The following is a 56,653-nucleotide window of genomic DNA, read 5'->3' on the forward strand; positions in this document are numbered from 1 at the left end:
GCGCTTAGATAGCCCACGGTTTTCCTTAGGACACACAGCCTAGTCACACCTAGGGTGTAGGGTTCACTGGCATTAGTTAGGGCATACAGGGAGTCCTAAAAATCACCATGCACTTGAACTTAAGTAATGTCGCAAGAAGCTTTAAAAACTAGTCGGGTCTAGTTAATCGAGTCTAGGATAGCGGTTCTAGAGGGTTAGGCATTGTAGTTTAGCATAGGTCGCCGAACTACGTTGGCTCTGATTCTTCCCGAGGCCGGGATACGTAGTGCAGCTAAGATGGATGGCCATCTTGGTCCGAGTCAATTATCACCTTAGAGTTTAGGGTGTGTCGTGTCGAGTCATTGGTTGTGCTGTATATTTTGCTGTGTTTTCTTACTTTCATGTACAGATCCTATACCTTTAGATGTAGCATGCATGTGTGTGCCCACCAGAACTTAGACACCAATTAGGCATGGCACTCATAATCTAGCTATTCTTAGGTGACATCTTTCATTTCCTTTTTGTGCTTCTTATTCATCTCCGAGACATGCATGATTAGATAGACGTTATCTCGGAGATCTTCGTTCCCATTTCGCGTGATTTTCGCCCAAAATTCTTCAAAATTAATAATAAATGGCATAAGAGACCAGGTGCTCGCACTTGGGCGAATTGGGGGCGCCTAACCCCTTCCCCATTCGTCATCAGGCACGGACCTTATATATATCTCTGGTTATCTGTTGCGACAGAGCACAGCATGGGATCCAGGGCCTACTTCCTTGGATGGCGACTCTTTCTTTGTTTAAGGTGCGTCTCGAATCCGGGCTAGTCCCCGAATCGAGAGGTATCTCACTTCACATCGCCGCTCATGCTGTGAGGGGCACTCTTTCGAGAGTTCCTTGGCGGAGCTCTCCTTCAAGTGGATGATCCTGAGACTCGCGTGGGGGCACGTCCCCCCGCCCCTCTCGGATCGGGTTCCACAGACTGGCGACTCTGCTGGGGAGTTTTTGAAACATTGCCTAACTCTGTAAAAATGCCATTTTAATTAATTTTGAAGAAATTTGGGTGAAAACTAAGCTAAATGGGAACTTTATCGTTAGAAATCCAGGGGCACCAAGTAGGTGCGTAAATAAAACAAGGGATTCACACACTGCACATCATGCATCGTCATATTCTTTATTTCTTTATTTGTTTTCGTTATTGGCTCCACGGGATAGATTCGATGCGTGCCCGACTGGGATGTCATTACACCCTGATGGTACTGTTGAATCTATTTCCAAGCTATGCGCCGGTGCTGCAGCCGTAGACATTGGGCGTACTTTTGTCTACAGCAGCCGATGGGCAATGAAGCATACTATGTATAACATTGGGCGTACTTTTGTTATACATGTTAAGTATGTTTCATACGCATAATACCCGATAGATTGAGTCCGGAGCCCTACTTTGTTTTATATATTATGTATATACTTACTGACTTAGTGAAACTCAACTAGGAAGTACCCGTGTTTATATATGTATATATTGCATTCATATAAGGACGAACATGTGTTGCTTACACATGTGAAGCCTAGAGTTAGGAGCCTTGTCCCATTTGTAGACTAGGGTAGCTCACCTTGCGTGGCTACAGCGCAGTTCTAGTACACTCATCAGTCTGTCATGCGTCGAGACCTCCTTGGCTCCGCTAGTTAGACTAGGGTTGGTGCCCCTGGTTAGGATGTATATATATATATATGTATATATTTATTATTAGATTAGGGCCTACTTATTTAGTGAGGTTTCCTTATCTAATCCTATCGATCTATCTTCAAGATTTAGACCCGGTCTATGACTTACTTCTGTCATTTTGTGGTCGTGGTCTTCTTTCTAATCTACTGATCATCATCGACCATAGATGAAAAATTCAGTGTTGCCTATCATATCCTTTTCCTATGATTGATTCTGATCTGATTATATTCCACTTGTTTGATTGCGAGTTTATCTTGCCGACATTCATTCAAGTGTGTTTTCTTGCTGAGAGCCTTACTTTATCTTAACCCTGTTGGCATACCCTTTGTGATTAGCAGCTTTAGACCCTCCCTTGCATAGTCGTTATGCTGTCAAATTTTTTCCAAATACCTTGGGTTTGGTCTATATCATTTTAGACTTGTTGACAAACTCTATGCGCTCATCTTACCGTATATCTTTGCATAGATGTTATGCTGCCGGATTTTATCCATGGGAGGATATACTCGTACCATCTTTTGTCTCAGCTTGTATATGGGATTTTCATTTGATTGCCCTATATTGAACTCTAGTGTTTGTCAATTCCATGGCGAGAGTCTGACCTTGTTGACTTCACTCATTTGCAGTACCTATTTCTATTCAACCCACACCAGAACCTATGGCTGAATCCGGAAATACTCTGGCTGAAATGAATGAATTGATGAAGTCTGTGCTCCAACAGATGAATAGCATGAGTGAGGAGATAGTCTGTCTGAAAAGTGATAGAGATTCTGCTTCTGAAGAACCTGCACCCCAGCAAATTCCACTTATACCTCCCCCACCTCCTGCAATGGCCAGGCCTGCTGTTTTGAATGTCGAAGACGATGTCGAGGATGAGCAGTATGCAGAAGATAATTGTCTCCCTCATCTGGAGAGAGCCAATGAGGGCAGAGCGATAACAGATAGGTTGGATAAGCTAACCCGAGAAATGGAAAGCATGAAGTTCCAAGGCCCTAAGAAGTTGAACATGTCCGACTTCATGATAGTCCCGGGAGTTGTTCTTCCTCATAAGTTCACAGTACCTGACCTTGACAAGTATGATGGGACGGGATGCCCCACCAGTCATCTGAAATCTGTCATTCCTCTTCTACAGCAACATGGACTTTCTCTAGAGCAGATTGCCCTCGTATTCCCTCGATCTCTAGTCGGAACTGCAAAGAAATGGTTTTTGAGTCTGAAGTCTGAAGAGATCCGAACCTTAGAAGACATTGCCAGCAAGTTCGTGGAACAGTTTTCCATGGAAGCGGGAATCGATGTAACCAAAAGGGATCTGAAAATGTTGAAACAAGGGCATGATGAAACTTTCACTTTCTTCATCCGCAGATGGAGAAGGAAAGCTGCACAGATGACTCACAGATTGTCCGATGAAGATCAGATCAAAATTGTGGTTAAGAATCTGTCTCCACAGTATTATCATCATATGGCTATCCAATATTTTCTCGATTTCAATCACCTCATCAAGACGGGAACCCAAGTAGAGGATGCACTGGCCAAAGGCCTAAAGACAAGAACCTCAACTGATGTCAGAGACGGAAAGAGGACTATGGTAGCCGCTGAAGAGGTCAACAATGTGGAGACCTCCCGTCAACCTTTCAAGAAGGTGGCTCAGAAAAGAAACAAGCCTATTCAGAAGCCAGGTAAAGAGATTCCTCCATTGCCGAAGAATTTTGAAAAAGCTTTGAGAGGATTGGTCGAAGTGGGTAAACTTGAACTTCCTGAACCTTCTTCTCCTCCAAATCCTCTTCCTAGCAACTTTTATGAACAAGACTTCTGTGAGTATCATCGAGTTCATGGACATTCAACCAACAGTTGCCAAGCCTTGAAACATAAGATCCTAAAACTTATCAAGGATGGTAAGGTAGTTGTTGGAGAACCCGGGGCTACCAAAAAACCAGTGCAAAGATCAGTTGGCCCTTTACCGATGGTAGGAGCTATCTCTACAGATGAACCATTATTGGATCCTGCATCCCTTATTCGTCCTATCTCAGAAATGCCACCTGTTCCATCAAGCTTTCGACCAATGGAGGAATCTTTTGAAAGGTCGGCCCTCATCCGAATGGAAAATTGGATGGTTAAACTCTTTGGTCAGATGGCCATGTTAACTGAAGAAGTGAGGGAGATGAAAACTCAGATACGATATCTGTCTACCGGATGTGATTCAGCTCCTAAGCAGTTTGCCGATATGGGTACTATGACAGAAGAAACATCAGTTCAGAGTTTAATTCTTGACAGATATGTTGATTTGCATAGTGGGACAAAGCCTGTATTTGTTTCCAGTGAAGTTAAGAATGTTAAACCCTATCGTCAACCTTTTAAGAAGCCAATCATAGAAGTGGAAGAAAGGATGGGTCAGAGACTGAGGAGGGAATACGATCAGCTACCATGTTCTCAGGAAGTTATCATGAAGAAATGGGTCAGCGAAGGTCGTTTGACACTTTTAGATCCGAAGCTTATTCCTAACCCACTCCCCAAGCACTGGAGAAGAGATCAGTATTGCGAGTACCATGGAGGTATTGGTCATACAACAGAAAAGTGCCTGGCATTGAAACACAAAATTCAGGACGAGATAGATGGAGACTCTTTCCTTCTTCCTGAACTCTGTGCTTTCATGAATTATGCACCGGTTAGACCTATTCAACCCTTCAAAGGTTCCACCACCTCTGTTTATGCTGCATCAAAGCAGAAGGATGAATCGAAAGGAAAAGAAAAAATGTCAGAATTTGAGCCTCCGAAGAATGTCAGGGCAGAGAGCATGATGCCACCAGCAGGTTTTCAGGGGCAGTTTGGGCCAGGTCGACAGCACTACATGGGACCACCTCTTCCGAGATTCCTATACCAGGACCGAAACCACTAGCCGACAACATCATGGAGGAAGACGTGTACTTCTGAACTTCAATGCCTAGTCCTTGTCCACGTCCAAGTGTCATGTTTCAAGATTTAACTTCTATCGAGTGTATACCAACTCTTGTGTTGAAAGTTGGTGAGTCATAGTGTCAATGTCAAAAAAAAAAAGAAAAAAGAAGAAGAAGGGGGTGTCCTGTTTGTCAGTCTTTTTCATTTAGAGTCGGTGCTTTATTTTCTGTCAAGTCTGATATAGAGCCCACTGAGGCGTGTTGAGAACTATTGATGTACTTGAAAGTTTTCAATTCAATAAAGTTTGATTTCAATATCTTCAATGTTTTATGATTCACTCTTGGATCTAATGTTTAAAATAACTAAAGACACCCTCCTCGGATGAGAATGCAGACGAAATTCCCCTCGAGATCTGAAACATGATCAAACAGGAGGAAGAGCGTCGAGCATAGTCACTCAAAGAAGAAATCCAACCTGTTGATAATGGTATTGAAATCCGAAACTCGGGAAAGATGGATTGGCAAAATTTTATCTTCTGAGGAGAGCGAGGATTTGATAAACCTGTTTATAGGGGTTTGAGGTAGTCTTGTTTGATCCTATAAAGATAAACCGGGTGAACGCCCTGTGCAAAGCCAGACTCCATCGGCTTTAGATATCAGTTGTAAAGCAAAATTCAAAAGAGGGAAACATCAGACATCAAGTGAAGTTGATGAGAACATTGAGAGAAGGTTTTCAGATGCGGAGTTGTATTCATAGAACTTGATCCACAAGAAGAACATTCGAGTTGTACATCTTGGTGGGATTTCAAGTCATTATATTCATATAGTAGGGACAATTCTTATGTCCAAAAGAAAGAGTACATTTAGAAGAAACAAGAGCCTGGGAAAAGAGAAGGGAATGTGTCCCTAAGACAACTCCTTAGAAAAATCAAAGATGTGAGAACCAAAAATGCCAGGGGAAAGAAGATGGAACACACGATAGGCTCAGAGGGCGATTCAAAAGGAATCAAGCCCAGCGATCCTAATCTGCTGAAGATCGGACAAGTCTCGCAATCGTCATGACCTATCGTTGGGCTCAGCGAGGACAATCCCTGTAAAGGGGCCACGCTACATCATCGCTCGTCCCAAAACCCGATAAAACGTCAGAAAACCGATGGAAACCGGAAAATCACGATGAAAACTGGAAATGGAATGAAAAGAGGGCTTCGAGTGACCTGGCAATCACCATCCTTGCCCATTTTTGCTTTTGTTTTGAAATGTTTGAAAATATTTATTAAAAAGGTTTGACTGAACTTGGGTGGACCCAAGCTACCTACGTACCCTGCGGAGAGAGATCAAGCCAACGTAGTTCGGACGAAAAAGTGAGAAATATTTGTAAAATGGTGTAAAAGAAAAAGGTGACTGGACTCAGGATGCCAGCTGCACGCCTAAGCTGCCTACGTACCCCTCAACTAGGGATCAAGCCATCCGTAGTTCAGACCAGAATTTCCTAATGACTCCTAATGACTCTTGATTTTTGAGATGTTTTTGATGTTTTTGACTGAACAGGACAGAATCCTATCATCATAAGGGTAAGATAGACTCCAGATATCCCGCAAAGGTTGGACAGCATCCTATACTCTGCGGGGGAAATGAACAGAATCACGACTCTGCAAGGGTTGGACAGCATCCTATACCTTGGAGGAGCGGATAAAATCACATGACTTGATGAGGGGTTCGACAGAATCATAACCCCTATGATGATAGGACAGACTCTTGAAAGATTGAAGGACTGACTCCTATGCTGAAGACTGACTCTGAAAGATGGAAGGACAGACTCCGAAAGATGGAAGGACAGACTCCTAAACTCTTTATGACAGACTCTAAAGAGGAAGAAATCCCTTAACCTGCGAAGACTCTAAGGCATGAAGGGAAGGGGTTTTGAGCTCCGGTGGATTGCCGGACTTAATGGAGATTGGGGGAGGGTTGTGATAGAGATGGGATGGAAAACATGAAGGTGGAATCGGGGGGTGCTTGCCGACGGCAAGGGAGATGGCTGAAGGAGATGAAGCTGAAAGGGGTCGAGCTTGGGCTGGCCGGAGATGGACGGACGGCCGACGGCTCCTTCTTCTCCCTTCTCTCTGTTTTTTTCTTCTTCTTTGGAATGAGGCCTCCCCCTTCTCTTTGTCTTTTGTTCTTTTATAACTAGGGTTAGGGACCTAGTTCTGATCCTAACCCTCCACTCAGATTAATCATACTTAAAAAAATGGATTTCTATAGTATTATATATAATACTCTAGGCGGTTCATCGAGGGCTTCTCGGGTGATCAGAAGAGCTTAAGCTGCTTTTGCCTTACCTTCTATTATATTAGTAAAGGGCGAAGCGGGGGGAAGGGGAAACAGACAAAATAGTTGCATGTGTTGGTACACCCCGGCCCAGGCTAAATATTCTTGGTTCAATCTGACTCTTTGCTCTGGATAGAAATCTGCCTTGCCTCCCTGATATTCCCTATGCTCGCGAGGCTCATAACCTTGAGGTCACGGGTTCAAATCCTGTCTCCGCAACATCTTTTGTTTTGGGATGGGAGGGTATTTCAATAGGAGTCCTTAGTATGTGTCAAACCCTTATTTCGGAGTAGAGCCGTAATGTAAGAACTTATGCCTAGCAAAGCTATGGTCAGAGTCCAGACGGATCGAGAATCTGGTATCGATGGATGGGAATGCCACCCAGAACGAAGGAAGGGAAGCCATCCATCTCTTGGTTTTTTCTTCAGCTCTCTCTTCCCCTCGCTCACTCCTCCTCCCATTCCTGCCTCTATCCCCCCAGGCCAGATCGGCATATGAGAATTCATCCCTAAGGGAAGGCGGGGCAAGGCAGGGAAGGGATATAACTCAGCGGTAGAGTGTCACCTTGACGTGGTGGAAGTCATCAGTTCGAGCCTGATTATCCCTAAACCCTAATGTGAGTTTTTCTATTTTACCGGTGAAAAGTGGTGGGTGTCCACTAACGGCCATTCCTGGCTCGGCTCCGATAACGCAATTCCGGGATTTGATGGCCTAGATCACTTCTCCTTGTGCTAAGATCTGGAACCCTAATCATGTGCTTTCCATCATGGCCCTACACTTGTCTCCATTTTGATCTTAGGGTTCTTGCTCATTGCTTATAGAGGAAGCAATACCAGTCTTCCAAGAATGCCCTTTTGGAGAGGGGTATTTTACTCTTTTACCCATTTTATAGAAAAAGCAACATATTTGCCAACCCATTCTTATCTGGACAGCCCCCTTTTGGATTATTTTCACTGGCTTTTCTCTGCCCAGGGCACCCCTCGACTTGACTAATTCGACCCTCTTCTGCATTATTTTTCGAAATAAACCCCATTACCCAAGTAAATTCTGTCGAACCTCGACGAAACTTCATGGGGCCCACTTACGGTCTCGAACTATCCAAGATTTAACCCCAGAGCCTTGAGTTGCTAATTTTTTATTTATTTATTTATATATATATATATATATATATATATATATATATGGGAAAGGTGTGCGTACTCGGTCGAGTAGATAAGCTTATCTACTCGGTCGGGTTAAAAACAGTGGGGGCCCACATTTTTGGGATGATCCAAACCATTCATTTGAAAGGCCCTTACCTAGATAGGGTGTCCACAAAAAATCAGCCCCATAGGATCATCCTAACCCATGCAACAGTGGAGCGAAAAATGGACAAACACAGCTTGTCCACAAATCTGCCCATTTTTCCCTCCACTGTTGGATGGGTTAGGATGATCCTATGCAGCTGATTTTTTGTGGACACCCTATCTAGGTAAGGGCCTTTCAAATGAATGGTTTGGATCACCCCAAAAATGTGGGCCCTCACTGTTTTTAACCCGACCGAGTAGATAAGCTTATCTACTCGACCGAGTACGCACACCTTTCCCTATATATATATATATATATATACATTTGCACTCGAGGACTTATCCGGGCCCAGCTGCCCAGGGATTTTTCAATTTTTTGTTTTTTTTGTTTTTGTTTTTAGGGCTTAGTCAAAATGGGGTGTCTACAATGAGCTTCTTCTTTCGGAAAAAGATGAAGAAAGAAAGAAAGAGAAAAAAAGATACAAATTTTTATTTTATTTTTTGCTATTTTCTCCATAAATAAATAGATGATTTTTCTCTACAAATAAACAGGTCATTTTTTGCTTTTTTTCTCCATAAATAAATTGGTGATTTTTCATTGTTTATAGCAATCGGCTTACATGATAGAATTTCCAAATTTTGAGCTTTCTTTCAATACGTTAAGTAAATCCCGTAGTAAATAATAGGCCGTAATAGTAGCTATCGCTTTTGCTGGGCGTGAATTGCGCTTTTCCAGTTGCATTGAAATACTTGGGAGGGACCCACTGACGAAGTAAATATATGGTTAGTTGCTTCTTTAGACTATCACATGTCAACTCGTTGGGGCTATTTCAGTAAAAAAGCACATCTATCTAATCTAACATGCTCTCTCTCTCTCTCTCTCTCTCTCTCTCTCTCTTAGTCAACCAAAAAACGGGAAATGTTATCGTCACTACTGGATTTTGATGAGGGCACTCTCACTTTAATAAAAGTACGGTATTGCCTTCACCATAAGATGATCCAAATCGTCCATTAGATGGGCCACAGCCTAAATAGGTTGTGTCCGAAAAAATATTTCCATAGGTTGATCTTAACCCTCCGATCTTTTAGGGTTAGGATCAACCCTCTAACATTTAGATAGGAGGGTTAGGATAAACCTATGGAAATGATTTTTGAGACGCAACCTATTCAGGCTGTGGCCCATCTAACGGACAGTTTGGGTCATCCTATGATGTGGGCCATACCGTACTTTTAATAAAGTTAGGAGTGCCCTCATCAAAATACAATAGTGCTGATAACATTCCCAAAAAAACACATCTAGGGCTGGCAACGGGGCGGGTCGGGGCCGGATGTTGGGGTCCCCTACCCCTTCCCCTCTGCGGGGAATTTCCCCCCTCCCCTTCCCCTCCCCTCTGCGGGGATGGTGGGGAATCCCTCTCCCCTCCCCGCGGGGAATATCTAATCCCCTTCCCCTCCTCGCATCCTTCGGGGACAAAATCCCCGCCCCGCCCCGCCCAACATCACCCCCTCTTTAGTCATTGATACACTAATGCTGGGTGTCCCTAATCAACTTGATGCAATTTTAATATATAAAAATATTATAAACTAACAATCGATAGGCTAGCTGTTAATTAAATTAGCAAGAGATTGGTATAAGGAGTTTGTCTTCTCTTCTTTATATATTGATTGAAATGCTGGGCAGCAACGAACGTCCAGATTTCACTTGTTTGCAGTGTTTTTTTACTTGAAGATTTAATAAGAGAGGGCAGATCCATATTCGGTATTTGTGTGTGGACGATGGATGTATGGACCCATTGGACCGACAGTAGCTGTTGTTGGATGATGGGATTTCCGCACATTGCTAATTGGATTCGATTCAACTTCAATTTTAGATCAAGTGGTATCATAGCCTGCCACTTAGAGTACCCAACATCCAAACCCCATTTTGGATCATTAATTTTGGAAAATGTTACGAGCACTACTGTATTCTGATGATCGCACTCCTAGCTTTATTAAAAGTAAGGTATGGCCCGCACCATAGGATGATCCAAACCGTCCATTAGATGGTGCACACCCTAAATAGGTTGCGCCCAAAAAATCATTTCCTTAGGTTGATCCTAACCCTCCGATCTGTAGAGGTACTGAATGATCCTATTCCTCTATAGATCGGAGGGTTAGGATCAACCTATGGAAATGATTTTTGGGGCACAACCTATTTAGGGTGTGCCCCATCTAATGGATGGTTTGGATCATCGTATGGTGCGGGCCATACCATACTTTTAATAATAAAATGCAATTTATTTTGGCTACCGATGTTGGCACTACGATTTTTTGATAATTGCATACACTCACTCACTCAACATTATTTCAACATCTGTCAAAAGGTTATTATAGTTCCCAAAATGCTCTCAGAAGCTAATTAAAAGGAAAATACAAGCTAAGTCTATGTTTGGGGGAATCTTGTAGCCGATCCACAGAGTTTCTAGTAGTTTTCCTAAAAAAAAAACATGAAAAAATATACAAAAAAATGGTATTGATTAACGGGGCGAGGCGGGTCGGGGCGGGTCGGGGAGGGGACAACTCCATCCCCTTCCCCTTCCCCTCCCCGCATCGGGGAATTTTTAAAATCCCCTTCCCCTTACCCTTCCCCTCTCAAATCGGGGAATCCCCGCCCCAAACGGGGCGGGGCGGATCCCCGCTTTTTCGGGTGAAATTGCCAACCCTACACATCAATTAAAATACCCTCTCTCTCTCTCTCTAAAACTCATCCCCCCTACATCTGACATGGCCTATTTCTATAGCACCCACCTTGATTGGATGATACTGGCCTATAGATGGAATAAATGTTAAACCCAGATGTCCTTTCAACATAGGACCAACACCATGCCATGCGGGTCGTCTCTTGATGGACTACAAGATCAGCGGTCACGGTTGCATATGGATGTCCTTATGTTAGACCCAAAATTGATTGCTAGGATTGATCTTAACAATGGTTGCCTGCTAAGAAGGGTTTAGTTTTAGTAATGGGCACTCCAAAGAACAATACCCTAATGCAAGAAAGTATGATTAAAGCAGTTTCAAAATTTTAATGCTGTTTTACTCGGCTAAAATAGAATCCACTTAGTTATGAAAAGAAAACACTTAATTACTTGGGTATGGCTTTGATACCATTAAAAAACACTTCGAGAAAGGATTTGATTTCTCCATCCTAATGTGATTGTACCATTTTGTGTACAGGTCTGCAGCAGTTGTTGATTGAATATTTGGCTATGAAGAAGATTATTCGTGATTCTAGTCGAAGAAAATTGAAGGCCATGTAATTATTTACATCCATTGTAAATTTTTCATTGCTTAGTAGTTTCTAAACAGGATAGAACTGTTAGAGATTTTCAAAATGCAAAGTGGTATTTGAAAATTAAAATGGTTTTACAAGTTTTTAATTTTAAATATAAAAATAATTTTCAGACAAGGGCGGTCGACGGAGGTATCCCGGGCGACCGCGGATTGGTTAGTGGAAACTTAATTGATTTCCAGGAAGGTGTCTGAGGTCGACTACGGAAGTCCCGGTCGACCGTGATTCTTTGGATTGTAAAAAATAAAATGGATAGAAGCATGTCGGCGGGTGACCGCAAAGGCCTGGTTGGCCGTGGATGTTCGAAAAACTATCCGTTAGGAGAAAATAGACATGGCTTTTCACTTCCATTTTTTAACCTTTCTTCATGTCTTTTGCTTCCCAACAGTTATGGATGTTTTTCAAACACAAGGGACACTTTGTGAATAATTAAAAACACTTAAATCACAAAGAGTTGTGATCGAATGGTTATTATTCAAACCATTCCAAGAGATGTCTTGAAGAGATGCTTCTCTTAGTGAATAGACATCTAGTGTTCTATAAAAAGAACCAAAACCTGTCTTTTCAAATAATAAGAAAACAGTTATTGCTGTATTTTCTTGTTTTCTCTCGTTAACAATCTCTGTATCACTTGTTCTTTAGTTATTTTGTTCATAAAACAGAGCACTAAAATCTGTTTTTTGCAGAAACAGTTTTAGTGAATTTTCTCTAAGGCTTGAAGTTTCTTGAAAGATGTTTTGGGTTTGATTCCGCTTGTGCAAAGCGTCATCAAACAATTGTAGGATTATCCTACAAGGTTTCATTGTATCTTGGAGACAATTCGCAGATCCCCTTTGCACACAACTGGTGGGGGCGAATATTGTCTTAAGGAAAGCGATTACACGCATTAAAGAATCTTATTCTCTTCTTCTTTCTCATATCCTTGACTCAAGGATATTCCCACCAACAAGATCAAAGACGATGACTCAAAGCCAAAAATCAGAGATCAATATGTAATTATTATAGCGGGGCATAAAAATTCTTGAAACAACCATAAAAATCTTCAACTTTGGTTCCTCTGTCTTCGTCTTCTTTGAATCTGTAGTTTTCATTTTTAGAATTAGTAATCAACACCGATTGAAAGAAAGCCAAAGGGATTTGCGTGATAGGAAAGTGGCCATTAAGGAAAAACTGCCGATTTGGAGTGTCTTAGGGAGGACCTAGGACACTCCAATCGATGTTCCAATTCGAAATGGATCGTGAGCCAAACAGTGAAAGTAGGATTCAAATAACACTCTGATTAGGATTCAACTGGTAAGGGATTTGTTTGGATCGTGAAGAAGATGCACACTTGTTTTTTAGCCGAGCCCAATCATGAAGAGCTTAAAACCCAACCCGGTGCATCAATGTGTTTTGGACGGTTACTCCCTCGCACTGTGTTTGGCAGGGCTATTTGGAGTCCGATTATTGGCAAATTCTGGGGAGTGGTTAAATATGGGCGCTGTTGGTCCCATTAAAACCTGAGAATTTGTGGGCCCCACAATACATTGACTCCCCAAATGGATAAATGACTCCCCAAATGGATAAATGACTCCCCATGTGTCTATCTCTCTCCTCTTTCTCTCTCTAACCTAGAAGAGAGAGAAAGACACATGGGGAGTCGATTTATCAATCCCCTATTTAACACCCAATTATTAGTGGTGGGACCCATTGTTGATATGATAACCTAAAACCCCTCAGACTAGTTATCGATTCTGGGGGTGGATCCAATTTTCCCAGGAGTTCAAATTTGGCTACTACTTACTAGTGTGTTTCGGGAACCTACTCGATGGGTTATAGGCGTAAAAAATAATGGTGGGACATACTATTTATAAAATGTGCATTATTAAGCCACTTTGTCGTGTATTTAACGGTGAGGCCTGCCATAAAAAAAAGGTTTCGCTTAATGTGATTTTTTATTTCTAGAAAAATTGTGTTCTATATTGATTAATTCGTATTCAATTTGAGGTAATTTAAGGTCCTGAGAACCATTATAATTTCTTGCTGATTAGATTAGAATTAATTATCGGCGGGGCTTAAGAATCATGTGGGCCCTTCTTATATTGCGATTATATTGGAATCTCTTGCTTATGTTCTTGCTTTTATGTTGGACCCTATTCATATTTGAATTCATTAAGTGGTAATGGAACATTAGAATATTTATTGAACCCACAAGTTAAGGGCCATGGTGTTGTCAGTTAAATGGACTAGTGTGTGCCCATGATCTGTGGCCTATTGAGTGTTATAACAGCTAGTAGGTCCATCTGATTATAAAATATTGGGAATACCTACTAAATTATTTGGGCATAGTGGGGGTTTTCAATGTTTAAAACTGGCAACTGATTATTGCCCATAACTTACTTTATCAATGTTAGGATTCCTATTGGCTTGTAAAGAAAGTGGGCCCTAGCTAACTTTTTTGAAGTTATATCAATCTCTCATGTGTCGAGGACCTTGGAAATAATATATGTATATGGATCTTGTGCTAGCTAATAGAAACTGATTGCATAAGAATGGGCCGGGCCTCTGATTATGTGCATCATATTGGTTGTTAATGTGAATTATATCATATCATTTGTGTGATTGATCGATACACTTTTTGAGAATTTCACATATGTAACACATGTTAGTGCAATGAGATGCACATATGATAGTTTCTGAGAAATTATTTGAGCTATGTAAATCGGGAAGTAGTCTTTTCTATTAATTTACTATACAGTCTGAATTTGATTTCTCATTCCTGTTAGGTGTTTTTTCAGTTCAGAGGTGTGGTAATTAATTGAAAAGCTATTTTCTGATAGAGTTAAGTATGTAAATCGGGAATTAGGATTTACTGTTAATTTACTGTATACTTTGAATTTAATTTCTCATTCCTGTTGGGTGAATTTTTGGTTCAGAGATTTGATAACTAACTGAAAAACTTTTTTTCTGGTGGAGTATGTAACATCTTGATGATATCACTTTTTGATAATTTTGGAGAAATTATCGTGAGTAGGTTTTCAACATGGAAAACCAATTTGATAAGAAATAAAAGGCTTGCATTATCCTTGTAATTGTATTATGGTATTTATGGCTTTGATGGAATTACATAAGATCTAACAATAGAGCAATATTGGCCATTTCCAACTATAGAGGTTTCATGTTTCTCTGATGTGAATATAGAAGAAAATGTTACCTTGATTACTTGAATCAAATCCTGTGACACATCAAAGGTTAGTGCTTGACATCGAGGACTTTGATGACTATCTCAAAGTGGCGGTTGATGCTGGAGATTATATTATGAGCATCTTGTAGAGACCTTTGTTTTTTCACTATTGAAAGTGAGCAGTGTAGGCTTTGTGATGTAGAAGTGTCGTAGGATTGACACATCATCACTTGATTTGATTCTCAAAGTTAATAACTTCTAAGGGTTATGCCGATGGTTAGAATTTGTTTTCTTTAAAAGGTAATTTTTCCAGTATAAAATTGAAGCCCCGATGAGATTGTAGAAAGAAGAGAACAATTGAAGTGGAGAAATTTGCTCCTTTTGTTTCTTGTAAAAGGGGTGAGATGAGGGAAGAAGAAACTTGTATTGTTGGGTGTGTGCGCGCGAGAGAGAAAGAGAGATATTGGCAGAGATTTTTTTACTTAGAAAGAGAGAGAAGAGGGGCAAGTTTTGCTAAAATAGGAGAGAAAATTTAAAAAAGAAGAGAGAAAAAGGCAAGTGTGTTGGTTTTTCAAAAGGTAAGGAAAGAAACAATATTAACCATCCGCTTAATGGTCATTTCATGCTTACATGAATGTAGCTCTTCATTTGAGCAAATTCAACAGCTATACAGCACTCTTTGAGAATTTGACAGCAAGTGATAAATCTTCCACAAAGCCGATTTTATCCTGAAAGGTAAAAAGAGGTACAGTACCACTGTTTTAGATTGTTTAGATTGTCCTCTAAATTTATGTCATATTCTCCTATCTCCTTGTGAATAAGGACATCAAGTTACATGAGATCTCGATTACCAAGACAATCCCTTGTTGCTGAAGAAAAATGACTATGACTTAGTGCACATGTGGCATAAGTGCTTGGTGATCGGAACCATTGATCTAATGGACTAGGTCTAGTTCCAAATGGAGGTGCCCAAGAATAAACAGCAAAAAAAAAAAAAAAAAAAAATCTTTGATGGACTTCTTTTTCATCATTTTCTTATCACTAGATGATGGTGGGACCAAGGCTATTAGGTCAGACCAGTGATGACCAACAGTAGTCATGGACCCGATTACCATTCACGCAGTCATGGATTCTGCTAAGTGTGCAGCACGATGATTATTTTCCTTAATGTTGAAAAATGGGCATGGAAAGTGGGAGAGAATTGATAGGGGCATGAGTAATGAGGGGGTGAGAAGTGGCTGAAGAATAGGAAAAACAAAAGCTCTATTTTTCTCTTGGTCTCCCTCCATCCTTGCCCTTTTCCCACCACTTCATAAACAAACATTCTGTACGGTTTTTTCTGATAAAACCCGTGAAAATTTGCAAAGAAATCTATATTTGAATTAAAGAATCAAACTCCAAAAGAGCATAAAGACATGAGAACACAAGATTTACATGCAAAACCGTCTAATGAAGAGGGAAAAATTATGGGGCAGATCTAATGAAAATCTCTATTAATTAAAATGGGTATACAATGTCTCTCAAGTTTATGCCGAAAAATTGAGAAAATATAAGAAATTAGAGAGATACAATGTCTATCTTCTTATGAACGACAAATCCCAATTCCTTACTACAAATACGCATTCAAATTTTTAAGATAGTGAAATCAGATCCTCGTGAAGTCTCCGTCCTTCAAGAGGATTCGACAATGGTGAAAAATCTCAAAGAGGAGCACACAAATACATAGGTTTTGTTGCAACACCAAAACTTAAAAACGCACTCACAAAACCCTTTGTCTTCCTTGTCTTCTCATGTTCTCTTTTTCATTTTTTCTCTTTTCACCGTAAGTCACACACATTCAAGAATGTTTGGCATGTCGGTAGGGGCCCACCACATGGGGAAGAACCACAACATATTCTATAGACAAAAAACTTTCATAGCTGCCAAACATGGCCTCAAGCTTCGTTTCTTTCATCGTAAAATGGGCATAAAAAAAAATTTGTGCTCATTATTCAACTTAAAAATTAGGTGTAAAATTTGTTTTATGCCCATTTTATGTCGAAAGAAACAGAACCTCGACGAAAACAATAATCATTCAAAAGTAACTCTATGGTTATGGGTATCATCGGGTCCACTAGTCATGATCCATTCAAATCTTTTATCAATCGGATAGGATTCGGGGTGTTCTTCAGATTGATCCTACTTCTCATGTCTAGATCACGATCCATTTCTAATTGATAAATCGATTCCCCATGTGTCTATCTCTCTCCTCTGTCTCTCTCTCTAACCTAGAGAGAGAGAAAGACACATGGGGAGTCGATTTATCCATTTGGGGAGTCGATTTATCACTGTCCTAAAGTTATAGAAAAATTGGTGGGATATTTTCATAAAATAGTATGAATTCTGATTTTGGACTGTCCCACGGGCTTTTGTTAGTTGTTTCGGATCCTATGCTAGGGATCCAAACTGTGTCCATGGATCTTGGGAATGTGTGCAGATCCAGTCCGTTTTAGATTTGAATTTGTATGGACCATCCAGGTACTTTCCTAAATGCTATTCAATGATTCAACGACGTGCATCGACATTATGGATGTGAAAGGGGCAAGAAGTCTCTCCTTTCTTTGTCATTCAACATGGACAATTTTCTTCCTTCATCATCGTTCAACTAGGGGGATATTGATGCACGGCCAATGAGTGATGGGACCTTAAGATGAATTGTTCAACGAGGGGAGTTTTGGTGGCATGGCCTATTGCAATGTTGAGCCCATAAGATGAATTGTATGGCCAAATCTGGACTTTATAAGCTGAAACTTTGATTTAATTTACAATCTTGGATTATAAAACCTGGAATTTATAAGTTAGAACCAAGATTATAGCTTATAAAATCTAGGTTTTATCTTATAAAATTCAGGTTTTAGCTTGTAAAATCCAGGATTTTACAAATAGTTCCTACATAGTTTTTTTTTATTTTCTGTCAAAACCTAAACATAATCTTTGGATGGTGGGATCCACTTATTATATGCCATGTTTCTTCATGAATTTGGTTCATGGGCATCATGAAATGATAGCAAAATTACAGATATATCTATACAGAATTAGCTTATACGTTAGTTGTTAGAATGGAGAGGTACGTCCCATAGATCTGCATGAATTTAATAATTGGAATCACGCAAATGGTTTGTTGCAATCCCCACGTTGTTCTGCGAGAACTAACGTGCATTTTCGTATACTTTTTCCATTAGATGAGAAAAGAATCCTATGCTTCTATTTGGGGGAGAGAGGGAGAGAGTAGGTTGGTTTTTCAGAGCCAACCCTTTCATGTGACTAACATTTGAAGCTACACTAACATCTAATACTATCTTATTCATGTCTCCCAACCGTCTCTCACCTTTCGTCAGTGTTTCAAAATGCAAATATTAGTCAGAACGCGGCCAAAGAAAATCCTAGAACGCATGATGCGGTCGAGTACTTAGTTAACGTAGCTAGGTACTCAGTTGAAGATGATGCGGTAATAACTTGTGAGTGTCAATAGAGTTTTGATTAAAGGAGTTTTTATTAACTTTGTGGGGTAAAACACGGACTCAGATAAGAATGAGGCCACAGTAAAAAGGGAGAGGACTCGGGGGAGTTTTGAAACCATGCCTTTCATTCCACAGTGAGAACAACTAGTAATGTCCTCTCAAAAACCCTCTCAGTCACCTTTACTTCCCTTCAATATATTTTCCCCCTGTAGTGGTCCAGTAAAAGCAATTACCTCATAGTTTTGATGGGTAACTACCTCATAGTTGCCATGAAATGCAGTGATTAGGCCTCACCTGATGTGATGCCAACATGATAGTCAATACATGTTCATTAATTGGGCCCCACCATATAGTTTTCATAGCTCCAAAACTACTTCAGCCAAGTGAAATGATTCTGATTCTGTGTGATCTTCTCTGTGTGCACATGTGTATGGATTGCCGGAATCAGGAGTTGAAATTGGTATACGATTCTAATTCTGCCTGCTTCTAGCATTTGGTTCAAAATAAATAAATAATGGAATAAGGGGGCACAATTGGCACGGCAGCGGAATTAGAGGAGAATAAATGCCGGAATCTGTTTCCCACCCCAAGAGGTGTTATTATGATTCGGCCCTCGTTGGAATAGTGTTTTTTTGGTAGGTAAGCAAAAAAAAAAGAATGGAGTCAAGGGGCACGATGGACACTGGGCCGGAATTAGAGGACGAATGCGAGAACCTGTTTCCCACCCAAAGAGGTGCTGTTATGATTCTGCCCTGGTCGGAATAGTTTTTTTTTTGTTGTTGTTGTTGTTGGGTTGGTAAGCTGGCATTGAACCTCCGACCTTGAAGAACAAATTGAGCTAGAGAGCCAATCCATGGAATATAATTATTTGAATTAAATTTTATTTTATTTTAATTTTTTGTATTCTGTTTAAGGGAGAATAAGAATAGGAATCAGATTATGATGTCGATTCCGATTCCGATTCCGATTCCTGATTCTTGCAATGATCCACAGCCTACATGAATGACACAGCAACCTGGATTTAATAGATTGAATCCTCCGTAGAAGACTAGAAGTCAGTATCCTCAAACTGAAGAGATCTATAGTTAATGACTTGTTAATGGTGGGCCCCACCAGATGAACGATCAAGATCCTTTTGATGTCATGTGGGTGGACCAGAACAAGGAATCTGATGAAGACTTTGCCATATAAAACCAGTCTCATAGTATGATCTTTCATCTGTCCAATTGAGTAATTGTAACTCTCTCTCTCCCTCTCTTTACATTCATAGATTCTTTCTCTCTCTTACTGTAAATTCATGTACTCAAAACCCCACTTCTATTTAAACCCAACAGCCAAAAGAAACCACTCATTCTTCTCATTTTTTTTCTCACGTTTAAAGGAAACCAAGCCCTCTTCCCTTTGAGTTTCTCTGCCTCTTTTTTTCTCCCTTTTTTATTGCTACCCTTTCCTTCTATAAACATGTCAAGTTTATATACTCACAGCTTTTCCCCTGCAAGAGCAGCTTCTCCACAGATAAGAAATGCTCCTGACATGGACAGGTACTTCAGAGAAAGGAAGAAAAAAATGATATTTATCTTGGGTTTTGGGTTTTCTTTGATTTGTATATTTTTTATTGATTTGGGTTGTTTTTTTGTTTAATTTAATTGTGGGTATTTTAGTCAGTACTTGACAGAGCTGATGGCAGAGCACCAAAAGCTTGGCCCGTTCATGCAAGTTCTTCCAATATGTAGTCGTTTGTTGGATCAAGGTAAGTTTTTAGATGTGGTTCTTTTAATTTTTGTACTAGTTTTGAATCTGGTTTTTTCTGGGTTTTGTGGGATTATTTGGTTTATTGGATTATGTTTTGGATTGGTTTTTTCTTATTCATAAAATGAACATTGAATCAATTCGTAGTATGCGTTGTAAGGTACTTAACTGATTCTTTTTCAGTATGTGGTTATGATTGTTTTGATGGCACAGATTATAATTGATATCTTATTTTTATTCTGTTTTATGTGAATATTTGGTGCCAATTTTAGTTTTGAGTGTGGATTTGAGGTTTGAATGGTTTTCATAGGTTATAATTGATGTCTTATTTTATTCTGTTTTATGTGAGTATTTGGTGCCGGTTATAGTTTTGAGTGTGGATTTGGGGTTTGAATTGCCATCATATTGTAGTTGTATTTTGTTTGGCTACATACTGAATCTGATTTTCGAAGTACTTACCGGCTATGAACCATACATGATATGTCGGGGCTTCTTTGTCTTGACATTTTACCAAATCTAAACAAGTGTTATGCTTGGGTATTGTCTGTGGTCTTATATTTTTATTGCCAATGGTAAAGAACTAACTTTAAGTAGAAAGAATCAGCTTGACAAGCGGCATCCGAGCTTGATTTTTGAGTCACACAAGTTCATTCAGGGACCACAATCTGTTTGGTCCACTTTGCGGAGAGAAATTCAAGTACATGTGGTTCTTAGTATTTTAGAAAAATTGATCAAAATATAAAAATACTAAAATTGTGAAAAAAATGATGTGCCAAATCAAACCATTAATTCATATTAGTATTATAGACAACTACACAATAGCATAGTACTGCTTACTAAAGATATTAAAAAGCAGCTAAACATATACAGTTTCTGTACACAACTAAATACAAGAGTAAACATTAAAAAACATGAGTAGAAAATGAAAGCCTCGGCAATCAAAAGAATGTACAGTAGTAAAATAGTGTGGCTATTACATCAAGTCAACAATTTAAACTGATACTGTCTCTTACGCATAAATACATTCAAGAACGAAAGTTGAAACCAGAGGAAAAAGAAAAGGATTCGGTCAATGTACACACCAAAATTCCCAAAGCATAATACTTGGGCTGGATGCATATGGAGATAGAAAGAACCCAAAGAAGTGTCCTATTCTCCCCGCACCCTCCTCTAAACTTAGGTTTTTTAAATGTCTTTGGTAAAACTAAAAAAAAGAGGGGTCAATGCTCCAACCCAGTTTTATTGAGATGTGTGCAGCTATGACTCAAGGCTCAAGGGATTTGCATCACATGCTACTACGAAAAGAGGCATACCACTTTCTGCTGTGCCTTGGGTTGCATGGCACTTACTTTCTTCCATGACATTGTTTATGTTAAGGTATAAAAGATTAAACAACGCCATCTCCAACAGCTTAAGCTTTTGGAGTAATTGGTTGTTTCACATGGTATCAGAGCGAAGGTCTTGGGTTCAAACCTCCTTGATATTAAAAATCCACATATAATGGCCAACCCAAAAAGAGAGGCCACATGTGCCACGTGTAGGCCAACCCTAAAAAGTGGGGTCACACGTGAGGGGGAGTGTTAAAGTATAAAAGATTAAATAGCACCTTCTCCAACAGCTTAAGCTTTCGGAGTAATTGGTTGTTTCACAGTTTACAACATTTCAGACCATTTCCATATAGTAATGAATATATAGAGCTGACAATGATGCATCTGAGCTCTTACCGAACCTTAAAATTTTGCCATTAAAAAAAAATCAATGTATAGAACATCCAAACCCATGGAACTTTAGATAGTTGTTTATCATATTGATATTTTTTCTTTTGAGATTTAACAGCATCGCATATAGGGGGATTACAAACACGAGCATGACAAGTTTTCCTCCATAAAACAAAACCAAAACCCAAAACAAAATCCTTCCTGAGCGTGTTGCTGATCAGCAAAGAGTCACGAGAAACTCCATCCTTAGCAAGTCTGCCACTTCATTTCTCAATTTCAGTGGATGGGACATCGATGGGTTAATCAAGTAACAGAGTTCCACCACTTAAAAAAAAGGTGGGCCAGCTTCCTTGGTCCCAATGACTTAGCGCTTAAGAAATGGCGCATGAAGAATCACCCTTGGCCTCCAAGCCACTGGATAGGAAGTTCTTAAAGATGCATGGACCGGTTACAGGGGCCCTAACCTCGACCTTGGTGAAATTCGAAACACCTATTGAACCGGAAAAAGCTTTGATATAACCCGCCACACCTCACTCCTTCCATCATAACCATACAACCGCATGTTCGCATGTTATTAACAGAGCTCCACCTGCAGTTGAATGCCGCCCCCCCGCCCCGCATCCCCGGCCTAAAGCCCCAACTGGCCAACTGGCACTACATTCTTCCGAGCTTTGGGACATAAGCCACACCACCCAAAGTACGAACCACTCCATCGAACGTCTCGATCTTCATCATTCTAACTCCCGTGATGTCACAAGTAGACCTGTCACCCATCGACACTACACCTACTCTTATCTTCTATAACGTAACATAATTTCCCCCCTAGTGCATGCATGAACAGAGCACCCTGAATCTGAAATCACAGCCATCATGTGAGAAGTGTGGTTACCTATGGAGACTATGAGAACCTCAAAAGACCCCACTAACCCCCATCGTGCCCATATTGCCAGGCAAACTACCATCGAAGTTTAACTTAATGTTGTTAGTAGCCGAGGCTTTGCCTTGGATTTGAAAAAAATTGCTCAAGGATATTTGAAAAACTCGTCTTAGTCAGTTACCAGAAATTCAATCTCATCTTCCCTTTTTTAACATGGAATTTATCTCCAAACCACACCAGCACCTTAAATTTTATTGATAAAAGAAAAAGGTACAAGAGTTGCCTTACCTTTGAATCCAAAAGACGCTCAACTTACATCGAATAAGTGGTATACCCATAGCGTCACATCACATCCAAAAGGACTCTTAGCTTACTACATTGAATACCTGGTATACCCAGAGCATCCAAGTTTTGCTATATATCTGCATTTTTTAAAGAAATTTGTTGTCACAGCTAAAAAATAAATAAATAAATAAATATGGAACATTATTTGTTCCATGCAATCAATAAATGGAACCTGAACATGACCAAATTTACATTGCCATCATCATATGTCTTTGTACTCCACAGCCATGGGATGTGGAATCCCATCTGAAAGTCATATGCTTTGGTGATTGTTGTCAGAAATCCTAGTGGTCATTCTTGTCCAGTATTTGGAAATATGATTATCCCACAGGGACTACATCCCCTTATGTATGTGCTACCAAGCTATCCACACCAATGTCGGATATGCTACAGTCCCATCCAAAATGGTTTTGTGAAACACAGCATTTGGGGAGGAGGGGCAAACTCTACGCAAGTGTTTTTCTTCTACAAATGGGTAGGTGTATTTTCAATACAAAACATCTCAAACCAGGAGATTTCATTGTTGTTTTTTTACAGAGATAGTAAGAAGGGAGAATGTAAAAAACAGAAATCCCAAGAGATGCTAAAAAAGGCATGAATGAAGCCACAGGAGAACATGTATATCGGTGCAAGTAGGCAGGTCCAAGTTAAGTGCCTCTAAATTAGTCTCCCATGTTGTTTACTGTTTACATCTAATATCTAACCGGCACACAAGTTTATTCAACACTAACTATACTAATGTTGTAATGGTCTTTGATGTGCTGGTTCTAAATCTTAATTGCCTGGTAATTATGTTCTATATCTATTATTTTGGTCTCTTTTTTAGTTTGTCGTTAATTTGTCCCCCCCCCCCGCTCTCTCTCTCTCTCTCTCTCTCTCTCTCTCTCATACACATACACAGACATGTCCAAATAATAATATGGTTTTCTTCAGATAATGGTTGCACATTGCATATTTTCTTTGTTCATATTCATTGCATTAAAAAATTAGTCCAGTTTCAAGTGTCAGTACCTTTTCATGTGAACAGAGATTATAAGGGTCTCCAGTATGGTCTCCCGCCATGGCCTTGGTGACTATGACCGTTTGCAACATAGAAGCCCCAGCCCCATGGGTTCTGCCAATCTTATGTCAAATGTCGGAGGCACGGGTTTAGGTGGTTGGAATGGACTACGCCAGGAGGTAACCACCCGTGCTATTGTAGGATCCGTCTTGTCTCCATTCTTTTTATTTTGTTTTCCATTTCATATTTTATCTTCTTTTTTTCCTTTTGAATTTGATGAGATGTATACATGCTTTCATTTGCTTTTGTAGTTAAAGCGCATAGAACTAGATTTTTTTTTTTTTTTTTGAAAATTATAGAAGTAGATGTTTTGTTGTGTGTGAATGTTAAGCCACCTTACTATATGAGCCTGCCCAACATTTTAACAAATCCACTTCTAGATAGAGATAATTGGTGTGTTTCCATTCTATTGTTTTCCTCCCAAATAGCATTCCTAATGACGGCCCTTGAACCATATCCCATTCTCAGTTTCGTGGATTATATATCTATCCCATGATTAATGTAAATTTTACCCTTAGGACCTATCAAAAAAATTAAAAAAGTAAATTGCACATCCTACATCCTTCTACTGGTAACAAGAATAGTCCATGCTGGGTTTATATTTTGGCTCATTTTAGTTGACATTTGATTATGCCACTTCGCTGCACTCGGTAGGTTTACTACTCTATGGCTTGTGGGGCAGTGTATATCGGACAAAGTTGCGGTCAGCCTTGGCTAAAGACACTGATTTTGAGCTGGAATGCATTTTTCATTGTTAAAATATGAGAAGGAGCCAACCCTTTTGGTTTTCACCCCAAAGATGCATGTGGAAATGATGTTTTGGTGGTTGTGTTAAAGCTAACAAGTGACAGTGGGTATAGGTGTGTTGCTAGGGTTTGGATGGATCTTTTGCATATTTATTGTTTTGCTGGTGGTCACTTACATATTTTATGGGTGTTGGGTCTCTCCTCTTAGAATTGGGGTTGCTTGATGTCTTCAGATATGATCAGAGATGGCAAGTTCTCGCATCAATTTGAGATTGTTGGATCTCTCCTTGCAGGATGACGATTGCAATCACTATTGTATTTGGATTGAAGCATGTCCCTTGCAATACAATAGGGGATCGAGTTTTATATGGTTGTGTCCACTAAGTTTTGAGAAATATTTCTTTGTTTCAGTTAGACTAGAAAATTATCACAACTAGGTGCAAGTTGGGACAGCTCACTTGTAACTTACAAGGTTGTCATATGAGATGACTGCCAGTTGCAGTATGATGATTTTTCTACCACAAAAGTGGTACTTTACATCCTCATATAGTGGCACACATTGGTCAGTGTTACCATGAGTGAACAATCTTGTAACACTACCACAGAAAAGGATTAGTACCTTATCATTAGAGTTGCTTCAGTCCTTAGACTAAGAGGTTTGTGATTCCCTGGATGACTTGAATGTGTACCGTAAGTGTAATTTTAATGAAGGGAAAAGCCAAGTGTTCAAGCACGTTAGAGGATCCGCTAATGGCGTGGCAGATACACTTGCCAAAGATGGTGTGGGGAAGTAGGATTTGGAAGTGTTTGATTTCCTCCCCCCCTTGACCATTTTTTGTTTTCTTTTTTCCTTTCTCTGTCCCTTTTATTGCTTGTAATTTCGGGTGTACCACCTCCGTCTTCCCCTTTTTGAATGAAATTGCTACTATTCAAAACAAAAATGAAAGGAAAAGCCAGTGTGTTGAGTGTACGATCAGGTCGGCGCATGACTACGCAGACCATCAAAATGAGGTCTCCTATCTGGAGTTAATACCGCATATGATTGATCTGATTGCTAAGGGTCCAGTTCTACCACTCAGATTTGTTTGTATAGTGTTTCCCAAATGTATTGATGAGTGAATAATTGTTTTGAAACTTATTTTACTAGTTGGATAGAATCAAATTATCTTAGGTCTCAAGGTTTCCTTGTGTGAGTCAGTTAGTGGTCATTTGCCCGATAGGGATTTAGTTAAGAGGAGGGACCTGGAGATATGTATGTAGGATACAAGGGTAAAGTTTTTCTCCGAAAAGGCTCCCAAGGGCATTGAGTGGCATGGAGCATTACCTTGCCCTTGGGAATATTTCAGGAATTTGGAATTCTCAGGGCTATGTAAAGACCAAGAGATTCCATCTCCCTGCTCTCTTGGTTATCTGTAAAGATGAGATAGAGGACACTCATAGCTCATAATTTTCATCACCAAGATGAAGCATGGTATCAAATGTCGGTTGACATATGTCGACATCGGTCCTCGGTTGACATATGTCGACATCGGTCCTTATCGACACAAAATCCACAAGAAGTTAGTCCATTACTATATGTCGATCGATATGTCAGTCATGTCAACCGAAACGTTATGTTAGTAACATTTACAAGATTTGGTGGATATGCCAACATTTCGACCGAAGAGCTTAAAAACCTAATTTTTTACTTCAAACTTTGAGTGTGCATTTTTTTTATATGATTCTTTCTACAGTTAACACGGATTAATCCATGAAATGTCATTGTTCATGGATTTAGTTCTTTTCTTTTTTTTTTAATGGTAGACGAAAAATATTGCAAATGAAGAACAACCAAGAAGGTCAGAGTACAAAGGGAGATAAAAGAAGAGGGAAGCCGCTATACTTCCTTAAATACAAAAATCAAGGAGGAAGAGCATCAAATAAAGCTAGAACTTCCCTAGATACTCCATCTCTCGCTAAGCTATCCGCAACTGTATTTGCGAATCGACGAACACGCTGAAACACAATATGATATGATCCAATCCAATCAAGCATCTCATCGAATAGACTGTTGAATCTCCAAGGATGATTTTGCGATCCTTTTAGCCAACGGATGGCATTTAGGCTCTTTTCACTTGTTTTCCCGGGAAAGGAAAAGAAAATGTTTCCTTGGAATCTGACGTGGCATTAGGAAAAGAAATCCAGGGAATCTGTGCAGGAAAAGGTTTCCCTGGACTGTTCACTTGCGCATGAAAAGGTTTCCAGGGAAACTGCTTGCCCTTCTTTTTGCACTAGTTTCACAGGGAAACGAAATCCGTGTGTTTTTGGTCGGAAATGAAATCCCTAAAGGGAGGGAAAATGGGCTTTTCCATGTCATTTTTTGACTTATTGCAGAAATTCCACATGTGTAATTCTATTTTCCCTGGAAAGCAAGTGAACACCAGGATTCTGTCTTGTCAAGGTCTTGTCAAGGAAAAAAGAGGCTGTTTTCTAAGGAGTTGCTTTCCAGGGAACGCAAGTGAACACAGCCTTAAAGAATCCTCTTCCACCACTACATTAGTCATTTGCTCTTGCCCCAAAAGTTTTAAGCCTTGGTGCATTGCCCGAACTACCGTCTCCGTTGCATCCACTACCCTTTTTGCTTCGTTTGGTTGCTAGTAAAAAAATCCATTGGATTTTTGTGGAAGAATTAGTGGTGACGTTAGCTTTTCCTTGGAAGTTTCCCATGTAATAAATGCTTGCCCCCTCCCCTTGACTTTTAAATAAAACATGGAATTTTCTAGGGAATGGTGCTCTCTCTCTATTGGATTTTTGTGGAAGAATTAGTGGTGACGTCAGCTTTTCCTTAGAAGTTTCCCATGTAATAAATGCTTGCCTCCTCCCCTTGACTTTTAAATAAAACATGGAATTTTCTAGGGAATGGTGCTCTCTCTCTTTCTCTCTCTTCCCTCTCTCTCTCCTCTCTTCCTATATTGATAATGACACCCCTATTCTGCAAGCTAAATTCTAGACAAATCAAAATTCTTGTCTCCTCTCTCTTAACTTCTTTTGACTTGCTATTCCACAAAATTTTTTTACTAGTAACCAAACATAGCATATAGGCCCTGCAAAGGCCCATAGCACCTCCCCCTTTCGTTTCTAAGAACACCTCCTATCCCGCTGGCCCAGGATTCCCCATCTTAATTCTTTAATTAAGAAATTAAGAATTAAAGGCCATCCGTTTCTCCGTCTCCATATGCTGGAACGAAGGAATGGTGGCTGTGCCGGTAGGCTCCACAGGGGTAAGGGATTCTCACCTTCCCCCGGCTATCGAACCTTTTTGGCACCTCCTAAATGGCATCTTGTACTCAATTTTCCACAAGTCAATGGTATTTCTTTCCATCACCCGCTTCGAATGATTGAGGTTTTAAGTTGGATCCATCGAAATTCAACTTAAGAAAACCCACGGTAGGAGGAGCCCAATCTTGAACCACTTTTTGTTTTGCGTAAACATTGTAGCACACTTCTCTCCACCCTTACCATATGTCAAAAGAAAAAACAAATTCAAAACACTGAAGAACCTTATCCCACGCTATCATTAAGGCTGTTGCTTTGACAAATAAAAAGGAAGAGCTTTTGGAAACTCCTTTGAAGACACTTGCATTTCTCTCATTCCATAGAACCCATATAATAGCTAGAAAGGACATAATCCAAAGGATTTTTCCTTTCTTCTTCCATGGAACAAGCGACCAACCATGGAAAAGATCCACGAGATTGGATGGGAACACCCATTCTATCCCGAATCTGCTTTAACAGTTTCTCCCATACTTCCCTAGCAATTTTACCCCATTGTGGCTTATGCATTGTGGCTGGAGAATCAGTAAAAAAATGGATTTAGTCCTTTAAAATAGAGAAACTTATATTTCAAAAAAAAAAGTTACCAAATATGCAAGTTAGGTTTTACTTTTTATAATGCGAGTTATTGTTGCCTGATCTACCAATTTACAGTCATTTTTATCATTTCAAAAATTATTTATTTTATTTTTGTTAAATAATCCTTTAAAATAAGGAAAGTAGTTAATTTTGGATTTGAAATATTTGAAAATAATAATTAATTTTTAAAAATCATAAAAATAGAATAGACTAGAAATTATATAAATAATTTAATTCATAATATCGTATTGTGTTATACTATGTTTTATAATATTATAACTATTTTTTTTGTATTTTTACTATTTCAGACATGCATGATATCACTTGGCGTTCGTTATTGTTAAACTATTGTGGATGATTATCTTGCTTATGTGATGATTCTAAGTATGTATTTGTGCTTATTCTAGCATTTTCTAAAGTTCCATAATAAATTTCTTGTCTTGCTTATGTGATGCTTCTAAGTATGTATTTGTGCTTATTCTAGCATTTTCTAAGTTTTCATATTAAATTTCTATCACTTGCATATGCTTTCCCACGCTTCCGTTATTTTACTTCTAAATTTTCAATGAAACATCCAATCGTATCCGACATTTTTCCGTCTCTTTGGAAACCAACTTGCATACCGAAAACAACATTTGAAACTTTGAGGAGAAGGGTCCAAGGTGGATAGCAAGATTGAGTGGGACATGGGATGAATGTTCCTTTGATGTAGGTACATGTAAGGTCTATAGTTGTTTTGACTTGTGAACGAAGACTTGGAGTCTTGAATTGCATCCAACTATCTAGGTGATCCAAACAACCCAGAAGGATGCCAAGTTAGGCCTGTGAAGTTGCACTCTAGGGCACAAAAATCCCATATGAAATCTAATTAAAACATTACAGGTTTTCTTTAATTCAATGAAACTACTTTATTCCTTATGCATAGATCAAATGATCATTAATGTTTATGTTCTTGGGGAACAAGATTTTCATATGAAATTTTGTAAGCACATGAACACCCACACTTTTGTTGTTGATGACTTCTTTATCACTCACAAGAACTAGATTGAAGATCATGGGTCCATGTGATAACTTTGGGTATCCATGGGGGCTTTGTTTAGTATAATGGAAGTCTGGAACTATTTTATTCCTTATAGATAGATCAAATTATCCTTAATGCGTATGTGCTTGGGAACAAGATTTTTTATTATACATTCTCCAGGCACATGAACACCCCAACTGTTAGATAGTTTTTTATGTTGGTGACTTCTCTATCTCTCTACAAGATCTATATTAAAGGTCAAGGGTGAATGTGATAGCTTGGGTATCCCGGGGGGAATCTGTCCAATCTAGAATCCTCAACTTGGTATGGAGCCTAGGCCTCTAGCTCAGTTGGTCAAGGCTTTGTTCTTCAACCTTGAGGTCGGAGGTTCAATCCCAACTTACCTACCAAAAAAACTAAAGTTTAGTACTATAGTAGACTATACAAGTTGATAAAAGTGTAGGTTTAATATCAATTCAGCTGTAGTTTATTGACATTAGGTTGTATCGGTTGTTTTGTCCCGTCCTGCTTGCTACTCTTTGAGGCCAAGGTTGGTGTCTAACCATCATTCAAGTAGCTAGGCCTCACTGCTTGCGAATACAACTCAAGGGATTTACTCCAAGGTTCCTACAAGCACAGATACCCATTTGAAGGAAAGGCAAGGCCAGAGGACTTCCTCACTGCTGCCATTGTCATCAAGCAATGGTCGGATATAATGCTTGTGACACCAATCAATTACTGGTAACATGAATAAAAGAACAATAAGCCAATGCACACAATAATTAGTATCAATAGAGACGAAATTCTGTTGTTTGTAAGAAAAGGGAAGTTTGTTGAACCTCTAAGTTTAGTTGTGATTTGCTATAGATCCTTAACTAAGATTAAAAAGTCAATGGTTTGTTATGAACCCAATTATTGTTGATGATTTTTCCTCTGAAATAACAAATATGGCATACTTGATTTTTGTTAAAACAGAAAAATGGATGAGTTAGATAAACCTTTTCGATGCGGCAAGATGAGGCACGAACTATGTCGCTCTCTTTAAGGTGAATTTGCGCCTCTACGGAAACTCATTCCGATGCAGAAGATTACTGGCCACAATCACCCCCAGGATACAATAGCTCGACACACTGTTAATTTCTAAGAAGATCCAAGAGATTCGAACCACATGAACGCTCCAATTGCCCAGCAAAAATATATAAAGTAGAAAGAAGAAGAATGTGAAAGAACATTGTTTGCAAAGAAAACAGAGAACAAAAGAGAAAACAGAAAGGTTTCTGTTCAGTTTTTGCGTATCGTATGAAATACAAATTGGTCTCTGTTTTATAAGCCAAAAGTGTTGGTTCAGTGCACCATTTAATATAGTGATGGCACCCTTTAAGAATACAAACGTTTAAAAGACATTTCAGATGCGAAAGGTCGCATCCCAAAAGTCACAACACACAAGAACGACAAAGTTCTTCACTGGGAACTTCGAAGTTCTTTGTCAAGAATGGTGAAGTTATTTACCCAGTAACTTTGAAGTTTTGTGTCAAATAACCGAGAACGGCGAAAGTAAGGGCAAACACAAAATTTACGGAACGGGAAAAGCCTTGGATCACATGCGCAGCCAGCCGGGCCGCGACGCACGTGTGTGGTATAGCCAAAAGTCCACCGGGTCCACTTGGTGGCTCATGCGCGTAGGCCCGTCTTTCTCCTGTTCTCATTCACAAGGCTAGAGAAGTGGATAGCTATATAAGCCCATGAACCTTTCCTTCACTATCCAATACGGGACTATTCTCTTTTTTGAAGGAAGAGAGAAAACTCATGTTTCAAACCAATGCGGCTGTTTTGTAGATAAAACAAACTTTTAGAAATACAAAAGAATGCCACTTTTTGTATTAAAATACCAACAATTATGATGCCACTGTAGGAGTTTATAAAGCATGGTGTCAAATCAGTGTTAGAAAGGGCTCTCAAATCTAGGTTTTTTTTTTGAATGGTGGCTCTAAATCTAGTGTTGAGACATTTTTTTTGTATTGAGCATGATAACTTTGTTAAAGTATAAAAGATAAATAACGCCTTTCTCCAACAACTTAAGCTTTTGGAGAAGTTGGTAAGTTAACACGGTATCAGAGCCAAAGGTCTCGAGTTCAAACCTCCCGGATAGCAAAAATCCACATGCGATGGTCGGCCCAAAGTGGGACCACATGTACCACGTGTTTGCCAAGTGGGCCACACGTGCGGGGGAGTGTTAAAGTATAAAAGATAAATAACGCCTTTCTCCAACAGCTTAAGCTTTTGGAGAAGTTGGTAAGTTAACAAACTTATATTGATTGACAAAATCATGGCATGAGTCCCACAGATATAATGGGTTGATTGCCAAATTTTAAGAAAAAACTTGGAAACCACCAAATAATTATGTACTCAAGTCTTGACATAGCCAAGGTAAAATTCGGAGAATGGCAACATTGCCCAATATGAAGATATAATCAAACCTCCTTTAAAGTTTTCTCTCATGTCAATGAGAAAAAGTTTGTCAACCTATAAATGATGAACTTGGTGAAACAGTTGGTTATCTACTGGTTGGTGAAAATCTGTGGATAAGGTTTATAATTCCTCCGTGAAAAAGTTGAATAACCCTAAATGATTATGTACACTTGACAGATAGCCAAGTTAAAATTACGAAAATGACAGTATAGCCCCAATACAAAGACATAATCAAACCTCCTCTCAGATTTTCTCTCATGTCAATGAGAGGAAGTTTGTCAACCAATTAACTGATGTTGCACAGAAGTGATGACCTTGGTGAAAAGGTTGGTTATCTACCGGTTGGTGAGAATCCGTGTATAAGGGTCATAATGCCTCTAATGGGTTTTTTCATGAACAGAGTGCCAGTCAACTTCGGCATATTTAGTTCAATCACGAAATTCTGGATATGTTCCAATCAGAATAGCAGTTACATTCGTGGTATCAAATGTCGACATATGTCCTCACCGACGCGAAATCCACAAGAAGTGGTTTCGCTACATTTTGCCGCCCTATATAACGGTCATGTCGGTAGCAATGTCATCCAAAACATTATGTTGACGGTACATATTTTGCAGGATTTTGGTTGAAATATCGACATTCTGGTCGAAATGTCAACATTTCAGCTGAAATGCCTAAAAGACTTGGTTTTCAACTCCAAACTTCAAGTATGCATTTTTTTCAGTTTTCTTTTATTATTTCTACAATAAAGTGCAAATGCGTCAACTAAGATGCATCTGCACACGGATTAATCCATTTAATGTCAATTTTCATGAATTTAATCCTTTGTTTAGATCATGTATCAATCTATATTTATAATAATTAAAAAGGAACGGCGTAAAGCTAATAACCAAACAAAAAGGGTGCAGCAACGCCATAAGCCCCTAGGCAAACTAGAAAAACAAACTAGATGACTACATCTCAGGCAAACGGTTCCAAATCAACAACTCAAGGCAGGAGACACCATGATTTGCTAGACAGTTAGTAGTATAATTGCCTTCTCTATGATTATGAGAAAAATAAACTCCTTTTCCCCCAACATATAAAAAAATGTCTGAAAACTAATCTGAATCTCCACGGGGCAACTTCCCTACGGAGCCACCGAATAATATTGAGAGATTACTAATCTACTGCTGGTCCAAATTTCCCTCATCTCCGCTTTTGATGCATCACTGCAGCCACACATACTTGGAAAGGCTATGAACAGAGCATACAAAGGCTATGAATAGGAAAGAAATTTTTTGACAGTGTATTTGTGGACTATAGCCATGTTTTCTTCTTTCCAAATATGATGGAGTTTCCAATAAATGAACCTATGAAAGCATTTTTGATATCATCCACAATACTTCTAGGCTTCTAGCTTTCTAAGGGCACAAAAATTTCTGTTGATAATTTCTAAATAAAAGGAAATTTACCATTGATAACACCCATTGGCAAAAGAGGGTTATATTCAATCCAAACATGGTTTCAGCCATGAGCATTTCTTTTCATCATGAATGATCAGGTTGATAGCGCAAGTGAAGTTCTCAAAAATAGAACTACTTCTTTGATTACATCTTCCTTTATTCCATGGGGTTGAATATCCTTGAGAATGCTTCTGAGAATAATTAACTTACGGTTTCTTTTTTATTTTCAAATATTTGGAAATTTCTTTCTTCTATAAATGAAAGATAGAGGAAACAAACACAAACGAATAGCAGCTGAAATTTTCCCATTCCCATATTTCCTTAAGGGCCCCTTTGGCTGCCACCAAAACAGTGTTTTACTGAGTATAAGAAAGTAAAATGACGTCATTTTCTTGCTCCCATAAAACGTTTGGTTGCCATGCACTGTTCATTCTACTTTCTTTTTCCCACTAATTTTCTAAATAATAGACATGGATTGAAATTTCAGTTTCGGTTTCGGACCCTACCGAAATCGTTTTTTTTAAATTTTGGTCATTTCGGCCGAAATTTTAAATGACCAAATTTCAGCCGAAATCAAACCCAAAATCCGAAATTATTAAATTTCGGTCCAAACTGAAATCCAAAATTTAGGATTTCGGTCGAAATTTAAAATCTTGATAATAGTCTTCCTTTTGAATTTCCTCTCAAAGAAAGAGGAAAAGGAAAGTAATCATTTTTTTTTCTTGTATCTTGTTTTTACTTGAAAAGTGACATCATTACTTTTCTTCTACTTCCAGTTGCGTCCAAACAGACTCTACGTGACATTTCATAAAATGTGAAATTCTCTGGAAGTACTGATAGATCCAATGAAAGTGCATTGACCAAAGGAAAAAGTGTGAAAATCGGTGGTGGAATTGACTTATTTTCTCAGTCCTGGGTGATATTGTCGGTGTTGATCAACCAGGTGGTGGTCAATACTGACTGTGATCTATTTTTTATTTCATTCAGTTGAGTCAATGGGTTTGTTCGTGACTTCCTACGAATAGTTTTACTTTGCAAATAAGAATTCAGCATTACATTTTTCTGTATTTCATATGCTGGGAAATGTTGGCCACAATCTTTCTAGGGGGTTTGGTTCTGTGCTCCTATTGAGGTTTGATGTCTTGTGGCAGACTTAAAATTGGTTTAGAGTGACTAATTCAGAGTGTCGTAACTTAGTTGTTGATTAATCTAGGGAAATGATTTCAGCACAAACATGTTTTGATACATGCGCAGTTCTATCTTGTCTTTTAGTATTTAAAGAGCTGTAAAAAGGTTATTACGGTTCCCAATAAGCACTTACAAGCAAATTAAACACTAAAAGACAAGCTAGGACCTCTCATGTATCAAAACATGTTTGTGCTAAAATCATTTCCCTTTAACTATAATCTCTTTTTGTTTCAGTTCATTGAGTAAAATATTTTTTTCCATCTCCAAATTCTATACTGTTTTTCCATGGTCGCGATCCTCACATTATTGCCTATTTTTATTTGCTGTTCTTTTATGTATTTTCTGTTCATTTCAACTCCTATTGCCTGCCCTTTTTAGAAGAAAATAAATCTCATCATTAATGCATAGGAATTCTAATTCTTTTTATCTTGAGTTTATTGTGCCACCACTGTTACGACTAAAGAATTCGCTGTAACTTGTGCAATTGCAACTAAGAATTTTCATCTTTTGCTTTCCTTTTTATTATAAGTTTATTGGCCTTCCACTCTTGAAACTCAATCCTTTGTTCCACTCAACAGAGACTAGGTGTACCACAGGGAATGACAATGGATTGGCAAGGAGCACCGGCAAGCCCAAGTTCATATCTTGTCAAGAAGATTTTGCGCTTGGAAATTCCAGTAGACACTTATCCTAATGTATGTCCTATTTCTATTGGTAATATGCGAGGTTTAAAAACTTGAAACCCTTCGATTTGATGAGGGCCCAAGTCCAAGTTGACTTGAGACTTAGTCGAGTACCACAGGCGCGAGTACCACACGAGTTTGGTGAATTTGTAAACTATATATTATGGGAGAATTTAAGGGACTTTCATGTATTTCAAGTTTCTTAGTTTTTCAGCTTTTAAATGCCCAAGTTACCTTTCTAACTCAGGGTGTTTGAGTTGACTCTCCTTTTGAGTTATCTATTGAGTTTCTAAGCACTTGTACATGTTGCTCAAATTTCATACCTGATCTGACTACTTTTTTACGGCATCAGTTCAATTTTGTGGGGCGTCTTTTGGGGCCCAGGGGTAATTCACTAAAACGGGTAGAAGCTTCTACAGGATGCCGTGTGTACATTAGAGGAAAAGGCTCAATAAAAGATCCAGGCAAGGTAAGGAATTCTCACGAACTTACTGAATGATCTTCTAATATTTTTTGTATTTGTCACTTGCTTTATACATGACATGATATTTTCTAGATGATCTGAGAGTGATGCTTTAATTATTGAGTATGAAAATAAGAGGATAGTTGAATAAAACACATTGAGTTTGGAATCTGTTGTTAATTTTTGTCCACAATATAAAAAAACTCATCCGGCAAATTTTTTATTTCCTCCAACATTTTATTTAAGCCATTTCTTATTTACAAGGAGGAAATAAACATAAAAGGCTAAAAGTTTGCTATAAATATTATTCTTTAATTTCTTGGCGCAACGATAAGGTTGCTCCATTGTGACCTGGTGGTCACAGGTTCGAGTCACGGAAACAGCCCCTCTGCAAAGGCAGGGGTAAGGCTGTGTACATCTAGCCCTCCCCAGACCCCGCAATGGCGGGAGCCTCGTGCACTGGGCCGCCCTTTAATTTCTATAAGGCCCTTTTTCTACTTTTTTTTAATATTTGGGGAGAAATGTGTAATACTGCTTGTTTTTTTCTCCTCCCATTGAAATGTTCATTACTGTCTACCATTTCATTCAATTCCAGATATGAGCAGGCTAGTATGTGTTTTGCTTTTAAATCATTCTAAAAATTTCACCCTTACGATTTCTGTGAAATGTATTTAGGCCCCGTGGTTTATTTTGTTGGCCGCTTTGTCCACTGGACTAGATACCGATCGTGGAGTCTTTTCCACACTGTCATGGTTCAGCCCAACAAAAGCTTACTTAGCTTTGATATTTCTTCCTAAATTTCTTCTTTGGAATTTCTTCACCTCAATGTATAGATTTTGAAATCATTCTTGGTATGCCCCAAAATGTGCAAGGTACTAAGTTCAGTTGAATACTCAATTATATATTTCAAGAGGAATGATAGATGCAAGGGCCCTCTTTATGCAAGGGCCGGAGAAGGGCCCTTGAACAGATCCACGTCATTTTAAAATTTGGTTGAGAAACTGAATAGCTTCCAAAGGTATCTATCCAGCAGTAGATCCTTTAGATTCAATGTCAACTATGCTCCAACCTAGGATCGTTGGCGAGGAACATTATGAAACTGCGCAAAGAGTTAAGCAACCTTCACAACGTTACAAAGAACTTCAGGACATTAAAGCTATCCTTGGGCCAGACGAATTATCCGAAGAAGAATTCAGTTGCACTTAATGACGTGGATGTATTCCATTGCCCTTCCTTAGCCCTTGCATTAAGAGGGCCCTTGCATTTATCATTCCTCATATTTCAATTGTCTTTTTTCTGAATAGTTAATTTCATTAAGTAAAATGAAAAGACTGAGATGGTCCAAACAAACGAGAACTACAAAGAAACAAAAAGACAAACAGGGAAACAAATAGGATCAAAGCTTCCCCTCCCTTAGGTCAAGGAGGAAGCCTGTCCAATGATCTTAACTGGATGCTTTTACTTCATTCTTTCAACGGACTGACTAATACTTACAGAACAGTTTTAATGTTTATTTATATTATGAAATTACTAGGGAAAGTGAAAAATAATTTCTTTCCTTGCATATTCATAACATTTCTTTTTTTTTTTTTTTCCCTCCCTTTTGCATCTAAGAATTCTAAATGTTGGCCAAGGACATTTTCTTGCTTGACTTAATATGCTGTGACTTATTGGTCTCGTTGTATCTTTTGCTTCTTATGTTTTCGTTTTTAAGGAGAAATATTCTGGATATGTTATGCTTTCCTCTGAGTAATTAGGTTGAGAAATTTTGGATATAATAAGCTTATTTTTGTGGAATTTTCACCTTGAAGGAGGATAAACTAAGGGGAAGACCAGGTTACGAGCACTTGAATGATCCTCTGCACATCTTGGTCGAGGCAGGGTTGCCAGCCAATGTCGTTGATACCAGGCTGAATCAGGCACAAGAAATTATAGAAGAATTACTTAAACCAGTGGTATCTACTTCTCCGCACAATCCCATACTGGACATTCTTTATTATTGCTAGTCATTCTCAAGTATAGTCTTAGCTATGTATCTGAGACGCTTCATTTTTATGAAAACAACTACTAGATGAAAACCTTTATTTATCTTTAGTTGATATTATATATTTACTATTTATATAGTTTAAAGTACTTATTTATATATAAATACAGGGACTGATAGCTGTGCAATCATGTTTGATAATGGGACAAACTCACCGTGTTTAACATTTTTAACCAGCTGTGAAAGGCTAATTCAATTCCCAAAAAGCTCTTAGCAACCAATCAGAGAAGTGTAAAACAAAGTGAGTCGTCCTATTATCAAAACATGGTCTCTCGGGTATCAGTAGCCCAAATTCATTTTTTGTGAACAATCTATATAGTAGTATATCATTCACTCTTATCATGTAACTGTTGTTACATGTTACTGTGTTGAATTTACTGGGATCTCTGTCTGAAACCTTTTTTTGTGACCAAGCTACACAGACTGAGTAATCAATGCATATTTTGAGATTTTCAGTTTCAGAGAGAAAAAGAAGTGGAAAAGCATAGAAAAGATTTGCCTCTTGGGCAGGCCGCAAAGATCTCCGGCGAGTTCCCCGGCGACTCTTGCCCTTCCTCTGGTGGTTTGAGGGCCCAAGCCTTTCTCGTCCCTTTGAAGTTGAGGACACAAGCTCTTCTCATCTCCATCCTTCTTTCGAAAGCGATATTCTACAATATGCCTTATGGGAGGAAGGAAGTGGTGGTACCCGCTGGAAATAAGAGGCTTCTGCATCAAGGAGGCAATCGATATGTAGAACACTTCCGCAGAGGGGACTGGGGTTGTACCGTATGTAACTATCAGAACTTTAAATGGTGTGTAGCTTGCAGACGGTGTAACGGTGGAAAAAGTGGTCGCTTAGGTGTGCCATCTACACCTAATATTGAAGCCACTCGACTCAAAGGTCAGGGGAGGAGAAGATCTGGCCAGACTCTGGAGAAATTTCTGTTACTAAGATGAATGGAACCTCGGCTATCCTGATCTCCAGGAAGGAGGTTGATAAAAGACAACAGATCTTAAAATCATGCCTAACTGGGAGACTTGAACAACCGGGGGGGGGGGGGGGGGGGGGGCTTGGAAGACATATGGAAGTGGGCTAAATGGTTCTGGGACATCCCCACTTTACCAAAACCATCCTTTCTAGCCCCTCACGAAGTTCTCTTTATGTTCGAAGATGAGATTATGGGATAACGTAAAAAAAGAGGGGGAGAAAGCTCATTGCCATTACCTATCTTGTCTCAGAGAATGGACTCCAGATTACCAGCAAGGAGCTAAAGCTATATGGGTTAGATTTACAGGAATCCCACTCCACGTATGGGCCACCTCAATGGTGGAAGCTTTGGGGATGTTATTTGGTACAGTTCTTGAAACAAACATAAAGGGATATCATGAGGATTATATGAGCTTTGCATCAGCAAAAATTCTAAAAAGCTCGTGGATCTTTGGGTTAGGAATAGCTGCTTTAAAATAGGGGTCGAAGCTGTTGACCCCCAATCGACTATCTTTGAAGAGGAGAGTATGAATCCTCGGACCCCTGTGCGAGAGGCTCTCACCCCTGTCCAATCCTTGAAGACGGGTCCGGTTATGGAACAGAGTGGGGAGGTATCCTGTCCGGTGCAAGCCATTGCCAGAATGAGGCAGGGGAAGACGCCGGTCCTGGTCAGGATCAGCCCTGTGGCCCAGCAGGTGCTAGAAAGAAGACCGTTGTACCTGTTGCAACGTGGAAGCCAAGTGTCCGGATTTCGGACGATATTGACCCTAATCACCATTCAGGGGTTCAGAAGGAGTTTTCAAATTTCAGATTTCAAAGGCTTTCGTCAGGCCTATCTGGGAAAGTGACAAGACCGGATATTATTGCAGAGATGTGTACTGAGTCCAGAGATACAGCTACTCAAAGGAAAAAGAACATTCTACCCTCCCTACAAAAAAAAGTTAACCAAGCACTGCGGATCCTAAAACAAGGATTGAAACAATCTGATCACTCAGGAAGGATAGCAAAGGGAAGAAACTATAGACGGGGCCCACAAAAGAAGCCGAAATCCCTTAGTCACGTTCTGGGTGAGGAATGTCTTAACGGTATCTCTCCCTTTGCTGAACACACTCCTCATTTTGCTTGGAATCCTCACAAGAATCCTACTTGTCGTGGAGAGGCGGGTCCATCGCGGATCCAAGGCCGGCGAGGGCTCCTTGCCTAAAGAGATTTTGAAGCCTTGGGAGTACTATCCTCACTCCCAATGAAGATAGGCTTCTGAAACATTGGGGGACTAAAATAAGACATAAAATTCCGTGCGATGAATAACTTCATAACCCGATCTTGATTAGATTTGGTGGTCGTCATCGAGTCCAAGTTAATGGGGGTAATGATATTACCATCAACAAGACATGGGGCAGGAACCAGCGAGAATGGGTTGCAAAGGATGCGGTAGGTACAGCAGGGGGATTATAGTAATTTGGCTAGAAGGTAGATTTCCCCGAGAGGAGGTCAGGGTGGGGGGTTTTCGATTTCGATTCTTTTCTCTACGAACTGGAATGAGAAATGGTTGCTTACGGTCGTGTATGGACCAGTTAGGGTCCCAGAGAGAAGAGAGCTCTGAAAAGACTTGAACAACATCCGAGACTCTTGGCAGGGCGCGTGGATTCTTAGTGGTGACTTCAATACAATCCTATTTCCATCTGAAAAGAATACACCTACAAGAATTACAACCAGCATGAGAAATTTCTCTAATTTCATTCAGAACCATGAGTTGCTAGACATCCCACTAAATGGGGCGAGGTTTACTTGGTCCAATAACCAGGAACATCTTGTAATGTCGCGAATTGATCGTGTCCTCCTCACCCGAGAATGGAAGGAATGTTTCCCTCTAATCTCTCATACAGCGTTGCTAAGATCTGAGTCTGACCATAATGCAATCATATTGGAAGCTTCAAATTTCTCAGGGGGGGGGGGGGGGGGCGCGGCCATTCAAGTTTGATTTAGACCTGCTGGATGTACCAAGGTTTGAGGAAAAGGTCAACTTATGGTGGGAAGAAATCAAGATCAGAGTATGGAAGGGATATATCCTGTGCCAGAAATTGAAGGGGCTCAAATCCAAAATCAAAGAATGGCAAAAGGTTATTGACGAAGATACCACCCAGAGAAAAGAGGTGATCTCAAACAGTTTGGCATCTTTGGAAAGCAGGGAGGCGGAAGGCCCTTTATCAAAGGAGGACCAATTGGATCGCCTCAAACTATTGGATGAAAACGACATGATCCTGAGAAGAGAAGAAATTCAATGGAGACAAAAATCACTTGCTCTGTGGCTTAAGACAGGGGACATCAATTCAAAGTTTTTTCACGGCACAGCTAACTCTCGAAGGAGAATTAATTCGATGGGGATGAGATAATTGAAGACCCAAATCTTATTAAAACCAAAATTGTGGAATTTTATTCAGGGCTCTATTCCAGATCTGTGGAGTGGTGTCCGAAGGTGGAGGAGGGTGTTCAATTCAAATGAATTTGAAGCAGCCAGAGAGCCAATCTGGATCGAAATTTCACAAAAGAAGTTGATCAAGCCATATTCTCAATGGCTGGAGATAAGGCTCCGGGCCCGGATGGCTTCCCAATGGCTTTTTTCCAGCAGTTCTGGAGTACTATGAAATGAGACATTATGGCTTTTTTCCAGGAATTCCAGCAGAGAGGTATCATTGGTGAAGCTGCAAAGGCAACATTCATCGCCCTAATCCCCAAAAAAGAAGGGGTCATTGCGTTCAAGGACTTCCGCTCAATCAGCCTCATGCATAGTGTTCCCAAAATCGTAGCTAACCTACTTGCAAGAAGAGTGAAAAATTTCATGGGGGATATTATATCACAGTTCTAAGGGGCCTTTGTTGAATCGAGGCAAATTTTGGATGGTGTTCTAATTGCTAATGAACTTATCGACTCGGTGAAAAGAAGTGGGCGCTCGGGTCTCGTATTAAAAGTTGACGTAGAAAAGGCCTATGATCATGTAGTCTGGGATGTTCTCGACCTCATACAAGAAAAGATGGGCTTCGGCCCAAAGTGGAGGAAGTGGGTTAGAGCGCTTAGAACATCTAACTCTTTCTCAATTATCATCAATGGCTCAGCAGAAGGATTCTTTAAGGCATCAAGTGGTATTCGACATGGAGACCCATTGGCCCCGTACTTGTTCATAATGGTGGTTGAAGCCCTTGGTTTGATGTTAACAAAAGCAAACAGATTGGGTCTGATCGGGGGACTGCAAGTCGGGCCTTCAGGTGAAGAAATAACCCATCTACAGTTTGCGGATGACACACTTGTCTTCCTCCAAAACAGCCCCAGGCCACTCCTAATATTATAAAGATATTCAAGTGGTTTGAGATTTCTTCGGGCCTTAAAATTAATTTCACCAAAAGCATGCTTCTGGGAATTAATCTGGATCAGACAGAGGTGCAAAGGCTGGCAAAGTCAATTGGGTGCTCTGCTGGGACGTTTCCTATCTCCTACCTGGGGTTACCCTTGGGCTTCGGTATTCCATCGGCCGCGCAATGGGAACCGGTAGTAGAACGAATTGAAAGGAAACTAGCAACGTGGAAAAAGAAATACATCTCTCTTGGGGGGAGAATAACATTAATAAAAGCAGGACTCTCTAATTTGCCGGTATACTTCATGTCCTTGTTCAAAATCCCGGCTAAGGTAGCATTAACAATCGAGAGACTGCAAAGGAATTTCCTATGGGACAGAGATGGTAATTCAAAGAAGGTAAGGCATCTAATCAGTTGGGATTGGGATAAAGTCACACAGTCTAAGATTAATGGGGGACTGGGTATTGGCAAGATCAGACTGTGGAATAAATCGTTACTTGGAAAATGGCTTTGGAGGTACGGTATCGAGAAATCGGCACTATGGCATCGGGTCGTAGGATTGAAATATGGATCCGAATGGGGGGATTGGAATATCAAAAAGCCATCGGGAGGAAAGGGATCAGGAGCGTGGAAATCCGTTTGTTCCGTTAAAGAAGACTTTGAACAAGCAATTCGCTTCAAAGTGGGAAAAGAAACTAATGTAAGATTTTGGCTGGACCGATGGTGTGGTCAATCACTACTATGCTTGGTATTCCCAAGGTTATTCAGAATTGCGCTTTCCGTTGAAGCTACGTTGCAGACTATTTAGTTAGAGAAGGTCAGGGAGGCAGAGGGTTTTGGGATATCCGCCTTCGTCGGAACCTTAAGGATGAGGAAATCCATGATTTTCAAAGACTCCTTTCGGTCATAGAATTGAAATATTGTTCGCAATTCAAGGAAGATGAACGAATATGGGCCCCGGCGTCTAATGGGGAGTTCAATGCCAAATCCTTCTTTATGCTTTTAAATGCGGGACAACAATCTCCGGTAAGGCGTATCAGGAAGTCCCTTGCCCCCCGAGGGTGGTGGCTTTTGGGTGGACTCCTGCACACCGAAAAATCAACACCTGTGATCGTTTAAAGAAAAGACATTTTAGTCTAGCAAGTATGTGCGTTCTCTGCCTCGGAGATGAGGAGACTTTGGGTCATCTCATGCTGCATTGCCCATTTGCTTACTATTTATGGATAAGAGCCTTTGGAGCTTTTGGGATTTCTTGGGTTTGCCCTGACTCTATTAGTTCTCTCCTCCTCGGCTGGCGGTCAGGACCTTTCGGTGACATGGGCCGATATCTCTGGGCAACAATTCCCTACGCCATAGTTTGGAATATCTGGAAGGAGCGCAATAGACGGATCTTTTAGGAAAAAAGTAGAACTGCTGCTCGTGTCGCCTCTGATATCAAAATGGAACTGGTCTCCTGGATAAAGTCAAAAGAGACAAACCCCTTACGGGTTGGGAGACCTGATAAGGAACTGATGGTCGGTGATATGGGACAAAACCATCAGATCTGAACCCAAACCTAAATGGATGAATCCACCAGCAGGGTGGCTGAAATGAAATTTTGACGGATGCTCTCTGGGTAGTCCTGGAAAAGCCGAGATTGGTGGAGTCATTATAAACTCTTCTGGGACAACAATTATGACGTACTTGGGACCATGCGGTATATGTGATGCTAATGAGGTAGAAGTCAGACCTTTACTTTTTGGCTTGCGGTGGGCCTTTGAACACGATCAACGTCCCCTGATAGTTGAAGGTGACTCCTCCAGTGCGGTAGCCTGGGCTTCTGAAATGTCAAAGGGTCCTTGGAAATTGCAGGACGTGGTTGCAGAAATACTGGATCTGATGCGGGTACTTAACCCGAGAATTGAACACGGCAAATGAGGTGGCAGACACCCTAGCTAAGGCGGGAGCTAATAGGGAGGATTTCAAAGTAGTATCATGTTTGTAATTAGTCGTGTTCCTCAGGGAAGGGTAGTGTAGGTATGACCTTTGGAAGGACACATTTTGTTTTCCCGTTCTTGTACCAACCCGGGAATGCCCGGTATCCAATTAATATTTGTATAAGCAGGATGGGACTACTGGTCCCGAATTCTATTTCAATATTTATGGAAAATGTCATTTTTCAAAAAAAAATTATTGTGAACGATACTGAAGAGTGATGTAGTTTAGTAATTGCTTACAATGATTTGGCTCATCCCAACTACTGGATTAGGTGTTTGTTTAACCCTCTTTTGGTTCGAAATAAAACTTGAATTTATAAAAATAAGAAAAAGGAAAAATAGAAATGTAGATATCGCTCTTCTTTTTTTCTTACAAATGGTAATTAGATGATTGGCATGTCTTTGAAGCTGGCTGTATCAACTTATCAAGTAATGTTTACCATCTTAAGATGGGTAATTTCCTACCACTGTCGTGAACATTGGTTCTGATACATTTAATCGAAATCTTTAAGCATGTGCCTAAATGTTCTCATATGGCTCTCATAAACTATTGATGGAGACTAGGGGAATTCTCACATGTAGAAAAAGTAGTTATGCCTGTGCTCACATTGGCAACAATACATCATGTAATATCACTTGAATCTCTAGCATAGATCTTTTCTACACATTCATGGGTGTATCATGTATGTAACAGTGATATAAACTATATATGGGTCTTCTATAGTATATTTTCATGACATTCTTCCATTCTTGTGGAGCATTGTTTTCATTTTTATTTACCATTCTATAGTTCTTACAAATAGCTATAGTCCTCAATAATTGAAAGTTTAAACTCACTAGTCTCTAAAATAAAATTTTCCATACGATCTGTGTTACCCAATTTCTATGGGCTTTCCTAAATATTTATGTTCAAGCCTACTTCGTAATCTGTTATTGTTATACCTGATGGAATTCCACCATTTGTCTGCAGGATGAGTCGCAAGATTTCTATAAGAGACAACAGCTACGAGAACTAGCTTTATTAAATTCTAATTTTAGAGAAGAAAGCCCTCGACCAAGCGGTAGTGTTTCCCCCTTCGGTAGTGGAATGAAGCGTGCAAAAACTGGGCGATAATGAGTTACATTTACCTCTCTGACGGTTACTCAGGTACCTTTCCTCCCAAATTCATGGGCTGTTTCTGTTCTTGATGCTTATTGATTGTGCTTCTAAAAGTGAAGGGGCTACCAGAACTCTGGGCGGTGAAAATTTTCTGTGCGAGTTGAATTTATTTTCAACAAAGAAAAAGAAGGATGCATCTTTCTGCTATAATTTTGTCCCTTTATTTTGGGCTTTGGTGATTCTGGTCATGCTTGTTGTAAACTTAGAAATTAAAATATTCATTGGATTTATTACTTGCTGTTAACCGTTATTTATATTTCCGTGTGTCGAAGATGTATTACAGTGAAAGCATGTTTCCCAAGCAGAGGATCTGTATTATGGGTTTGGTCTGTTCTTTAACACTGAGTTGTGACTTGATTTTTACTGTATTAATTTTGTAAGGAAATATACACTTTTTTCTGTTAGAATTTCATATTATGTTTGGGATGGCATTGACATTGGGAATGTGGATTTCCTTCTTAGATAAGTGTTTATTTATCTTCAGAGCTATTGTACCATTGGAGTTGATGAATGTTTTATATTAGCATCTAGATTTTGGCCCTTTCAAACAATATATGTTTGTTTTGTCTGTAAGGTCTATGGACCATGCTGTTTTGGAATCTTGTTCAAGTATACCCAACCAACAAGTTTCTTGATTGAATTTTTAAATTCAAAGAGCCCAAATCTCAATCTGATTTTTTCAAGCAAGTCTATGGAATAGATCAAGTTAAAAAAACTGAGTCTGAAGATCTAGTAGACCATGGAGGTTTAGTTTATATGGCTGTAAACCTGTAACACATTTGGTCTGTCTGAGGTTCAGTATAGTAATAGTTGGAAGTGTATAACAGCAATATTGGAGGACCACAGGGTTATGATTATCCATTTAAAAAGTTTACTATGGACCTTATTAGCAGTAATGTGTCAACTTTTGCCCAACTACCTCAGAGAAGTGCGGGTGTGGAAGGCACGAGTCTGTTAAAATGGCCAAGTTCAAGTGAATTCAAGCTAGCACTCCCCCTTACAAGGACCTCTGCAAATTTAGGGACTTGGACGTGAACCTGTTCAAGGTAAAAAAACAAAAAGGGAGTTGACTCGGGCAAGTTAATGAGACTCCAACTTTTCATTTAACTTAGAGGAATCAAAAGAGGTTTTTGATTGACTTGGTAAAGCAAACCTAAGGCTGAGATATAACCAAGTTGACTTGGACAAATTGATAATTGACTAAGAGTTTTTCAAGAGTTCTCATTATCTGTTACTAGTTTGTCAGATTAAAGTCGGGCCAAAAGGCTGATGCAAACAAACGAGAACCGACTATCCAGTAAACCTTAGTTAAGGTATAACCAAGTACCAAAGAAAAGAGAAGAGGAAGGGGACCAAGAGAAAAACAATATTAATCCTAAAATCAGAATTAATATTATCCAAACAAGATGAAGAAGAAAAATTAAATCCACTTAAGTCTCACTTCGTTAACAAAGCTCATGAGATTTTTTGACAAATATCCCAACTTGATCACACACTTGAGATTCATAAAAGAAAGGGGGTACATAGGTAAAAGAGAATGAAATAAATTTTATTCAAAGTTCTAAGCATAGTAAATTACCAAAAAATAACAATTTTCAAAGCAAAACATTTATCCAATACAACCCACTCAAGATTGTTTCATGGGAGACACAAAATGAGAGAAGAAGGCGGGCGACAAACCCTAGGTGTTTGACCATCTAAATGTGGAGTGCCAAAAACACCTGTCATCATCCATCTATTTTTAAAACAGGCTCTTGTGTCTTAACAAAAATATTCTTACTTTTTTGTGATAAATATTGATATATCACACCCTTAGGCTATGGCTAAAGTATCAATACTATTGTCTTGGGCTGCATCAAAGTCTAAGTGTGATTGGAAGATGAGGGTACCAGGGCAAGATTTCTGGAGTCTCTAGAGTCAAGTATAGGGTTTGAGCTTGGTAATGATTTCTGGAGTCTTTAGAGTCAAATATATGGTTTGAGCTTGGCAATAGCCTCTACTAGGTTGGGTTTAGGATTGCAGTTTGCAAATAATGGTCTTGGGTAAGTTGTGTTAGCTAGTTAAGGGCATGTCTGGCAACCAAGAAAAAAAAAATCATGCAATCTCTGTTTACTTGGGCCATGTTGGCCAACAATGAATTTTTTTTCATGGAATATTAGCGAACCCTAAAAATGGCATTAGTTTAAGAAAGGGGTACAGAGAGAGAGAGAGAGAGAGAGAGAGAGAGAGAGAGAGAGAAGGGTGGTGAGGAGAGCATGAGCGAGATTTGAGAAGGGTGGTGAGTGAGATTTAAGGGGACAATGAGTGAGGAGAGCATGATAGATATTTGAGAACGGTGGTGTGTGAGATTTGAGGGGGTAATGAGTGAGGAGAGCATGAGAGAGAGAGAGATTTGAGAAGGGCGATGAGTGAGATTTGCAGGGGTATCAGTGAGGAAAGCATGAGAAGTGGCTGGAAAACATGGAAAAAGAAATACCTTTTTAAACAATATCTCTATTTTCCAGCCCCATCTCATGCTCACCTCAGTCCTCTGAAATTTCACTCTCACTAGCCCTCTCTATTCCTCCCTCACACAGAGATTCAATGAATTTTTTTTATGGTTGCCAAACATGTCCTAAGACTTAGGGTGAGAATTTGGGGCCTTGGAAAGTAGCTTCAAGGATTTTGTGTGGTTGGGGTTATGGAAATATAAGCTCAGACGATTAAATGACAAGAATACCCTTTAAGGATCAAAGTTTCAAATAAATTCCACATTGGATAAACCTGTCATCGGCTGCTGCACACGACAAACCTTTCTTTGATAGCTTTCTTTTCATAGAATAAAGGGTGGGGAACAACTATTCTCAAAACGCACAAAAAAGTTGGAAGTCAAGAATACCTTGCCTTGGTTTGAAGACAGAGTGAGGCACTTGACATGGAAGAAGACTATAAGCCCCTTAAGACAATTCAAGGTTGGGCGTGGGAGTTTTGTTGATGGTTGTAATGTGTGTGTGTACAAAGGTGTGTAGTGTGTATGTTCCTAAGTGTCAAGTGTGGCTGTGCTTGTGTGTGGTTGTAACTCGTATGTATGAGTTTTGTAATCGGTGTGCCACATCGCCAAAGATGATGGGTGGGAGTTTGTCAGATATGATCTCGCATAATTTCCAAACGGTTATCGCTTGATCTTGATCTTGATTCTCTACTTCCTCTCTCTGTCTCTCACTCACTCTCTTCGTTATTATGGATTCACTTCTATTTGGTATTAGAGCCTAGGGTTTACGTCATGGCATGACAGCTGTAAATGAGCTGTCCTAGTGCCGCATCATCACCTATTAGTTGGGTACAACTGGGACTACATCTGTCATCGAGCTTGCAGCCAGCTGGCTGGCTCTAGAAAGTTCTAGAGGCCTATAATTAGGACCTCGGGTGCACATTTGAGGACAGTTTGTAAATCCTGGAATTTGTGTAGTTGTGAGGAGAGTTGGGAGAGTTTGGAGAGAGCTTTGAGCTCTTGGAGGAGTTCCCTCCATGGACAAAGGTCTGGAGTGTGCCTTCAATGTAAGAGAACCTCTTTTTCCCATCCTTTATCATTGTAGAATGTAATCATTCTATCATCTTCATTCTATTTCAATTCGGTTTCCTGAAATTCTGTAAGTTAGTTTAGATCTCTGTTGGAGATTTGATTCAGTTCTGAGTTTCTTCCTTGTGTCAGCAAATTATCACTTTTTTCTTGCTGTACTATTCTGCTGTCTCCGAGATTAAGCACAAACATGCTTAAATCTGTCGGAGGTTGCTAGGTTTTACTTTGAAAATTTACCTTTGAAATACGGGTATTTTGGTTATTTTGGTAGAACACAATAAAATGAGTTACCAAGCGCTTCTTTTCCTCTGTGTAGATGCAATCATTTCTTCCCCGGGCACCCCTGCTCAAATTGGAGCTGCCCTCTTTAAGAGTCGAGCAATTGAGCTACTCGCGACCAGGATGCCCTACCATTGAAAGTGTGTTCTCACTCTAAGGGGCATTCTCCACTAACTGAGTGTTTCCAAATATTGATTTACTAGAACCCATGTGCTGATTGAATGAGATTCCATGTTTGAATCATTCGTGTCGTGAAACACTCATGTCCTCTTTTCTGAGTCTATATAGTAATCTAGTCATTCTTCGAGAGGTTTTTCTCTACCAAATCCATCAAGCTATTTCCATTTGGATATATCTCTTTGTGCACATATCACAAAATAAGAACCCATTATTTTTATTTTTATTTTTTTAGCAAAACGGATTACCCTTTTGCTTGCAGATTTCTTTTTTTCGTTGGCTTTGACATGGCCAAATGTTGGGTCAGGTATTTGAGAAGTTTTTTGTTATGCAACTAACTTCCTTTTCCACAGGCATTGTGTAGCTCTTCTGTCCCAACCCCAACAAAAATAAAGGAAGAGAATAGCCTTTGGATTGGTAGGGTGATACACAGGCATCACAAAAGAAGAGTTTGTTTTTTGTTGGATTGAGAGAAACTATTTCAAAGAAGCTCTATTATTTGCCAGAGGAGCTGTGGAACTACAGTGATTATGTCTCTCCCTCAATGCCTTGCTTTAACTGAGATGATTTTCAGTAATCTTGGTTGATTTTCATAAACAAGAAACAATTACCTAATCTAGCACCCAATAATCCAAAATACATATAATATATTCTAACATGCTCCCTCAAACATGACATACTGATCTTTGAGTTCATGCTAAAAAATATCTCTGATCCAACAATGTAACAATCTAATCAATTATAGATTGTTGCACAATCTCTCACTTTGTCTAAGTGGTAGAATTGTCAAAACGTATTAAGTTTTTAATCTTAATAACAATGCGAAGTGATCACATTATGATATGCACTAGTAATGTTCCTAATCTTATTAATAAAGTTTGATAGTAATGTTCCTAATCTTATTAATAAAGTTTTAGGAGATTTTATATGGTGCAAGCCCATATAGTCCAGTATTTTTCTAAATGGGCTATACGGCCCACATCATAGGATGATCCAAACCGTCCGCTTGATGGACTTCAACTTAGATAGGTTGTGCCTCAAAAAACCATTTCCATAGGATGATCCTAGCCCTCCGATATATATATATATATATATATATATATATATATATATATATATATATATATATATAGAGGAACTGCATTTTAGTAAAACCTATATAGATCGGAGGGTTCGGATCATCCTATGGAAATGATTTTTGGGGCACAACCTATCTAAGTTGAACTCCATCAAGCGGACAGTTTGGATCATCCTATGGTGTGGGCCGTACAGTCCATTTTGAAAAGTACTTATACCGCTAATAGGATTGCAAAAAACACATTTTTTGAGAAAATAAAATTTATTTCTACAATTTTGAAGGAGATGAAAAATTTTAGGGATGGTCCCTGTTGGTTCAAGTAACTTTTTTTCGAGTGTAAACAAACAATGGAAATGGAAAAGGACGGAATTTTGGAATCATCCTCAGATTTTACTACAATATGCATATTTACCCCATTAGAGAATTATGCCAATAGTATTTTACTCCAACGGGATAAAAGCTCAAATTTTACTCCAATCAGTAAAAGAAAACTCAAATTTTACTCCAATAGCATAAAAAAATTCATATTTTACTCTAGTAGCTTTTACTCGATTAGGGATTTATCCCAATAGGTTTTTACTCCAGTAGGGTTAAAAATTAACAGCTTACTCCAATTAGTTAAAAAACTAAAATCCATTAAAATCAGATTTTGTATTGATATGTATTTTACTCAAATAGAGATTTACACCAACCTCCGATAAGAAAAATCAAAGTTTCTAACCATATATTTGAGTAAAATCTTTACAAATAAATCTCTAACAGTTAAATACCTATCGAGCAGGGAGTTCAAGGAATCACTTTAGAGAAGAAAAATACCTTCTCTTTCAATCTCAGTTTAACGACACAGATGAGAACAAACCCATTTGGAAACCAACTACAAGCGGGGAGTTCTCTATCAAGAGTAGGGCTGCAAATGAACTGAGCCGGATCACGAACATGTTTGGGTTCAGCTCATTAAAAGCTCAGCTCGGGCTCTTTCATTTACTAAACGAGCCGAACCCGAGCCCAAAAATTACGCTCGTCAAATAAACGAGCCGAACTCGAGCTTTGTATAGTTCGGCTTGGACAAGCTTGTGAACTTTTTAGGCTCGGTTCATAAAGCCGAGCCGAGCTTTAAAGCTTGGATTATGTTCGTTATATATATATATATATATATATATATATATAGAGAGAGAGAGAGAGAGAGAGAGAGAGGAAAGTGAAGCTACACTGCCGGCTTAAAATACAATGGGCCCACATTGTTTTGGTGATCCAAACCATTCATTTGATAGGCCCTCACATTGATAGGGTGTGCCCCAAAAATCAGCTCGGTAGGATCATCCCAACCCTATGATTTGTGGAGGCAAAAATGAACGTGTAAAAACCTTCACAAATCTGTCCATTTTTGCCTCCACAGTTTGAAGGGTTGGGATGATCCTACCTAGCTGATTTTTTTTGCACACCCTATCAATGTGAGGGCCTATCAAATGAATGGTTTGGATCACCAAAACAATGTGGGCACATTGTATTTTAAGCCGGCGGTGTAGCTTCACTTTCCTCGTATATATATATATATATATATGAGGAAAGTGAAGCTACACCACCGGTGTAGCTAACTTAGCTACACCGCCGGCTTAAAATACAATAGGCCCACATTGTTTTGGTGATCCAAACCATTCATTTGATTGGCCCTCACATAGATAGGGTGTCCACCAAAAATCAGCTCCATAGGATCATCCCAACCCTTCAAACTGTGGAGGCAAAAATGGACAAATTTGTGAAGGTTTTTACACGTTCATTTTTGCCTCCACAAATCGTAGGGTTGGGATGATCCTATGGAGCTGATTTTTGGTGGACACCCTATCTATGTGAGGGCCAATCAAATGAATTCTTTGGATCACCAAAATAATGTGGGCCCAATGTATTTTAAGCCGGCGGTGTAGCTAAGTTAGCTACACCGGCGGTGTAGCTTCACTTTCCTCTATATATATATATATATATATATATATATATATATATATATATATAGAGAGAGAGAGAGAGAGAGAGAGAGAGAGAGAGAGTTAAGTGAAGCTACACATATGTGTAGCTAACTTAGCTACACCAACGGCTTAAAATACAGTGGGCCCACATTGTTTGGGTGATCCAAACCATTCATTTTATAGGCCCTTACATTAATAGGGTATGCCAAAAAAATCAGCTCCATTGGATGATCCTAACCCTTCAAACTATGGAGGAAACAATGGACAGATTTGTGAAGGTTTTTACACGTCCATTTTTGCCTCCACAAATCGTAGGGTTGGGATGATCCTATAAAACTGATTTTTTGGGCACACCCATATCTATATGAGGGCCCATCAAATGAATGGTTTGCATCACCCAAACAATGTGGGGCTCACTGTGTTTTAAGCCGTTGGTGTAGCTAAGTTAGCTACACGTATGTGTAGCTACACTTCTCTCTCTCACTCTCTCTCTCTCTCTCTCCCTCTCTCTCTCTCTCTCTCTCTCTCTCTCTCTCTATATATATATATATATATATATATATATATATATATATATAAGTGAAGCTACACCGCCGGTGTAGCTAACTTAGCTACACCGGCACTTAAAATACAATGGGCCCACATTGTTTTGGTGATCCAAACCATTCATTTGATAGGCCCTCACATAGATAGGGTGTCCACCAAAAATCAGCTCCATAGGATCATCCCAACCCTTCAAACTGTGGAGGCAAAAATGGACAAATTTGTGAAGGTTTTTACACGTTCATTTTTGCCTCCACAAATCGTAGGGTTGGGATGATCCTATGGAGCTGATTGTTGGTGGACACCCTATCTATGTGAGGGCCAATCAAATGAATTCTTTGGATCACCAAAACAATGTGGGCCCATTGTATTTTAAGCCGGCGGTGTAGCTAAGTTAGCTACACCGGCGGTGTAGCTTCACTTTCCTCTTTATATATATATATATATATATATATATATATATATATATACCGGTGTAGCTTCACTTTCCTCTTTATATATATATATAGAGAGAGAGGAAACTGTTGGTGTGCTTAAGCTCACCAAACTTATGGTGAGCTTAAGCGCCCAATCACATGGGGGCTCACTTTGTTAGGATGATCCAAAGCATTCATTTGAAAGTCCCTTGCATAGATGGGGGTGTACCAAAAATCAGTTCCATAGGATCATCCTAACCCCTCCATTTGTGGAGGACAAAAATGGACAGACACAAATCTGCCCATTTTTTGTCCTCCACAAATGGAGGGGTTAGGATGATCCTATGGAGCTGATTTTTGGTACACCCCCTATCTATGTAAGGGACTTTAAAATGAATGCTTTGGATCATCCTAACAAAGTGGGCCCCCATGTGATTGGGCGCTTAAGCTCACCATAAGTTTAGTGAGCTTAAGCGCACCAACAGTTTCCTCATATATATATATATATATATATATATATATATATATATATATATATATATATATATATATATATATATAGTGTGTGTGTGTGTGTGTGTGTGAGAGAGAGAGAGAGAGAGAGAGAGAGAAAGAGAGAGAAAAGTGTTCTTGCACAGCTGCGCAGCGCAGGGAGCTCCCTGCTCTTAAGTTGCTTAAAAAGCCACCGATTGGTCACTTTTTGTGGACCTCGCGAAGGTGGACCCACTATAAGAACCAATTGGTGGCTTTTTAAGCCACTTAAGGGCAGGGAAGCTCCCTGCACAGCTGTGCAGGAACACTTTTCTCATTTTATATATATATATATATATTTATGAGAATAGAGTTCCTAAGGTGTCACCTCATATAGCTTATATGAGGTAGCGCTTAAAAACATAAGGGGCCCACTTTGTTTGGATGATCCAAAGCATTCATTTGATAGGCCCTCACATAGGATAGGGTGTGCCCAAAAAATTAACTTCATAGGATCATCCTAACCCTTCCATTTGTGGAGGTTGAAATGGATGGGTATAAACCTCCATAAATCTACCCATTTTTAACCTCCATAAATGGAAGGGTTAGAATGATCCTATGGACCTGATTTTTTGTAGGCACCATATCCATCTAAGGACCTTTCAAATGAATGGTTTGGATCACCCCAAAAATGTGGGCCCCTTATGTTTTGTGAGCGCCACCTCATATAAGCTATATGAGGTGACACCTTAGGAACTCTATTCTCATATATATATATATATATAGCAAAGTGTTCCTGCGCAGCTGCTCAGTTAGCTTAACTGAGCAGCTGCCCCAAAAAACTCATGTGGCCCCATATTTTTTGGGTGATTCAAAGCATTCATTTGATGGGCCCTTCCATGGATTGGGTGTGTACCAAAAATCAGCTCCATTGGATCACCAATGGGTGTTCATTTGTGGGGCCAAAAATAGACAGATACTGTTTCTCCACAAATCTGTCCATTTTTTGCCCCACAAATGGACACCCTAAGGTGATCCAATGGAGCTGATTTTTGGTGGACACCCTACCCATGAAAGGGCCCATCAAATGAATGCTTTGGATCCCACCCAAAATGTGGCCACATGAGTTTTTGGGGCAGCTGCTCAGTTAAGATAACTGACAGCTGCGCAGGAACACTGCCCTCATATATATATATATATATATATATATATATATATATATATATGAGGAAACTGTTGGTGAGCTAGCTTGCCCAATCACATGGGTCCCACATTTTGGGGAGTGATCCAAACCATTCATTTGCAAGGCCTTATCATAGATAAGGGGTGTACCAAAAATCAGCTCCATAGGATCATCCTAACCCCTCCATTTGTGGAGGACAAAAATGAGGCAGATTTGTGTCTGTCCATTTTTGTCCTCCACAAATGGAGGGGTTAGGATGATCCTATGGAGCTGATTTTTGGTACACCCCCCATCTATGTAAGGGACTTTCAAATGAATGGTTTGGATCATCCTAACAAAGTGGGCCCCCATGTGATTGGGCAAGCTAGCTCACCATAAGTTTGGTGAGCTTAAGCTCACCAACAGTTTCCTCATATATATATATATATATATATATATATATATATATAGAGAGAGAGAGAGAGGAAAATGATTGTGAGCTTGAAGCTCATATAGCTTATATGAGCTTGAGGGCCCAAACACATGTGGGCCCACATTGTTTGGATGATCCAAAGCATTCATTTGATAGGCCCTTACATAGTTAGGGTGTGCCCAAAAAATCAGCTCCATAGGATCATCCTAACCCTTCGATTTTTGGACTATCCAAATGAATGCTTTGGATCGTCCAAACAATTCAGGCCCATATGCTTTTTGAGCTCTTGCTCAGATAATTTATCTGAGGTATCATGCAGAAAACATTTCCCCTATATATATATATATATATATATATAGAGGAAAGTGAAGCTACACCGCCGGCTTAAAATACAATGGGCCCACATTGTTTTGGTGATCCAAAGAATTCATTTGATTGGCCCTCACATAGATAGGGTGTCCACCAAAAATCAGCTCCATAGGATCATCCCAACCCTACGATTTGTGGAGGCAAAAATGAACGTGTAAAAACCTTCACAAATTTGTCCATTTTTGCCTCCACAGTTTGAAGGGTTGGGATGATCCTATGGAGCTGATTTTTGGTGGACACCCTATCTATGTGAGGGCCAATCAAATGAATGGTTTGGATCACCAAAACAATGTGGGCCCATTGTATTTTAAGCCGGCGGTGTAGCTTCACTTTCCTCATATATATATATATATATATATATATATATATATATATATATAGAGAGAGAGAGAGAGAACGGTTTCTACACAAGTGTAGATAAAGTTATCTACACACTAGCTTAAAATACAGTGTGGGCCCAAATTGTTTGGGTGATCCAAACCATTCATTTGATTGGCCCTTGCAAAGATATGGTGTGCACAAAAAATCAGCTCCATAGGATCATCCTAACCCTTCGAACCGTGGAGGTAAAAAATGGACAGATTTGTGAAGGTTTATACACGTCTATTTTACCTCCACAAATCGTAGGGCTGGGATGATCCTATGGAGCTGATTTTTTGTGGACACCCTATCTATGTGAGGGCCAATCAAATGAATGGTTTGGATCACCCAAACAATATGCCCTCCACTGTAGTTTAAGCTAGTGTGTAGATAACTTATCTACACTTGTGTGTAGAAACCGTTTTCTCATATGTGTGTGTGTGTGTATGTGTGTGTGTGTGTGTATATATATATATATATATAGGGAAATATTAGCAGCA

General features: G+C 39.5%; 1 protein-coding gene across 3 annotated transcripts; it reads left to right on the forward strand.

Moving 5' to 3' along the window:
- The first annotated feature begins 19,441 nt into the window (after positions 1-19,441).
- On the forward strand, positions 19,442-50,018 carry LOC143884465 (RNA-binding KH domain-containing protein). Of its 3 annotated transcripts, none has more exons than XM_077388071.1 (8): positions 19,442-19,735; positions 19,856-19,944; positions 23,911-24,062; positions 35,282-35,398; positions 35,739-35,855; positions 37,661-37,804; positions 45,157-45,333; positions 49,714-50,018. In XM_077388071.1, the coding sequence occupies exons 1-7, from the start codon at positions 19,656-19,658 to the stop codon at positions 45,298-45,300; spliced, it is 843 nt and encodes a 280-aa protein (XP_077244186.1). In that variant the 5' UTR covers positions 19,442-19,655; the 3' UTR covers positions 45,301-45,333; positions 49,714-50,018. The 3 variants fall into 3 exon arrangements, with proteins under 3 accessions (XP_077244186.1, XP_077244185.1, XP_077244178.1); XM_077388070.1 differs by lacking the exon at positions 49,714-50,018 and adding an exon at positions 45,400-45,789 and having other exon boundaries at positions 19,443-19,735; XM_077388063.1 differs by lacking the exon at positions 49,714-50,018 and having other exon boundaries at positions 19,444-19,735; positions 45,157-45,789.
- Positions 50,019-56,653: the final 6,635 nt, after the last annotated feature.

Source organism: Tasmannia lanceolata, unplaced genomic scaffold, assembly GCF_043159265.1.
Source record: "Tasmannia lanceolata isolate RefF3 unplaced genomic scaffold, GAP_Taslan_0.1 ptg000002l, whole genome shotgun sequence".
Lineage (NCBI taxonomy): Eukaryota > Viridiplantae > Streptophyta > Magnoliopsida > Canellales > Winteraceae > Tasmannia > Tasmannia lanceolata.

Bases quoted from the DNA above. Each gene is read 5' to 3' on its own strand.
- LOC143884465 (XM_077388071.1), top strand. From the start codon at position 19,656: ATGTCAAGTTTATATACTCACAGCTTTTCCCCTGCAAGAGCAGCTTCT. The intron at 24,063-35,281 runs GTAACCACCCGT...TCCACTCAACAG, and splicing joins GGAATGGACTACGCCAGGAG to AGACTAGGTGTACCACAGGG. The intron at 35,856-37,660 runs GTAAGGAATTCT...TTCACCTTGAAG, and splicing joins CAATAAAAGATCCAGGCAAG to GAGGATAAACTAAGGGGAAG.